The 58,110-nt window shown below is 49.0% G+C and overlaps 1 long non-coding RNA gene across 1 annotated transcript; it reads left to right on the top strand.

Annotated features, from left to right (window-relative positions):
* Positions 1 to 32,100: 32,100 nt before the first annotated feature.
* LOC132495445 (uncharacterized) lies at positions 32,101 to 33,631 on the top strand. Its single transcript, XR_009533242.1, has 3 exons — positions 32,101 to 32,160; positions 32,442 to 32,764; positions 33,224 to 33,631. It is a non-coding gene; the product is annotated as an uncharacterized LOC132495445 (long non-coding RNA).
* The last annotated feature ends 24,479 nt before the right edge of the window (positions 33,632 to 58,110 follow it).

The raw sequence follows: 58,110 nt of genomic DNA, 5'->3' as shown, positions 1-58,110 counted from the left end.
TGATAGGAGGACACTGGCTTCTGGGAGAACAAATCAAACAGTACGTTCCAAATCTAGATGTAAATTAGCTCAGGATCCTCCAGTGCTGGGCCATCTGGTTTCCTGAAATGGTAAAGACTTTACTGCTGTCTGAGCCACCTACTGGTGCTGTGGCCTCAGCAAGTAATTGAGCATCTCAGAGCCCCTGAGCCTTCATCTTTAAAGCCAGGGAACCACACCTCAGTGCCTCCTGACCAAGAATCTCTTCCTTTATCTTTAGCCCAGCAAAGAACTCAGAAGTTTCAATAATGTCCAACAGCCAACTGGTGGTTTTCAACATCATTTTGCTTAGGAACAAAAAATACCTGATTTTAAAGCCACTTCAGTTTTTTGAAGTATTAAGAATGGGTCCCCTGGGAAGTTGGGGGACCCCAGTGTGAGAATAGTCTATCCGCATGAGCTCTGAGCAGCCCTGCAGCTCTAGGACCCCGCAGTCCTCATGTGGAGGCAGCTGTGTGGAGGCTGGCATGGGCCAGCCCCTCTGAGTCCCCACTTGGGGGGACACTCCCCTCCGCCTACAGCAGTTTGTTCTTGGGGTCCAGACCAGCCTTTCAATTCACTCCTTGGGCTGGCTGTGAAATGCCAGTTTCTGTTTACACCCCCCCAGTACCCCTCTGGGGCCTCCTAGGGACCCCACCCCTGCTTCAGTCCTGATTTTCTAACACGGTAGCTCCTGAAACAGGTCCCCAGAGTAGATTGGCAACTGTCAGAGAACACTTTCCATCCTGGGCGAGAGGGCCGGAGCCCCACCCTCCTGGCTGGGGAACAGGCTCCCGGCGTCCGGGTTTGGTACTTGCTCCACTTCTGGGCAACACAGGACAGCTCGTGGCTCTCAGGGCCCTGCCCTATCCACTGGGCGTGCTGCCCAAACACCAAATTCCTTCTCCTCCTCTGACCCCTACAGCTCCTTTAAGCAACCCCAGAGGACTAAGACTCCAGCAGTAACTTTAGATTCCTGAAAAGATGGAGCCCTGATGGTAATAGATGAGTAACTCTTGACTTGGCCCTGTTCCTGGACACCAAAGTCACCGCAATCCCCCGGAGGTGACAGATATACCCAACCAGCCCACGCCCCAGGGACGTGGGAGAACTCAGAATCTCCCCAAGGTAGCTCTCGAATCCTAGGAAAGATTCTGCGAACAAAGCAGATTCTCAGATTCCAGCTGAGCTTCAGTTTATTTATGTCAAATAAATAAACCGTGAGCCGAAACGCACCGCAGTCAGGAGAGCAGAGGGTGATGGCGGGGGAGGTAGCGGGGAGCACGGCACGACTCGTGGGCAACCAGGGCCCCGGCCCAGCTAAGGAAACCCAGGTGGCACAAACTGAGAAAGAAAAATCGGCTGGATCTTCCAGAGACCAGCAGCGTGTACAGAAAACAGACTCTATGGGAGCGAACCTGAGAGCCATCAAGAAATGGTCAGCGGCGTTTAAAGCATTTCCCTCTGGCCACAAACCCAACACAGGGGGAACAGGGGCGAAGTGGCACTTACCCTGAGCAAACCTGGAGAAGTGTGTGTCCCTGGGCTTCGATATTCAATTATGTGCGAATCTGACACATGTTTTCCCCACTGGCTGCGTCTCCTTTTCCTTCTGCAAGAGAGAGGACCCCGAGCAGGCAGAAAACTCCCCCTGTGGTCCTTGCAGGGGGCTGCTGAGCGGGAGAGCTGAGCGGCCTTTGGTGGAGGACTGAGCTCCAAACTGGACCGTGTCCAGGGATACAGTCAAGGCTCCCTCCAGCCCCTCCTCCTCCTCTCCCCTCCTCTCCCCCTCCCCACTCGGGCCTGCCCCACACTGTAAATGAAAACCAGACTCTCACTCTGTTGCTTCTGGCCCAGCCACAGGCTGATGTCACCTCGGAAGGCTGTCTTCACCCTACAAGCCCGTAGCTGGACGCCTGCAAACCCCAACTCTTAAAAAAAAATCCACCCCTTCTACTCATCACCTTTGGGGCTGGATCCCTGGCCGCAAAGAGAATGAATTTTGGAATGTTTCTGTGGGTCTCCATGGTTTTGCTGCAGTGTTTTCCAACACCATCTGAAAGGAAAACAGGAAATGCAGTCTCCTGCCTCCCCCCTCACCACGCCCTCCCATTTCTTCTTGAAGTTTCTGAATTGAGACTTCTCCTAATAACCTCCCCTTTCAAATATAAAAAACCAGCCGTTAAAATTGCCTTGGTGTTCTGCTAACCAAAGTTCTGTTTGCCGGTGAGAAGACAAGGAAAAAAGACTACTTTTTTTTTTTTGGTAATTCTGTGTATAATGATTCTGATCATGAAGCTAACGGTCCCAATTCCAGGACACATACGAGGGGAACAAGAATGGTTATCGTGCTCAGATTTACAGGAAAATTCTTGAGAAAGAACTTGTGTTTCGGCAAGGCTTTGTACCTTTCACGGCACTTTGATATTCGTTATCTCTTGCACCAAGAACATCTCCACCTGTTAAAGAGATATGTGTCATATTTCCTTAAGTGAGACTATGGTCTCATTTTACAGATGAGAAGAATCTGGGTTCGTAGCAGAGCTCAGATCAGAACCCTGACCGTGGACACCCCCAAACTGCTCACTGCTCACCCATCACATGGCCCCACCTTGAAAATTCAGTTCATGTGAGATATCAAGAGACATCTGAAGAAACAAACTTATGGTTACCAGGGGGTAAAGAGGAGGGAGGGATAAATTGGGAGATTGGGACTGACCTACACACATAACTGTATATAAAATAGATGAATAACAAGGAGCTACTGTATAGCACACGGAACTCTTCCCGATACTCTACAATGACCTATATGGGAAAAGAATCTAAGAAAGAGTGGATATATGTATATGTATAACTGATTCACTTTGGTGTGCAGCAGAAACTAACACAACCTTGTAAATCAACTAGACTCCAATAAAAAATTTTTAAAAAGAGAGAGAGAGACATCTGAAGGATACTTTTGACGTGGAGACCCTTCCAAGGCCAAGTTTGAGGAGTAAAGGTGTCATTAACTCCTTTGCACAGACGATGATCTTCCTGTTTACGGAGGAAGGGGAGATGGTACAGGAAAGACAGCGCCTGCTCCCCTCCTGCAGCTCCAGGGCCCCCTTACTCACCCACAGGAAGACTCACCCCCTCTCTACACCCGGAGAGTTCAGCTCGAAGAATGTCAGAATGGGGATGGAGACCTGGATTGAGGGTTTTCCTGTCCATCACCTGTAGAGCAAGAAGAAATGAGCAGAGGCTCTGAGTAGGAGCCACACGGGCCGTGTGACGTGGGTGAAGACAATGTTCTCATGCAGGGCAGCCCGTCTCCCACCAGAGTCCCCGCTCCACGTGCCAGGTGTGGACTTGGACCCGAGGAGCTGGGACATGTGCTGCCACTGCATCAAGTTCAGCTCTGGAGAGAACCATTTCTCTGAGGCACATCGCCTGCTGCCAATTAGGCAACGTTTGATTACAACATTCTGCCCCAAGCAGCTCCGCTCAGAGAGGCTAATGGAACGAGCGTGGCCTATGTACTTCCATTCAGTGGTTCCTTTTCCCAAATACCAATACAACTATTGCTTTTCAAGATGGCTAGGAATACACATTCCTTGCTGTTAGGAATTTCTACTATTTCAATGGCAAGGGTGATGCATCGTTTAGAACTAAGACTTAAAGAAATAAAAACCCCTGCTCAAGCAGGAACGGTTCTCTGTAATATTTAACTGTAACTAATCGTTGACAATCTAGACCCTCGCCAACACTGTCTGTGGCCTCAGAAACTTCTGGAAGCTGGCAGTCGTTGGTGGAAAACCTCCCACATCCTCCCTTGAACTCACCAGAGAGAGCATTATGGCTCCTATGGTTTTCTCACTTAATCACCAGGATTTGGGATCCTTGGTGAAATGACCAGTTCCTCCTGCCATCTGAGGAAACCATCTCAAAGGTGAGAACTGACCTCAACATCAAGGGTCCTGGGTCTGGGCCTGGCCACCCAAGGGACCTTACAGAATCTCTCAGTCCAGTTTCTTGTTAAATGCTGTGTTGAACCTGGGTACCTCTTCCCATTTCCCTCTGCACAAGTTAGAAAGTTACAAACCCCGTTTCCCAGGCTCCGCTGTAGTTAGGGCTTCCCTATGCACTGCTGTGATATATAGGAAGGTGGGGAGAGACATGGCGATTTCTCTACTACTTTGGCTGGTCTTTCCCCTCCTGGCAAGTATAGTGCGGAGGTCCTCAGGGAGCCCCTCCCAGACCCCTTCCAAGGCTGGAACACAGCACCCTTTTTGGAGGACTGCTCTTTCCTGCTGGAAGCTGCCTCTTCTGGAGAGGCTGGGATGTGTGTGGTAGGTCTAAGGGAGACGCCAGCTTCCCAGGTGCTGAGGGTGAGTTGAAGGGAATTTGTGAAGGCAGTAGCCGCAGTCAGACCCCTCAGCCCAGCATCCGGGTGGTGGCTGGGGAGTGCCCCTCCCCCGTCTTCCTTCCCTTACCCCTGGATTGCCGCTGTGATCCTAAACTCAGGCTCTCAGTGCCGCCCCCTGCTTCCCTCCCTCCCAGAACGGGCCAGAGCATCAGGCTGGGATGCCCTGGGAATTACTACTGGAGGCCCCGCCTCAAACCCACTCCTCTGGCTCTTCCTGATAATTCCTGGCGAAGAAGCCCTTTCTGCTCACAGTAGCAAAAGCAGTTTCTGTTTCCTGCCTGGAACTCCGACTGGAACAGATGTATTACATCAGCTCTAAAGCTTCTTTCAGTTCCAGCAGCCCGTGCTTATATATTTTATATGACAGAACAAAACGAAAATAGCACTATGCCCAAATGGGACTGTAGATGTAATATTGTATTTAATTAGTCTCTGGCTCAGTCATACATAGATTATTCTGTAACTGGTGGCCTCTCTGCCTTTGAGTCTCTTCCCTAGAAGACAGCCTTTAGGGACTTCCCTGGCGGTCCAGTGGTTAAGACACCATGCTTCCAGGGCTTCCCTGGTGGCGCAGTGGTTGAGAATGTGCCTGCTAATGCAGGGGACACGGGTTCAAGCCCTGGTCTGGGAAGATCCCACGTGCTGCAGAGCAGCTGGGCCCGTGAGCTACAACTACTGAGCCTGCGCATCTGGAGCCTGTGCTCTGCAACAAGAGAGGCCGCGACAGTGAGAAGCCCGCCCACCGTGATGAAGAGTGGCCCCCGCTTGCCACAACTAGAGAAAGCCCTCGCACAGAAACGAAGACCCAACACAGCCAAAAATAAAAATAAATTAATTAAAAGAAGGCTCAACATTAAAAAAAAAAAAAGACACCATGCTTCCATTACACGGGGCGTGGGTTTGATCCCTGGTCAGGGAACTAAGATCCTGCATGCCGCATGGCGTGGCCAAAATAAAAAAAAATAAAAAATAAAAAAAGGAAACAAAAAAAAGAAGATGGCCTTTATTGTTCTTCTTGTACTTCTCTCTTGGCACTACTGCTGATAAGTTCTCTCTGCCATTTGCAGACTTCATCACACTCACAAACACACAGAGTCAGCCCACACGGATAGAACTCTTACAGTGAATTGCCATGTCTCAGCTATACTATCGTACATGTGGAAGCCTACACTTAAACGGAATTTTAGTACATTTTTAGAAGAAATGTGAGATGATCTCTCCTCAAGTGCCATCTCTTTCTTTTAATTCAACATAGTAAGTCCATGCTGATGGATATAACACAACTCACATGACCCTGAAATTGTAACTGGTATCTCCATTGAGAAGGACCCCCAGGGAACTCATGAGAATCTTAAGGAATTTCCCTGGCAGATGCCTTGGGAGGAAGGGGTTGAATGATTCACACCCAGCTCACAAGGGTGAGCTTCTGTAAGTGCATGTGAGCTGAGCCCTTTTCCACTTTACATCTTTAATAAACCCCCTCAGGTCAGTTCCCTACTGCCATCCCCAACCCCCATTGTCATAACAACCAGCATCCCGTAATAGACACTGGTAGCCCTAACAGAGTTGATGGAAGCCAGAAGCCTGCCATTGTGACTTTGATCTCCAGTTCAGAGATATATGATCTGGGGGTCTGGCCCTCTGAGCTCATGGTCCCTTGACAAGTCAGGAGGTGCCTCAGTGGCTTCCACACTGGAAAGGCCTGTTCTGGGTCACAGCCAGCATCCCCGACTCCTCAGCCCCCAGGATGCTGCTCGAGACCAAAAAGCTCTTCCCAAAAAGCAACAATAGTTTTGGCAAATAACAAGCAGACATGGAGACTACAGCATTGTGGGAAAAGAAGCATCCCAGTTCTGCATAATTATGTCCCGATCTTAAAAGATCGTAAGAATCCTAAACTAAGAGGAAAAGCACATTGTCACCAACCGCACATTAATTTTCACAGAGGCATTACTATTTCAAGAGAAGAAAGATTGTGAGTCCAACCAATGGGGAGGATTTGAGGTTTCCGTTGACCCTGCAGCTGGAGGGCAGCTGGGATTCCTCATTCCATCCCCATGCCGGTTTTCAGCCTCCATAAGCAGCACCGTGGAAAGTGGGCCACCCGGCTAGGAGTGAGGCCCTAGTCCTTCTCTGCCACTAATGACCTGCAGGTCTTGGGCAGGGTGGCTCAGCTTCCTCCTCTGTAGACCAAGGGCAGCTGTGCACCAAGGTGTCCAGGACGGTCCAGCATCGGCCCCTGGGGAGTTGGGGCTGCATCAGCACATGTGCCTCAGCCTGATTTCCAGGCTCTACTTCCTCCCTGGCCCCAGGCTGCAAACTCAGACTCTCCACCTCCAGAGTCAGCCCCACCCAACCCCAGTCTCAGGGCAAGGATGGAAAACATGGTGGGCTCACGGCCCCTTCGCCCTGCTCCCCCTGTACTTGGTACATGTGCATTGACGCAATCCTCCCACCACTCTGGTCTACTGTTCAAATAATGCTGTTGCCGCAATTTTTGAGTCTAAAGCTAAATGACATCTCACCTCCAATTACTAAAATATAGCAGGCTACCTAAAGAAGATGTGGTACATATATACTTACTCAGCCATAAACAAGAACCAAATAATGCCATTTGCAACAACATGGATGGACCTAGAGATTGTCATACTGAGTGAACTAAGTCAGACACAGAAAGACAAATGTCATATGGTATTGCTTATATGTGGAAATCTAAAAATGGTACAAGTGAACTTATTTACAAAACAGAAGTAGAGTCACAGATGTAGAAAACAAACTTATGGTTACCAGGTAATAAGGGGGAGGAGGGTGGGGAAGGATAAAGCGGGAGATTGGGACTGACGTATACACACTACTATATATAAAATAGATAACTGACAAGGACCTACTGTAGAGCACAGGGAACCCAATACTCTGTAATGGCCTATATGGGAAAAGAATCTAAAAAAAGAGTGGATACATGTATATGTATAACTGATTCACTTTGCTGTACACTTGAAACTAACACAACATGGTAAATCAACTAGACTCCAATAAAAATTTTTAAAAAATAAATAAAGTATAGCAGGCTACAAAGGAAACTATCTGTGGGTCGTGGAGGGACATCTGTTATGTCATTTGTCTAGACCGGCACTTCCCTTATTGTGGGAAAGGCCCTTCCTCTGCTTTCATCATGTGCTTCAACAGGGAGCTGCCATCTTCCTGCAGAACCTGCCAGCATCACCTCCACTGGTTGATGCAAGGATGGGGATGTGATACAAGTGGTCCAAACAACCCTTCCCTGGGGTTTCCAGCTCGGTCCTAGAGCCGACCCATCTCAGGATCCCAGGAGCTGCCACATTTCCTGCCATGGGGAGGAAGGCAGTCAGAGGGAAGGAAGCAGGGAGGAGAGGAGGAGGATGAGTACCATCAGCTTCCTGGTTCCAGATGCCCCAAGACTGAGCCTACCCCCTTGTTTGGTCTCATCCTACCCATCTCAACTCTCCCTTTGATTATGTGAGCCAAAACTTATTCTTTTTTTTTTTTTTTTCTTTTTTGCGGTACGCGGGCCTCTCACTGTTGTGGCCTCTCCCGTTGCGGAGCACAGGCTCCGGATGCGCAGGCCCAGCGGCCATGGCTCACGGGCCCAGCCGCTCCGCGGCATATGGGATCCTCCCAGACCGGGGCACGAACCCGTATCCCCTGCATCGGCAGGCGGACTCTTAACCACTGCGCCACCAGGGAGGCCCAAAACTTATTCATTTTTATCCTAATTCAAGTTAGGATCTCAAGGCTTGCAACCAACAGAGTCTTGCCTGATGCACTAATAAAAATTGTTCACAGGGCAACCTTCTAATTTAAGTCCTAGGCTAGCAGATCAGTCAGACCGTTGCAATAATGACCATGACAAGTCTATGATTACGTCTGCTGCAATAAAAATGTACCCCGTCTTTATTTTCCTTGATTTTTCTTTTTTTTTTAGTTAAAGTATAGCTGATTTACAATGTTCTGTTAGTTTCAGGTTTACAGCAAAGTGATTCAGATATATATCTGAATATATAAATATTCTTTTTCAGATTCTTTTCCATTAATTCTTTGATTTTTCTTAAAGCCATTTTTCTAATCAAACAGACAGAAAGTGTTGTTACTGAGTGTCACATGGACTCAAAATCCTGCCATGGAAACTAGAGATTCAGTGGATTCTCCAAAGCCTCAACCCAGCAAGACACGGGGGAGGGCTTTGCATCCTAAAGAGAGTTTTCAAATTTAAGTGCACAGGAAACACCTCGTAACAATACACGTCCTTGCAAAGAATTGCCTAACAAGAGGAATTTTATATTTACCTTGAATAAGTAACTTTGGGGGAACATGTTAACCCACTCCGTTTGGGGAAATAAGAAGATGCACTGAGAAGAGGTAATCTGCCAGCAGTGAGCTGGGTCTAGGAAAATCTGTGTAAAATTGCCCAGTTAAAATTACAGCATTCTTCCTAGAACTTCGTGAGCTATAAACCATGCTCAGCTGATTCATTTTAAGGATGGCAAACCCAAATGTGAGAGTGGCCAAGAAAGTTTTTGCAGTTGATTGGAATTCAAAAATTCTAGCAAGGAGATGTTTGGTCTTATAATTATCAGACTACACCAATTTTGACTCATTTTTCTAGCTTTGAGATATAAATTTCCGTTCATAAAGAATGGGTGGGTTGGTTCTTGCTTTAACAATCCTAGCCTTAGTCATAAAGTCAAATGTCTCCTCATTTTAGCTTCAGGTCATCTCCATTCCTTCATTTATTCAGCAGACACGTACTGCATGTACTGAGGGGACTTTGTGTAGAAAAGCGCTTTGCTGGGAGGCGGAGGTGAGCTGGGATGCATCCGACAGGAAGGCTTCCCCTCCAGGATCTTATGGTCCAAATGAGACCTAAAGGGAGCACAGAGAAAATGCTTGGGGAGGCCAGGAGAGGGCGCCCTCATCTCCGTCTGGGAAGGTTCAGGGATTCCTAGAAGCTGTGACCTCTGGCTGCGGGACTTGAGAACGGGACATTGGTGTGCAGAGGCAGGTCCTTCAGGAACAGGAGGTTCCAGTTACTTTTCAAGAGTGAGTTGAGGCTACTTGGGAGTCTGAGTGAGGAGGACACAGCCCCAGATCCCTGCCCCATGAGACTCACACCTTCCTCACCCCAAGAGAAACCGGAAGTTTAATTCCAAGAGCAATGAACTCCAGGTCCAGGGACACTGGGCACAGAATAGGGCAAGGGCGAGACCCTGAACTAGCATGAGGGGACGTGGTAAGTAAAGTTAAAACAATAGAGATTTATTCTCTCTCAGTTCTAGAGGCTGGAAGTGCAAAACCCAGTTGTCAGCAGGGTCACGGTCCCTCCAAAGCCCCTAGGAGAGGTTCCCCCCTTTGTTCCTCCAGCTGCTGGTGCCCAGGCATTTCTCTATCCAATCTCTGTCTCTGCCATCACACGGCTTCTCCCTGTGTGCTTCTGTCTTCTTATAAGGACGCCAGTCATATTGGATGAGTCCCCCTTCTCCACTGTGATCTCATCTTAACTAATGACATCTGCAACAATCCTGTTTCCAAATAAGGTCACGTTGTGAAGCAGTGGGGGTTAGGACTTGGACATCCCTTTTTTGGGAAACACAGTTCAACCCATTACACCCTCCCAACAGAAAACCGGAAAGCTCCTCCATAATGAAATTCACTGGACCAAGACAAAAAAGCTGAGAAGATAGGCAGGTCTTCATACCACTGTGGAACCCATTATTCAACAAGCCCCTTATCTGAACACAGATAAATTAATTAAACTTATAGGAAACAAAGACAATGCAGGGAGCAGAGAAAAGTTTTCTACAGAGTAATGGTGAGCATTCATAGGAATCCAAGAAAAGATATTGCATCCATGAAACAAGAATAGGATGCTACTTTTTAAATGAGAATTTTTATTTTTTTTTTTTTTCTTTTTGCGGTGTGCGGGCCTCTCACTGTTGTGGCCTCTCCCATTGCGGAGCACAGGCTCCGGATGTGCAGGCCCAGCAGCCATGGCTCACGGGCCCAGCCGCTCCGCAGCATATGGGATCCTCCCAGATCGGGGCACGAACCCGTATCCCCTGCATCGGCAGGCGGACTCTCAACCACTGCGCCACCAGGGAGGCCCTAAATGAGAATATTTAATATTTACTGGCTAAGAAAGCGTTTAGTAGTTAAAAATACCATAGCAAATTTCACTTATATGTGGATTCTAAAAAAGTTGACTCACAGAAGCAGAGAGTAGAATGGTGATTTCCAGAGACTGGGTGTTGGGAGAAATGGGGATATGTTGGAGAGATATTGGTACAAATTCAGTTATAAGTTGAATAAGTTCTGAGGATCAGAACAGCATGGTGATAATAGTTAATAAAACCGTATTGAACACTTGAAATTTGTTGAGAGAACAGATCTTAAGTGTTCTCAGTACATACACAAAAAAATGGTAACTATGTGAGGTGATGGATGTGTTAATTAGCTTGATTGTGGTAATATGCAAAATAATATCATAGCAAAACTAAAAATTTCGATAGAAGTTTTTGGACAATTAACAAGAGGGAATCCCTCAGCCAGTATGACAAAAATCAAAGAGAGAGAAAATAAAACAGGAAAGACAAGAAAATTACAGGCCCATCCAAGAGGCCCCAAATCTAAGAAATAGACGTACAGAATGAAAGAACAGAAAACAAGAGGAAGGAAATTATCAAATAAATAACATGAAAAAAAATACCAGAATTGGAGGGTCTGAGTTTCTGGACAATGAATGAAACAATGAATGAAGAAAGATCCTTGCCAAGGCACATCCTTGCCACATTTCACAAAACACTGACAATCAAGAGAAGATCCTGAAAACTTATAGAAAGTCAAAAAGGAAAAAAGATTGGGGGTTTACACAAAGGATTAGGAATCAGAAGACCTATCAGACATTCTCAAAAATAATACCAGAAACAAGGAGACAATGGAGAAATGCCTTCAAAAGTCTGGAAAAGGACTTCCCTGGTGGCGCAGTGGTTAAGACTCTGCCTGCCAATTCAGGGAACACAGGTTCGAGCCCTGGTCTGGGAAGATCCCACATGCCACAGAGCAACTAAGCCAGTGCACCACAACTACTGAGCCTGAGCTCTAGAGCCCATGAGCCAGAACTACTGAGCCCACGTGCCACAACTACTGAAGCCCATGCGTCTAGAGCCCATGCTCCACAACAAGAGAAGCCACTGCAATGAGAAGCCCCCACAATGAGAAGCCCGCACACCACAACAAAGAGTAGCCCCTGCTTGCCGCAACTAGAGAAAGCCCACACACAGCAGCAAAGACCCAACTCAGCCATAATTAATTAATTAATTAATTAAAAAATTTTAAAATTTAAAAATTAAAAATAAAAGTCTGGAAAAAAATAAATATTTCCATCCTAAAATGCCACACCCAACTAATCAAAGGTAAGAGCAAAGACACCATTAGGTGAGATTTCAGAAAATTATTTTCCAGTACCTTTTCTCAGGAGTCTACTAAAGGATGTGCTCCACCAAAATAAGAAAGAAAACCAGGAAGAGGAAAACAAGGGCTCTGGGAGACAGGGATCTAACAGAAAAGGCAGGAAAGGGGCATTTCCAGGTAGTTGGTGTAAAACAAGAGCTTGTACAATTAGCTTGGAAGTTAGCAGGCCAGGACCAGAACAAAAGGTGCAGTCCAAAAGGGAGGCCCCTAGGAACTTAGGAAACAGATAGATTCGTGTTGTGTTGGGTGATTATTGAAAGGAGTTTGGGGAAGAAATATGCATAGGTACAGAGACTAGCACAACAAAGAAGAGGTCACTCGTAACTCTCCTAAAAATGTAAACATGGAAGAACTGTTTAAGCAAAACACATGATAAAATTATCAATAGGGAGGGGGAGTGGTAGACATAAGAAAGCTGAGCGCTCATTTCCACGGAAGGAAGTCAGAAGGTACCTGTGAATGAAAAAGCTGAGACGAACAGGACAAGTATTACACGTAGATGGAGACAAATATCAGAAAAAAGAAAAAAAGAGTTAAAATGGTTTCAGGAAGGGTAGGACAAAGGGTTGCTGGGTTTAGTTTGTTAAAAAAAAATTTTTCTCCCCTTTTTAAAAAAGAGAGAAAAACAAAATTAGGAAGAAAATCAAATAACTTAGCTCTAAGTTTAATACTTGGTTTCCAAAATTTCTGAAGATGATTAAAGTGTAGAAAATTCTGAGCAGGATCCCTAACACCAGCATCAAGTTAATATGTCCCAAAGTACTACTTTTTGATTTGGAGGAATGGATTTTTTGGCTTAAAGATCAAAACTTCAGGGCATAAATTTATATACACATTTCCATCATTTAAAAAAAGAAGTGTTGGGCTTCCCTGGTGGCGCAGTGGTTGAGAGTCCGCCTGCTGATGCAGGGGACACGGGTTCGTGTCCTGGTCCGGGAAGATTCCACATGCCGCGGAGCGGCTGGGCCCATGAGCCATGGCCGCTGAGCCTGTGCTCCGCAACGGGAGAGGCCACAACAGTGAGAGGCCCGCATACCGCAAAAAAAAAAAAAAAAAAAAAAAGAAGTGTTGACATACTTTCTTAAAATCCAGAACTCAACACCCTTCATAAACAGCCTTAGCAGGTAATTATGAGTAATAATCTGAACATAACCAAAGGATGTTTCACTGTTTCTGAGGTCTCAGCTTGAAGGATTTGTCCTACAGGAGGCTGAAGCAAGGAGAACCTTCATCTAAAATGCTTTTCTCTCATCTATTCTTCTACAACTGAGTCTCTGTCATGATTAAAACATTGTGTTTTGTGAAACAGAGTCCAACCTCATCACAAACCAATAGCAAACCTCCTCCCTGGTGATCTGAAGCAAATGTTTATGGCGTAGCATGGGATACTGCATATGGAACATGGCTGCATGCCAAAGAGAGCAGGGCTGTTTACAACTCATGTCTGATATTTACATGGACTGAGACGTTTTAGCTGTGCCATGCCATTTTGTCTTCAAAAAGTGTCTTTAATGTCTTCTAAGACAAAAGGCTTATTCAGGGAAGGGTTCCAAACCCTTCTAAACATTGCTATAAATATCTGATTTTCATTAATTCTAAATGAACTGCCATTTCTGTGTTCCAAGGAATTTTCCTTGCTTAGAAAAGAAGGTCAAAAGGTTATCTTGAGAGCTGCTCCCCAAATGTACCTTTTTTTATCGTTGAAATTCACTGCAGCTTCTGTGTTTCAAAATATTTGAAACAGCACGCATGAAACAGCTACTAGTGATTTTCTCAGGTACATCTGTATTGTGTCATTATTTAACTCAACAAACGCTTACTAAGCAGTAGGTACTGCATTAAATGTAAGGGTTCCATCCAATGAACAGCCCACTCCACCATTTAAAGTCTATCTGAAATTCCCAGTATTCTCTGTTTTTCCCTTGTTTACAAGAAAGAGAGGAAAACATGCTGGGTGTGGTAGAGTATATAATTGTCCCCCTAATATTCATCCTCTTCCCCAGTAGAAGAGTATGCGTTCCCTCCAATGGTCATTGATTTACAGCATCTACCTTCCTGCAGATTATAATTCTCATCCCATTGTCAAACTAGACAACATGACTAGCTTGGGCCAGTGGAGTGTGTGAGGACATGATATAGAAGAAATGCCTCACAGATTTCTGCAGCCCTCTAACTCTTTTTTCATCGGCTACAAAACCAATGTGTCCAAGACAGGAGCTGCTTCTCCAAGCTAGAGGACGCATGGAATAGAGCTGCTACAGCCAACCCATAGCCACTTTTATGCAACATGACAAAAAAAATAAACATTCAATGTTGAAAGCCTAAAGATTTAGGGATTGTTTGTTATCACAGCTGAGCTGACTACTAGACTAGGATAGTAGTATGACTGCAACAGGTATGTACTCCAAAGATGATGGAAAATAGTCTGTGCTTTCTCTTTTCCTTAAATACGTCCAATTTTGTGTCCCTGAGTCATCAGCATATGCTTAGCTCTCTGGGTCGCTGTTGGGGGGCCCAGTCTCTGGTCCAGTCTCTGAACAGTCCCCTGTCTCTGAACAGGGGCTCGAGATCAGGAAGCCTCATCTGCTATAGGGTCTGAGAGATCTGTGGGGATGTCTGCACCCTCAGGTGATAATGACCAGCATTGAACAGACCCAACGCCAAGGGCATCACATGCTTTGCCTCCTCTGACCTTATGACAACCCCATAAGATACCACTGTCATAACTGGCATCTACCGATGAAGAAACTGAGGCTTGGAGCAGTTAAGACATTTGCCCAAGTTCACCCTTCTAATAAATAGTAGGGCACAAATTTGTACCCAAGCAGTTGGCCCCTATACGTTCTTCCAAGGGGGGAGATGAAGAAAGACATCAACTGGATCCAGAGTTTAGTCCTAAAGGTGCTTGGGAATCAGACAGACAGAGTCCCACAGCCCCAGCCCCTCATTGTGCTTTCTTCACCCATTCAAAACTTTTTCTCAAAACTCCTCCCTTCTCCCTCCTCTTAAAATATCCTGATGTCTGCTAAGATTAGTTCTTGAATAGAGCTGGAAGAAAATCAAGCTTCCTCAATTCCTGGTGTGCAAACGAATGCCTTGCCAAACAAAACCACTTCTCCTCACAATTTAATTGGATGCCGTCGTTCAGCAAAGGAGACAAATGCTTACACTCAACTTGCCCTTCAGTCTAGCCCCATGAGTCCGTTCAAACCACTGGTGCAACAGAAAAAGGAAAACCTCACCTCATGTCAAAATGTGTCAATCCATAGCATTAGGGGATTTGAGAATTGAAGGTCTCCTGAAAGAGCAGCTAACACAAATTCTTCACTGTACAGGTGAGGAAACCGAGGCCAGAAAAGACTCATCAAGCCACAGGAAGATCTGGCTGCAGAGCCAGCACTGGGACTCAGGCTCCAGGCTCCCCAGCCCTGCAAGTCACAGGGTTCCTCTTGATGACTTTCTCATTTTTCTGCAGTTCTCCCTGTGGGCTGATACATTCTCTCACCCTTAACCGCAAACTGCTTAAAAAGAACATTGAGTTTTTCTCTATCCTGCCTATTTTCAGCCTCCAAATGTAGACAGCTTTTCACTATCTAAATCTTCATCAGAAGATAAACTGTGATGAGATTTTTCTTTCACAGAACAACTCAACCCTGGTTTTTTCCTCATGTCATCTGCAACACCTAAGTGGCTCTGAGTCAAATCCCTGCAATGCTCCTGGGAAAAGAAATGAGGTTTTTTGCCTTTCCTTGCTAGCTTTCTAGCCCTGGGTTCATATCCAAGAGTAAGACATTTGAAGTTTTGATGCAGCTTTTAAGAAGATCGTTTGGGGTCACAAGTCTCCCAGGTAATGAACACGTAGGTAGCCCAAGTCTGATGTACAAAAATTAAAGTCAGAATAAGTATAGAGTTGGGAGCAAAATTCTTCTCTTCCATTAGCCCCAAAATAAGCATAAGTTTGTCCCAAACTTGGCAAGAACTTTTAGCAAATTCTGCTGAACAGCCCCATAGGACGCTGGGGGTTGTCAGTACCCTTAATTCACCCATATCCCAGGAGGGAAGCACCCAAAAAAGCAAAATTGATCCCATGGCCCCATTGGAGCCCATAACCTCAGACTGCTGTGCTCCATCACCTCTAGCCCTTGCTCCCCATTCCTCTGTCTCCTTAGTGCCTGGCTTTCTTAATGTTCTTCCAGTTCCAGCCAGAGATTATCCCTTGGGCTTAATAAGGCCCGGATATCAACAATTTGTTTATTCATAAAGGAAAGAAGAGTGTCAGAGAAAGAACAAATGTAAGTAAAACAAAATATTTTATTTTTCTTATTCTTAATGGATATAATAGATAACTGCTCAAAGTAATAATTGAAACAATATATTAGGTGGTTACAGCATATGGATGTGAAATAAATAACAGCAATGTTATAAGGGACAGGTGGGAGGAAATGGAAATACTCTGTTATAGGATACCTGCATGGCCTGTGAAACAGTATAGTGTTATTTGAAAGTGGACTCAGATTATTTGTAAATGTGTACAGTGAACTCTAGAAGAACCAATAAGTCTTTTTAAAAAGATGTGTAATTGATATCCTGAAGCAAGAAAGTAAATTAAATTATATAAAATTCTTAATTAAAACCAGAGAAGGCATAAAAATGGCCGGGGATGGGGGTGGGGAGGAGAAATAGAGAACAAGTGCAATAAATAGGAAACAGTTACAAACATGGTAGATATTAATCCAGCTATATCAATAAATGGAAATAGTCTAAATGTGCCAAGTAAAAATAAAGATTGTCAGAGTGTATTTTTAAAAAAGACCCAACTGTATATTTTCTATAAGAACCCCAACTTAAATATAAAAACAGGTAAATTGACAGTAATAGGTTAGAGAAAGATATGCCATGCTAAAATTTATCAAAAGAAAGTTGGGGGCCTCCCTGGTGGCGCAGTGGTTGAGAGTCCGCCTGCCGATGCAGGGGATACGGGTTCGTGCCCCGGTCTGGGAGGATCCCATATGCCGCGGAGCGGCTGGGCCCGTGAGCCATGGCCGCTGAGCCTGCGCGTCCGGAGCCTGTGCTCCGCAACGGGAGAGGCCACAACAGTGAGAGGCCCGCATACCGCAAAAAAAAAAAAAAAATAAAAATAAAAAAAAAAAAAAAAAGAAAGTTGGGTTAGCTATATTAATTTCAGGCAAAGCAGACTTTAGAACAAGAAATATTATTAGGAATAAAGGGGGTGTTACATAATGATAAGGGAGTCATTTCTCCAGGAAGAGATAATAATCCTTAGCATGTATGTACCTAACAATAGTTCATCAAAATACACTAAGCAAAAACTGATAGAACTGCAGGGAGAAATAGACAAATCCCCTACTATAGTTGGAGACTTCCATTCCCCTCTTTCAGTAATTAATTAATCAATCAAATAGGTGAAGATATAGGTAACCTGAATGTCACTATCAATGAACTTGATCTAATTAACATTTATAACATGCTCTATCAAACAACAGCAGAATTATCATTTTTCCCTAACTCACATGGAATATTCACAGAGATAGACTCTGGGCCATAAAACACACCTTAGCAAATTTAAGAGAATAGAAATCATACAAAGTATAAAATTAAATTATAAATCAGTAACAGAAAAATAGCTAGAAAATCTCCAGATATTTAGAGATTATACACACTTCTAAATAACACGAGTCAAAGAAGTATCAAGAGGAATTAAAAACATTTTAAACTAAGTAAAAACGAAAGTATAATTTATAAAAAGCTGTTCAAGGCAGTGAAAAGCAGTGCTTAGAGGAAGATTTGTAGCACTAAATGCATATATTAAGAAAGAAGAAAGATCCAAAATTAATAATCTAAATTTCCACCTTGGAAAAATAGAGAAAGAAAAGCAATTTAATTTTCTTCTTAAGTAGAAAGGAAATAATAAAAATTAGAGAAGAAATTGATGAAATTGAAAACAGGAAAAAAATAGAGAAAATCAACACAAAACCTAGTTCTTTGAAAAGATCAATAAAATTGATAAACTTCTAGCCAGCTAGAAGCTGAAAACCAGGAAAAAAGAAAGAATACACAAATTACCACTGTCAGAAATGAAAGAGGTATCATCAGTACTGATCCCATGGACATTAAAAGAATAATGAAAAAATACTTTGAACAACTTCATGTCCATAAATTTGGTAACTTGGATGAAATGGACCAATTCCTTGAAAAACACAAACTACCAAAACTTACACAAGGAGAAACAGATCATCTGAATAGGCCTATATCTGTTAAGGAAATGAACTCAATAGCCAATTACTTAACAAAAAAAGAAAGCACCAGTCCCAAATGGTTTTACTGGTTAATTCTACCAAACATTTAAGGAGAAATGATTCTAATTCTCCACAATCTCTTCCAGAAAATAGAAGCAGAGAGAATACTTCAGAACTAATTCTATTAAGTCATTTCTATGGATCCTAGTACCAAAACTAGATAAAAACATTATAGGGAAAACTAGAGACCAATGTCTCTCATGAACATACATGCAAAAGTCCCCAACAAAATATTAGCAAATTTAATCCAACAGTATATAAAAAGAATTATACACTATAACCAAGTGAGATTTCTTTCAAGAATGCAAGTTTGTTCAACATTTGAAAAGCTATAGGCTAAAGAAGAAAAATAATATGATCATACCAATTGATGCAGAAAAAGCATTCAATGAAACCCAACACCTATTCATGAAAAAAAAAACAAAAAAACCTCCCAGCAAATTTGGAATAGAGGGAAACTACAGAAAATCTACTGCTATCATAATCAGTGATGAAAAACTGGACATTTTGCCCCTATGATCAGGAACAATACAAGGATGTCTTCCCTCGCCATTCCTAGCAACATCACACTGGAAGTCATAGTTAATATAATAAGACAAGAAAAGGAAATAAAAGATACACAGATTGAGCTGGAAGAAATAAAACTGTCTTTGTTCACAGATGACATGATTATCTAAGCAGATAATCGCAAGCAATCAACAATAGCATCAAAAAGAATAAAATACTTAGAAATAAATTTAACAAAAGGAGTACAAAATTTACACTCTGAAAACTACAAAATATTATTGAAAGAAATTAAGGAAGAATTAAATAAATGGAAGGATATCCCACATTCATGGATTGGAAGACTCAATACTACTGAGGTGGCGCTCGTCTCCAAACCAACCTAATGCAATCCCTATCAGAATCCCGCTGACTTCTTTGTAGAAATTAACAAGCTCATTCCAAAATTCATAGAAGTTTGTAAGGGATGCAGAATAGCCAAAACCATCTTGAAAACGTAGTACAAAGCTGGATGACTCACTCTTTCTGATTTTAAAACTTAGTACAAAGCAACAGTAATCAAGATGGTATGGGACATGCATAAAGACAGATATATAGATTAATGGAATAGAATGGGGTCCAGAAATAAACCCTTACTTTTATGTTCAATTGATTTTTAACAAAGGTGCCAAAACAATTCCAAGGGAAAAGAATAGTCTTTTCAATCGTCAGTATTAGGAAAACTGGGTATCCACATTCAAAAGAATTAAATTTGACCCCTATCTCATATCATACACATCATACACAAAAATTAACTCAAAATTAATCTAAGAGCTAAAACTATAAAAACTCTTAGAGAAAGACTAGGGGTAAGTCTTCACAGGCTTAGATTAGGTAGTGGTTCCTTACATAGGACCAAAAGAACAAGCAACAAAAGAAAAAAACAGATAAATAGGACTCATCAAATTTTTTAATTACTGTGCTTCAAAAGACATCTTCAAGAAAGCGAAAAGACATCCCACAGAATGGGAGAAAATATTTGCAAATCATAAGGAATGATGAGGAATTTGCATCTAGAATATATAATGAACTCTTAAATTCAATAACAAAAAGACAATCTAAATTTTGAAATGGGAAAAGTATCTAAACAGGCATTTCTCCAAGGAAGATATACAAATAGCCAATAAGTATATAAAATGATACCCAGCATCACAGCCTTCAGGGAAATGCAAGTCAAAACCACAATAAGATACCACTTCACATCCACTGGGATAGCTTAGATGATAAGTACTGGTTAGAATATGGAGGAAGTGGAACCCTCATACACTACTGATAAGAATGTAAAAATCACCAATTTACTGAACACTTGGGAAAACAGCCTGGCAGTTTGTCAAAAGGTTAACCATAGAGTTACCATATGAGCCAGCAATTCCATTCCTCCAAAAGACCACATATTGTATGATCCCATTTATATGCGTTGTCCAAATAGGCAAATCTATAGAAACAAGAATATTAGTGGTTGCTTAGGGCTGGGGGGAGGTGTGGCAGGAGAATAGAATAGAATAGGGGAGAATAGAATAGAACAGAATAACACAGATCCTGTGCATCAACCAAGCAATCAGTAAGTGCAGGGCAGAGCGCAGGGCAGTGGCACCACCTCTGGCTTGAACAAGGGGGCTTGGAGGGTAGACATAGCTCTTCACTGGGACTTTGAGCCAGTTACCCCATCTGGGCTCCAGTTTTCTCTCTGGTAAAATGAGAGTAATTGTCCCATCTTTCTGGTCTCACAGGGTTATCGTGGGGGTGGGGGTGGAGAGGGGTAAATGAAAGAGTTTCAAAGGCCCCAGGACGTCGTAGCAGATGTAACAGGTAATGAGCTTTGCCATTTCACAGCCCCTCGTACTGCCCTCTCTGCCTTTGATGGTCACTTCCTCTGGGCAGCCATCCTTGCAACCCCGGGGCACACCGCCCCTAACCAGGGGCTGCCAGTGGGTCTGTGCTCAACTCCCAGCATTGTCATTTCTGTGCCCTGGACACAGGCTCTCCCTCTCTGCACCTAGCACCCTGCTGACAGACAGCACTGGGAGCGGGGAGTGCCAGGCACCCTTTAGGGGGAGGCTGGAGAGAGATGGGAGACCACGGGGAGGAAGGTGGGCTCCCCGCCCCTGCAGAGGCTGTCTCAGGACCAGGAGACGATCAGCAGGTGGGTGGGGACACCGGAAGGTGACTGGGCAGTGAGTAAGGGTGGAAGCAAGCAAAGGAGGGCCAGATCACCTCCCACCCGCCCACCGCAGCCACACACCGGGAGGGGCCGAGTGCCGGGTTGGGGTCGATGAAGCATCTGGAGCGGAACAGACAGACAGACAGCCGTTCACCAGAACTGGCACAGGCACACCGTTTCAGTGCCCCCTCAGCCCTCCCTCCGAGGCAGAATGAATGGGCTACTCACTGAGGGAGCCGTTGGCCAGAGCGGCCACTGATTCATGGTTTACAGGCAACGGTGAAACCCTTTTTCCACCGGCTGCTACAGCCTGGATGCTGTCAACAGTAACTGTGACCATGCCCGTGGGTCCCCACCTCACCCTCTCCTCACCTCACGCCTCCAGCCCTGAGCTGAGACGATGAAAAAGCTGCCCCACCACTCCTCACCCACACAGCAGCCCTGCATCCTAAGGAAACACACAGGGAACACTTGAAAAGATACACGGACGTTCGTGGAATCTGCCAGCCGAGTTCTGAGAGAGGGGGTGGGTGGGCTGCAGTCCTGCCCAGAAAGACCGAGAAGGGGCAGAAATCAAGACCTGCCTTCCCAGCAGCAGCATGGCCAGACCTGATGCCAACAAGCCTGGAGGCGTCGTTGCTTCATTCACTCGTTCATTCACTCTTACAAGCAAGCTGTTCCTCAGGGCTTGCCTGTGCCAGGACCTGCCAGGGCTAGAGACACTAGACATAGACAAGGCGGTCCTCAGCACAGAGGAGGGGCTGGAAAAGTCTCAGGACATCCTCTTATCACCTTCTAATTCCCTCCAGGTAGCAGTAAAGAGATGCCTGGTGATCAGACCTATTGTTGGCTGCCACAGTCAAGATGCTGGAGCCCAGGAAAAACCCCAGAAGTGCTCCCCTCTCAAGAATTGTGCTGGCCAGGCTTGGACCTGTTGGGATGGGTGACACTTCTGTGCAGTGCTCAGGGATAAGGGCTCTTACAGCCACACCTTGGGCTCCCTGCCCAGCCCCTGGGGTCCCTGCATCGGGTTGCGGAAGCCCATCTCCCAGCAGCTGCAGGTGTGGCTGAGAAAGGTTCTCTCTCACCTGCACCTCTCTCTGTCCTTGATTAATGGGAGCCACCTTCCCAGAAGTGCCAGGAAGTTGTGCCCCTCCACCCCACTCCTGAGGGCAGCCCCAAAGCCAAAGACCAACAGAGGCAGGGGTGCAGAGTGATACAGGACAGGTTTGATGGTGAAAGCCCACGTGGCTGCACGTCCCTGAAACCACCGAGGCTTCCCTTCCTCCCCCGTCCCCTGCTTCCATCCTCCCGCCCTCACATGTGTCCCCTGGGCCTCCCCTTGATCAGTCATTTGCAGGAGAATCCATCTCAGTCTCTGTTTCCAGGGAGCCAGCCCTGAACCAGCTGTGAGCCAGAATGTCTGCATCAAGTCCCAGCTGCACCAAGCCACCTGGAGCCAGGTCTTGACCCTTGCCAAGTCTGTTTCCTCCTCTGTAAAGTAGGGATGGGGAATACTTGTCCCCATGGGTGTCGTACAGATTATGTGTGTGCATTACACACCCGAAGTTTGGGACAGCCCCTGCCCGAAGAAAGCCCTTGTGGGGCCCATTGTTGTCCACTCTGTGTCATGTAGGCGCCCTGCCCTGAGCCATGTCCATCCATTCACCTCCTAGAGACCATCACAGTCAAACCAGCTAGGTACCGATTTTTCATGTCCAGAATTTTCATTTGGAGGTGTCTTATCCAGTATCTGAGGTTGAAATTTCGTTTCCAGGGAGAAAGTTTGAAGAACGGATTAAGCCTACCCAAAAAATAAGCATATAAATGTGAGTGGTCTTTGCGGGCAACTTTGAGCAGGGCAGCGATTATAAACCTGGCTCCTCCCCAGAATCACCTGAGGACTTACTAAAAAGGCTAGCTCCCCTCGAGTGCCACCCGCCACCCCTAATTCAGTCATTTCTGGGACCTGCATCCTTGACAAGCCCCCAGGGTGGTAGGGTCATAAAAGCTTTCCTGGAGAAGATACCCGAACCGGGTCTGGAAGGATGTATAGGAGTTTTCTAAAGGGGGATGCAGTGCGGAGAAGGGCATCCCAGGCAGAGGGGACAGTGAGAGCAGACAGGGGCCCGGGGGCTGCATGGTGGGTGCACAGGTCTATGAGCATTTCCGCGCGGCAGGAACGTGAGAGCGGTAGCAGGTCCTGGGATGAGCTGGACCTGGAATAAGTGACTCATGGCTCCCAGGATGGCCGTGCTTCTGTACCGGCCACACTTGGAGGCTCTCACAGCCCCTGGGGATGCTCCCGTCCTGCCAGCTGTCCCTCATCCTTCTGTCATCTTCTGTCCCCACATCACCCAGGAGATAATGAATGAAGCCCTGCAGGGGGACCAGGCCTCACGAGTCGTCTCCATCAGGCCACTGGAACCTAACAGTGACTCCAAAGACCTCGGGGTGTCTTCTAGAAGCTTCCCTCCCTTCCCTCCCTCATCCTATTAGGAGCCTGAGGCACTGTGTCTGCCGGACAAAGGTGGAGGCTGCTTCCCTCAAGAAGGCAGGCCTCACATCCCAAGGCGGGCATGTCCTGCCCTCCCCAGACCCTCAGAAGGAGTGCAAAGAGCTGGCACCTTCTCCAGACACCACAGCTGCTGAGATCATTTGCAGGAGGGATCCTTGAGAGGAGGGTCCAGGCAGGTGCATCAGAACGATGCGTCGTTAATCCTTAAGTATTTACCAGGCATTTACTATCTGCCAGTGGCGGCTCGGAGCTGATGACATGGCCTCAGCCCCGGCAGAACTTAAAATATAATAAAACACAGGAATAGACCCAAAAAAGTGAGTCTGTAATTTGGATTATTTGTGTCATACATCTCTGTTTAAGTGAGTAATGTCAAAATGATTGGAATTGATCTGCATAACGGAATGCTATGGGCATGTAATGGTGTTATTTAAATAAAAATACTACAGCACCCGTAGGGGCGGAAGGGAAGGAAAGAGGAAGGAAGAGCAAAGAAGAACAGCCCTTATCCAGGGGGAGCCCTTCTGCGCCCCCACACCAGGGCTGCCCCTTGCCCTTGGCCAGAGAGGAGCCCAATGTGCCAGCAGAAAGAAGAACTTTCAAACTTCGAATCACTTTCAGCGTCAGCTGTTCTGCTGATTCGATTTCCTCCTCATCACAGTCTCCATGGTACAGAGAGCTTTCCTCCGGAAAAGCTCACAGCTCTTCTTTCATGGAATATCCATCCTCCTGACAACCCTGTTAGGAAATGCATCAGAAAGAGGTATGGAACCAAAACTGAACAAGGTGGATGGTGAAAACTTAACGTATGTTATTCCATTAACTCTTATGGAAAAGTGTGATGAAATGTACAGGTTTTTTTTTTTTTTTTTTTTTCCTTTTGCGGTATGCGGGCCTCTCACTGTTGTGGCCTCTCCCGTTGCGGAGCACAGGCTCCGGACGCGCAGGCCCAGCGGCCATGGCTCACGGGCCCAGCCGCTCCGCGGCATATGGGATCCTCCCAGACCGGGGCACGAACCCGTATCCCCTGCATCGGCAGGCGGACTCTTAACCACTGCGCCACCAGGGAGGCCCAAATGTACAGGTTTTTAAAAATCACTTTCACTATCCCAACCTGATAAAAGGAATTGACAGTGGCACGATAAGCTATCCCCTCTTGTGATTCTTCAAGCCACCTGAGGAGATCAGACGATTTCAGAGGCACCTTCTGAGGGGTGACAGAACTTGTGGCTCTTCAGGCTGGGAGCCCACCTTCACCTCACCCCAAGGGACAGAAAGACACCTTCCTGGACTCCGTCAGCCTGACTCCACCAAGAGTCTTCTTTACCATGCCCTCAGCTGCTTCAGGGCCCAGCTACAAAAAGGCATCACTAAGACTCTTTGCTACAGACTGACACTTCAAGAATTTTGTCTCAGAAGCCATGTGATTAGTTCCTTCTATAACTAATTTTCAAAAAATAATTACCTCTCTTGGTCTTTACCTTGTAACCCTTTATTCCTGCTGGTCTCGCCTTTTCTCTTATTTTAAATGCTTTCTATAAAAGGATATGTGTGTGCACACTAAGGGACCTCAATTGCTTTAGGAAAAACGTCAGGATATAAATGATCAATTATTATATTATTATATATTATACATAATAAGATATAATACAATATAACTTTATACTATATATTATACAATTATAAGTGTTAAATATATATTATTATATTAATTGATTTATTGTTTAATTAAATATAGTAAGTAGTTTCTCAGAAACCAGTTCTGTACAATCTTTACTGGGATGTTTCCTCTCTGGAACTGCTGGTCGAGGTATCCATAGCTTTCTGGAGACCTGAAGGATTTCAGGCCAAGGCCCAGCTGCTGCAGGCTGGCCATATCCTTCCTTCCCCACAGGTTCCATCTAGCACACCAGGGGGGTTAAGGAGATCACCCTCAGCTCTTCTCACCCAGGGGGTCCACACATCTGAGCCCAGGTTCCCAGGCTGGCTCCAGATATACCAGTTATATCTGCAGGATAGATAGATAGATGACAGATAGATAGACAGATAGATAGATAGGGACACACATAGACAAACATAAATACACATATATGCTTGTGCATCCGTATGAATGTCCACGTGCAGTACAAACCTCCCACGGACAAGTTTGGGGTTCCTAGATGCTGGCCTCCCTCTCTCTGGCACCACCCCTCTCCAGAATGCTCTCCCACAGCCCGGTTCTACAGTTCCATGTGGTTAAGGCAAGGTGGGAACCAGGGGACCAAAGGAGACCATCCCACTGCCTTGCAGGGGCGCCAGCCCCATGCGGCCAGAACTTCTAGGTCTTCAGAAGCTGGAGATCTCACTCTGTGTGACATCTGGATTTTTAAAGCTTGGGGCACATTTTCTTTGAAACAAAACACGGGCTTCAGGCCTCCGGTTGTGACCCCTGTCACAGAAGCGGGACGGCTGGGATCCTGAGACCTGAGGCGGGGTCTCAGCTCTGTCAGCAGTCCTCAGCATGGAGCCCCTTCTCAGCTCCTCACCAGCAATGCGGTGGGGCCGGGGGCGGGGCAGTGGTCTTCCAGTGCCCCTTTAGCTCCACGCTGCTGGGTCTTCCACTCCTTCTACCTCCCCCCAAAAATTCTTTTCTGACAAATTTTATAACTGCCTCTCAGTGTAACTTATTTGAGCAACAACTAAAGTATAAATGTGTCTATTCAAACAGGGCCTGGCCAGTGAAATTTTAACCAACTACCAGATTTCCAACTGTTTTCCATTGACCCATATATTAAAATAGTAGAAGCCTTTGGTCTCATGAGGTTTCTGGACAAACCTGAATCCAGCAGCAATGACGCCCCAGTTGTGGAATTTCACTAAGCAACAGGCCCCAAACAGAAAATGTCAGCACTTCTGAGGAATAATGCAGTGTTTCTGGTCCACTCTCCCCCACCTCTTTTCTTTATCCTGTTTCTGCTCTTTTATTTCTACCATTCCTTTTAAGTGTTCATGTGTGTTTTTATTATTATAACTTAAGGAGTACTTAATTCCCTAAAAGGACCCTTTTTGACTGACTACATGGCCTAAACTTATAGTGCTGGCCCTTTCTCTGGAGGAAGCCTCTGCTCTGTTGAAATGCCCACCTTGGAAGGGCAATGAACCCATGCTTCCTCACTGGGATCTGGGTGTTCAACGAGTGAACCATGGGGATATCAAGGCATTGCTTGATGGCCAGACAACTGGTCAACCCCAGTGGATAGCCAGCCCAGGAGGGAGAAAAGCCAATGTCAAGGTCCAGCCATGGGTCTGCAAGCCTGGAGAAGGATTCAGGCACCAGCATCACCCAAAGGGAGCCATAGAGGTATATCCAGGAGAAGCTGGTCTGCCACTGTACCCACTCTGTGCCACACAGAATGTAAACACCTGCTGAATGAATAGAAATTGAAAGATGCCCCTCTTTCACACAGTTTATTATGCCTCCTTGTAGTGTCACAGAGCAGAGTGGCCCCCTGGAGATCCAACAAGTGGCTGTGTCCCTTGCCTTCCTCTGTGAGACTCTGGAGAGAACTCACTGTCCAGGGATTTCGTCTGTAAAAGGGGGTGTGTTGGAAGTTTAGGGAGTACACTGGGTTGAATGGTGTTTCCCCCAAAAGATATGTCCATGTCCTGACCCCCCGGACCTCAGAATGTGACCTTATTTGGAAAAAGGCCTTTGCAGATGTTACTAAGGATTTTGAGAGGAAAAGGTCCTGGATTCCCTGCGTGGGCCCTAAATGCGATGATCAGTGCCCTTATAAGAGATTGACGAGAGACACAGGGAGAAGGAGGAGGAAAATGGAGGCAGAGACCAGAGTGATGTGGCCACAAACAAAGGAGCACCTGGAGCCACCAGGAGGTGGAAGTGAGGAAGTCTCCTCCCCTAGAGCCTCTGGAAGGAGCACAGCCCTGCTGACGCCTGGATTTCAGTCTTCTGGCCTCTAGAACTGCAAGAAAGTTCATTTCTGTTATTATAAAACCACCAAGTGTGTGATGATTTGTCACAGCAGCATCAGGAAACCAATAGGGAGAGCTGCTCTTGGAAGGGGTTTCATGGGCCCTCTTGTCCAGTTAGGGTGTGAGCCTGTTTGGGGAGTGGGAAGGTCAGCTGTAGAGACAGATGGGGGGGGGGGCTGGTCTCTAACCAACACACTGCTGACCTCCAGGTCACCCATACATAGGGACCTTCCACCAGCATCCCGAAGCCCAAAATTTAAATATGTGCCTGCATGAAAGTCAAAAACCAAGGAAAATCAACAAATGTAGAAAAAAAGGAAACAATAAAGAGAGCAGAATTAATCTTTAGAGAAACCATATTTGAAACCTCTGAGAAATAAGATGAAATAATGTATTCTTAAAATGAGACTTTTAAAAATGAGACAGAGAGACAATGGTACCCTACAGGCAGTTCCCTCCCAGAGGGAAAAAGATGGGCTGCCCGGCCCAGTGACCCTCCCAAATTTACTGGTCAGGAGAGTCACTGCAGCAAAGAGAGGAGGACGCTGGGAAGCAGGAGGCCACAGTGGCCCGTCCTTCAGAGCAGAAGGTGCTGCCCCCGTAGTGGTCTCTGAAACTGCCCGTCAGTTGACGGAGCTACGAGATTGATCCTTTGTGGATCTTCTCCCATAATCTCTGTTTCTTGTCTTTTGCACTATTTTCCAGTGCAATATTTCCTATATTTTTAATCTTGCAGCACTCTCTTGCTGTGACTGTTCTATTCTCATAGCCTTGTGCTCCTGTTTCATGGATGCATTATCTGTTTTGTAAAAAATTCATTGAAAACATTAATGAATCTGAGTTTGGGTTTGAGTTTTTGTTTTATTTCTTTTTACTTGTTTTGTTCTCACTGTTGTGTTTTGTGTTTTTTCTTTGATTGTGTCAATTGCATCATCTGCAAAGCAGAGGAAGATGGAGTTATAAGGTACTGAGACTTGTTGGCAGTAAAGCCTGTGATGACGAACTCAAGGGATGCAGAAGCATTTCCATCTTGCCTCCAGATGCCAAGCCCACCCATCTGTGAAGCTGGGGCTTCTCTCTGCTCCTCCAGCAGGTCACATGGCCGGAGATGCCCACTGGACTAGGCACTGGTCTATGTGGTGGGTGCTCTGGACACCTGCTCACACCACTTACTCATGCCCTCTGGTCCCACTCAGGCTCCATCCCAGCTGTACCATCTCCACGTTAAAAAGGACCACCCTCGATACACCCAGCTTCATGACTCATAAACAGATATGAGTGGGACCACTGACCCTGTGTTCTTCAAATCTTCAAGGGCAGCACTGATCATGCCAACCTACACGCCTTCCACAATGTGATACTAATTTTTCTTGTTTTGTTTTGTCTTTTTTTTAACATCACAAAACAACCATTTTATTTGCTCATAATTCTGTGGTCAGGAATTTAGGCTGGACTCAGATGGACAGTTCCTCTGCTGGTCTCACATGAATGTGACACTGTTTTTGATTCACACTCTTGGCTGAAGTGGAGGAAAGGGTAGCTGCTGAGGTTTCTACTTGGTCTTCTCTTTTCTCTACACTCCGAGGACCCAGCACATTGCTTATACCACCACCAAATAGATGGGTCTCAATGACATGTTGGGGGATGAATGTAGTATTGAATGCAAGGCAGTCATAACCAGCCATTTCCTTTGTCTTCATGTGTACGGTTGCCTCCCTATTTTCAACAGACTGGATCATCACACTAGTCAGGGCATGACCTCACTGAAACATTCTCCAAAGTCACCACCATTAAAATTGTTGGCATCTGGGCCACCACCTGTGCCAGGGACTATCCACAGCCCACATACAACTTGGGATGGGGTCTCCCTTGCCGGCCAGGTTGTCAGTGATCTAGTCCCAATTCTTGGACCCTCTGCAAAGCAGAAGCAAAGGCAGACAAGAGATTTATTGGGCATCACAGCTGTGAAAAACAGGAAGCGGGGGGGGACAGGAGGAAGCAGGAGCGCCTTCAGGTGGTGATGCAGGTCTGGCTCTTGTGAAAGGAGAAGGGGAAGGGAGCAAGACAGGGTAGGAGAAGCCCAAGACCACCACGCAGCTCCGAGGACATCTCATCCAGCCCATCAGGGAGCTCGGGGGCAGACGTCGTCTGGTATCCCACACTGGCCAGAAACAGTGAACTTTGTACCACCGCTGTTCATCACCAGCTGCAGGTGCCAGTGAAGCACAGAACATCAGCTTGAAGGTGGCACAGGGCCTGAAGACTCCCAGCCAGAGTTGTCGGCGAGCTGCCATCTTTCTGGGAGGGGGGTCAGAGTGGCACCCCTCTATGACTGCCGCGTCCGTCTCTGAATGCTCTTTTCTTCTGCATTTTTTATGAGTGTTTTTCTTTGTTCCTCTTCTTCACGTTGCCAGTTTTCCTTAAATTACTGACTTGTGTGTTCATTTATTGGAACGGGCGATAGTCGCTGTTTGGGAAAGGGGCTGGCAGCTGGCAGACCTCACAATGGGTGATCAAGTTGGGGCAAACACTCCCTCAGGACCTCGGGAACAGGGTCCGGAGGAGGGATCAGTAAATGTCACATGGCCAGGGCTTGGCTCTGGGGTACCCAGCAGAGGTCATGCCAACTTCAGTTCTCCCAAAACAACTCATTAAATTTCCTTAGAGCAGAACCCATGATCGATGGGTTGGTTGGTTGGTTGGTTGAATTTGCAGGGGGAGGTGGGCTGGTCTGGGAGGGGAGCAGGGTTAAATGCCAGGTATTCCAAGGAGGGGGGATTGGGGGTGCACTTCCATTTAACCCCCCTGTTTCAGGGCCGTTGTCTTCTCCATACGGGCACCCTGAGCCCCGGGCATCTCCAGGCTCCATGAGGCTGACACCCCCTCCTTGGCTTTGCCCCCCGCACCAGACACCTTCTTTCTCTCCACATTCCCCGTGTTGAGGCTCCTCCACCAGACACCTCCCCCCTTCTCCATCCCCCCCAAGTGTGTTGAAATCTCTCATCCTCTGAAGGCTCCCCTCCCATTCTCTTTTTCTTTGTGAGTTTATAACTTTTAGCCATCCCTTTACCATCGTTTAGTGGAGCTGTAGGCTGGAGACAAGACAAAGGCGTGTGGTCCTCCATCATCTCGACCTGGAAGCCTTGAACTAGCATGGTTATCATAGATCATTGCAGACCTTGTTCTGGAAATAGATGTCATACTATTTCTATTTCTACACCTGTGATGGTGAAGCTTTCAAACCTTTCTCTCTTCTCGCTGCTTCCTACCTCTTCCCTCTTGACCCTGAGCTCCCATCCTCACAATCAGCCGTCCTCCTTCTGATTTTAAGGCTGGACTGGGAGCCTCATGCACACAATTCCATGCACAGTCTCATCCAAAGAAAGGCCCCAGCTGCCAAGACATTCCTGGAAGCAGCAGTGACAGTCACCTCTGTGTCTCTCCAAACCACTCAGCAGAGAACAGTCACAGCTCCCACAAAACTCCCTGCAACAGTGGCTCAGGCTGGCCTAGGACAGACCCTGGCCACCCTAGGGTCTCCTGGACACAGTCTCTCCAGCAGGCTCCCTCTGCGCCACCGCCACCTCGGGGCTTGCCTCCGACTGGGTCATCACCCCTCACAGCTCAGCAGCTGGCCATCCACTGACCAAGCGGAGACCCCGAAGCCAGCATCATCCCGCTTATCGCTGAAAGGCAGCTTGGCTGGGGCACCTCGGGGACACCAGACATGGCAGAACAATTCTGACCCCTACAGCTCTCCAGCCAGAGGCGTCCAGTGAGGAGAAAATTGACCAGTGTCCAGAGGAGAGGGCTGTGCCAGTGGTGGAGGGGACAGTGTCCAGGAGAAGCCTCAATACGCACTTGGAGGCCGAGCCTGGGAGAACAGACCAAAGGGGCCAGGGACACCCATACTTGGCACTGTCCCCATCCTACATGTCCCTCCCCCACGGTCAGTCCAGGCAGAGACAAGATTCACACACATTAAAAGTTCAACACATTAGACTTTTTCATGCCAGCACTGAACGGGGTTTCGTCCTAATACTTTCCTAAGCTCCAAAATTTGCATTTAATTATATGCCTAATTATACAGCATACAATTCATTCCATCACAGGAAATGAGACTTCAGTGAACATTTGAGCAGCGCCATCAGATCCATAATGCATGCATTCGAGAGGAAAAGGGTTCATAAAGCCACTGCTGGCTTGGTTCTGGACCATCGGTTTCTTCACCCTCCGCACTGCCCCTACATTTCACACGCCAGCACCTGCTGCCGGGGCTTCCCTTTCTTCTCAGAGAGAAGTCTGTGTTGTTGCATGGGAGTGGCTGAGGCCCCCTCAGGGGAGAGGACTTCTCAGCCCCAGGAAACAGAGTGCCCTGCATTGGACACAGTAGCCACCCAGGATGGGGCGCTTCCGTTTGGGACTTCGGTGTCATTGCCAGGGGAACGTGATGTCTGTGTGGGGTGACCCACAGCTGGAAAGAGGTCAGGGGGCAGGGTGGGCAGATCCTGGCCGGGCCCTCCAGCACCTGCCCTTGCCCAGGCCTCAGCGCAGCTGATGGACTGAGCGCTGTGTGGATTAAATTCCTCGGAGAGGAAACACTGCATTTTTTCCCTGCATTGAGCAACACCCAGTTCGGATTCTCCAGCTAAGATTTCCGCACACGTTCATTTGGGCTGGGTTGTTACAATGTTGCAAAGGCAGCTGAAATGGAGCAAAGGTATTCAGGGGATGGGTAGAGGCTAGTGACCCTACCAAGAAAGCAAAATACAAATCACAGGGAGGCAAGCTTGGCCAGGACCCTGTTTCCTGCTGGGAGAGAGAAGGAGGGAGGGAAAACACTCTGTCAGGGTGTCAGCTTGACAATAAGATGAAACATGCAAGCAGCCTTGAGCAAACTTGGAAATCGATAGGGGTCGGATGTTTCCAACCAACGGTGGTGGTCGTTTTTATGTTCCTGCCATGACACACTTTTTAAATATTCATATTTTTTCCTAACAGGCTCTGTTGGTCCAGTCCTTTCAAGAAGCTGAGGCCGAGAAGAGATTAAATGTGTAGGAGTCACTGGGGGACCCTGTGGATGAGGACAAGGGGAGGGGGCAGCAGGAGGTGGGGCCCCCTGCAGGCTGGGATGCTGGTCTGACGCCTGTGAAAGGAGAAGAGGATGGAGGAGCCTCCAACTCCAGCTCAGTTCCAAGAAAGTTTCAACCAGACCACCGGGAAGTCTGAGAGCCAAAGTCTCCATCAGAGAGGGTCCCACCGCTGCAGGAACAGGCCTGGGTCAGGACCCCACGTGCTCAGCCACAGCACATGGTGTGACCTTGGTGAGTGAGACCCCCCTGCCCCCTTGGAGGGACCCGTCCCCCCATCACAATTGCCAGCACGTCACCTTCTCACCTCAGAGCACTTATCACTATCAGAAGGTATCCTCTTGATGTTGTAAGAGGGAACAACAAATCTGACTCCATGTTGGATCTCTTTCTTTTACTTTAACCTTTGTGCTCTGTTGCCTGTGCTGAGTCAGGCTGCCTCTGAACCTTTTGTAAAATATGTCGCCTAGAGCCTGAAATATGCAGGAGAGCCCATTCTCAAGGCTCTGATCTTTAAGAGTATAACACTTTTCCACTCCTATGGAGATAAAAAGGTGCAGAACAGAATATAACATTGGTTTTGTTGGAGGTTTACAGGAGCACCGTGACCTGACCTAGGGGAGCAGCTGGAAGAACAAAGGATTCCAGCACCAAGAAGTTGGCAAGGACCAACCACGCCCCCTCCCTTTTTAGTATAAAAGAAGCCTGAATTCTGACTGGGATAAGATGGTTCCTTGAGACGAGTCTGCTGTCTTCTGGGTCTGCTGGCCTTCCCGATAAAGTCACTACTCCGTGCCCCAGCAACTGGTCTCCCAAATGATTGGCCTGTCCTGTGGTGAGCAGATGTGGTGAGCAAAACAGCTTGGACTCAGTTGCAATGCATTTGTTTCTTTGTTCTTCTTTCTCCTCCACCAGACTATCAGCCCCCCACCCACCCACCCAGGGCAGGGAGTTCATCTGTTGTATCAACCTCTGGCCTCTTAACACGTGGCTAGACACTTAGTAGGCACTCACATATCTGTGGAAGGGAAGAATGCATGGAGGGAGACCTGGGCTTGAGAAATTACTGTACTGAAACTGGGATTTTGAAACTGTGGAAGATTAACTCATCAAATTAGAATAATAAATATTCAGATTTTTTTCTTGGTTGATATCACAAAAAATCATGTGTTTGTTCAAAAAATAAAATCCTCTCTGCACTCGTGATGCTTGTAGCCTTCGTAACCCATAGTGCTGGGGCCTCTCTCAAGTTTATTCCTTTCAGCAGAGCATTTGTGATACACAAAACTACATGTGGTTTTGTTTTCATCTCTCCGTTAGGCTTTCCAAATAAAAATATTCCTTCCTCAGGGAGGAGGAAAAAGAAATTTTATGGCAAGCCATGCAGGCTAATTTTTAACTAATAATGTAGAATTCATATAGATGAACACTTAATATCATTGCATATTAATTGCCTCAGTTATGAAGGAGTGTTCAGTCTCCACATAAAACCGTTTTACCTTATATTGTTTTATAAATAGAGCCTCTTCACACCAGAGCAAAGTATAAAGATAAACGTTTGGAGCAGAATAACTAGAAAAACCTGAAATCATTATAATCAGAAACAGCCTCTGAAAGTACTTAATTTCCCGACAGTGTTACATTATGGTTTTGTTGGGTTTCTTTCTTTCTTTTTTTTTTGGCCGTGCCATGCAGCGTTCGGGACCTTAGTTCCCCGACCAGGGATCGAACCTGTGCTCCCCCGGCATTGGGAACATGGATTCTTAACAACTAGACCACCAGGGAAGTCACGGTATTATGGGTTTTGCCAAGAGGCTTTATTTTTTCAAATAAGGAAGAAAAAAAATGCGAATGTGTGTGTTACTAATTCAATCAAAGTTCACTGACTTTAATGACACTGCAGTATATTAATTATTCCCGAGGTGACATAGAGTCCTCGAAATGCAAACGACATGGGAAAATCCAGATTACTGAGCCGAGGGAAGATTATGCTTTGGACGTAAATGATTTTATGTGTGTCACCAAACGGCAGTTCATGTGCCCGACGCATAGCGAGGCCAAACAGCACTGAAATGCTGGAGTCTGGAGCAGAGAAAGGGTTACTGCAGGGCGATGCAAGGAGACAGGAGGCTCATGCCCAAAAAACCCCCCAACTCCCCGAAGGTTTCAACAAAGCATTTTTAAAGGCAACGTGAGGGAGGGGTGTGGTAGGCCAGGTCACGATGTCCCTGTAAACTTCCAACAAGACACATGTTATTCTCCGATCCGCAACTTTTTTTTTTATATGAATGGGAAAGTGTTATATCCTTAAAGGTCAGAGCCTTGAGAATGAGCTATCCTGTATATTTCAGGCTCTAGGCAACATTCTTAACTGGAAGCAAAAGCAACAGAATACAAAGGTTAAAGTAAAAGAAACAGATCCCATATGGAGTCCGATTTGTTCCCTCTTCCAGTCGCACGGCTGTCAATTTCAAAATAGGAGCCAGAGCAGACGGGGCCTGACTCCCCGACGACCTGCCCCCTCCAGGCGCCGCCCCCGAACGCCTGCTCTGGCTTCAGGTGGGCTCTGCCGACACTTCCCGGAGGTTTCCTGGGAGACTGTGTCCCAGCTCCCTAGGCTCCGCGTGTTCACCACCTTTTCCACCAAGAAACGTCGTCAGCAGCCCTGGGTGACTGATAGGACGGTGATGGGAGACCCAGCCCCGCTACCGCTTCCCTGGTGAACAACAAGTAACCGTGCTTACTTGGCCCGTGGCTGCTTCCCTGCCCCAAGCCCTGGAATCCCTCCCCCCACGCCCTCCAGCAACAGGGATGCCGCAGGCTGTTGTTCCCACGGTTTCCCAACAGGGAAACTGAGGCCTGAAGGTCAAGCGGGATGCCTGGAATCAGTGAGTGGAGGGAGGCTGAACTCCAGCTCCCAAGGGATTTTTCTTTAATCATCCATACACCTTCCTTTTAGTCTAGACTTGCTTTGGAACGGAAGGTGCTGGGACCTTGTTTACCTGTCGATCCGACGAGGCTTGAACTGTTCTCATCCCTGAGGACACACAGGAGAAACAAACGGGGAAGATCCCTGCCCCCTACCCACCCCTCACGATGGCATCCCAGCCGGGAGCCCGGCAGTGGTCCTCCCCTGCACCCCAGCTTCTCAAGAGGTGACTCTCCCCCAACTCAGGGTCACCAGTTGTCCAGCTTTCCCTGCATGTATGAGCCTCACTGTCCCCTTGCCATCTGCCCAAGCAGGTGACAAACTGAGTGGGGAGACCCCGGCCACCTGGATGACCAGGCAGGAGGGAGGGTCCCCAGCTGCTCCTGGCCGAGCACTTGTCCCAGTACCTCAGGAGGCAGGGACCACACGGCTGTGACCTTCAGAGTGTCCTCTCCCCAGGGAGGGGCTAGACAAGGAACTCAGGACCCTCACCACCCTCCCAAGACAGGGTATGGGCAGGAGGTTCTCTGGGCTGGCGAGGGGGGCCATTTCATTACAGTATTTTATTTTAGGCCTGCCCTTGGGAGGGGCTACTTGAGAAAACTGGGGTTCGGGGCGAGGTACACCATGCTCAAGGCACAGGCTACCAGCGACACCCAGTTTCCCCAGGACATCAGAGTTACAAGTGGAGACCCTGACGCAGGGTTGTATTGATTATACCCCGTCGTAAGCCAAAGGGCGGGCACAGCCGGGTGGCTTGGACTGATGGAGACCACAGCAGCATCCCTGGGGACCACCCAGGCCAAGACAGCAACAGGGAGACCGCGAGTCTGGGTCAGGCCCGGCCCAGATGAGGCGCGGCAGGGGGGAAGAGGCAGCCAGGCCCCACCCCCAAGTCTGGAAGTTTCCTCGCTCATGTGGTGCTTCTTATCCCTAATCTAAGCAGACATTTACCAGGCTGGAAAAGAACACCCAGAAGAGAAGGAAAATACAACTCCCCTCCAGAATGCCAAGACAGGGAGAATTATCTTTGTACTTAAAAAAAAAAAATTGGAATAACATGATATGTCTGAGGCCCATTTTCGAGTGGAAAGTTGTATTTATTCAACTGTTCCTTGTTATCTCCCTCCCATGACAGGGTGAGAGCCAGTCTGATCCATGGGACCCTCGGAGTTCTGGGCTTCTGGGCTGGAGAGCAGGGTGCTGTCGAGGCCTTGACCTTCCTCAGCAGAGGCTCTCGAAGCCTCTGTCTCTCCTCCTCTCCCCACACCCCCTCCCTCCCTTGCCTCCCCCCCCCCCGCCTCTCTGCCTTAGATCTCAGCTAAGAAACATGTCATACGTGACATCCATGATCCCGGAGAAACACCGTGTGTGCTGGCGGCCCCCGTGGAATCCTCGACATCTCACCCCAGTTTCCCAACATCCACATCAAGATCCTCCAGATTAGCACTTTTGTCAAAGTTTTAAAAAGCTTTTTCAGGAAACCCGAGTGTTTCCTGTTTGGCCCCGGAGGCGCTGAAACATCCCACAGGGACTCGGCTGGGGATGCTCGTGGTCCTGGAAGTTGGCTCGGAAGGAGGCGCAGCGCCGTGGCTTCCAGTTTACTGGTGAGGCTGAACTTCCATCCGTTCTTTGGCCACTGCTGCTTCCTCCATACATGACACCAAACACACACGGCCAGCCTGGAAAATCACTCGTTAACGCACCAGACAGTCCTCTGAGCTCCCGCCCGGGGCACACCCACCCGCCTCTTCTGAGGCCGTCAAGTTGGCTCTCCTTGCGACAAACGTGACATGGGGTTTCACGTGCTCAGCCCTCGGTTTGACCGTCTGTTCCTCACACACGTGTCCCCGTATCAAGGACCTTCTCCATGTCAGGAGCTGTTCTGTAACGCCCTGGGGGACGGGGACAGGCCCGGACCCCAGCGCTCATGCAGGCTCCATCCAGGGGGAGCCCAACTGACGTGAGGCCTGTGAGGGGTCTGGGGCCTGGCTGGAGTAATGACGTGGAAAGTTCCGGAAGGTGGGGGCGTGAAGGAACGCAGCCCCAGAGGCGCGTGGAGGCCCAGCCATGGCTCTGAGTGAGAGGAGAGGCCTCAAGACCCCCGGCAGAGAAGACATGGGGTCCACCTCCGCTCTGGGGGATCACACTGGCTGCCTGGTGGGGAAGGCCAGGCCAGAACCAGGGGACAGGACCTTCCCAGACCAGGCCCACCAGGAGGGACGGTGGCCATCTGAGTCCTGGGCTCCAGGGTACCATAAAGTCGTAACTTTTTAAATCCCAGAGTGAAACAAACTCAGGCCATTTTCATACCACGTGAATAGACGATACTTTTCTGCTAAAAACATTCCTTAAAGCTGGCCTTGCAGTGTTGGGAAAAGCATAAGCGTGACCACTGAACAGGCTCAAGGAGGTGCAGGGTCCAGCATCAGGACGGTCAGGGGCTGACTGGCCAGCAAGCCCTGTTCCTCATCTCTGAGGGGGGGTGATGAGGCCGATGTCAGAGAGAGGTGAGCTGCAGCGAAGTGGGGCTAGGAGCCTCCCCGACCCCCATCAGCGCCCCCCCTTTCCTAAGCTAGGCCTTTGTCCACCCCAACTGCACAGCAACGGCAGCAGCAGGGCCAACCAGAAGGAGCAGGACACCACCCGGCCGGGCAGCCTCTGCCCCCACACGCTCACGTGGCTGCCCTGAAGTGGGGGAGGCGGAGCCCCCATCCCTCCCCGAGTGCCAGGCTCAGGCTCCCTCCGGGACCTGCTGCCCCCGCAGCAGCCAGGGTCCCCCAGTGTCCAGCTCGCATTGTCCTAGCATCATCGGGAAGTGGGTCAGAGCACCTCTCTCAGATCAGTTTGAGGGCCACTGGACGTGGCCGGCAAGCGCTGGTGGCTGGGTCGGGTCTCCAGCCAAGACCCTGGGCCAGGTGTCCACCCTCAGACCCATCCCAGTGGGCAGGGAGGCCCATGTGGCCGTGGCTCCCATACTGGACAAAAGAAAGTTCTACTGGATAGAGCAGGGCCCAGGAGACCCGTCTCTGGGGACTTCCCTCTGCTGATGTTCTCCGCTGAGAGTTCTTTTCGTGTCCTAACCTTAGTCCTTTGTCAGGTCGGACCTCTGCATGTGTTTTCTCCCTCTCTGTAACTTGTCTTTTCATCTTACCAGGGTCGTGCACAGAGCAGAGGTTTTTAATTTTGATGAGGTCCAATTTATCCATTTTTTTCTTATGGATCATATATCTTCCTAATGCCAAATCTAACAACTTGTCACCTGGACCGAGGTCCCCAAGATGTCCTCCTCTGGTTTTGCTAAGAGTGTCGTGGTTTCATGTTTTACATTTCAGATCGTAACCCCCTTTGAGTTGAATTTTGTAGAAGGTGTGAGGATGGGTCCAGGTTCATTTTCCATCTGTGATGTCCAGCTGCTCCAGGCCACCTGTTGGAAAGAGAGTCCTTCCCCTGCTAAATTGCTTTTGCACCTTTGTCAAAAATCAGCTGGTGTATTTGTGTTCATGTTTGTAATTAGCTCACGGAGCTGCTCAAAGTATTAAATGTGTAATGTGGAAGCTCAGCTCCGTGCTGGCCAGTGGGATGGGCACACCTTGGTCAGTGCGATTGGACGGGAAAGGCCAGGTCCCTGTAGGCCCAGGGTAGCCCTTAGCCTGAAAGCCATTTCTTCTCCCGCCGTCCAGCCCTGTGGCCACTGTAGGGACGCACACAACCCCTTGATAACCCCAGGGGGGCTCGGCCAAAACTCTGCCCAGACAAGCGTGCCCTGGCATCATTACCCCTTCACCACGCAGGACCCACTGCTAGTCTGATGGCAGAGGCATGTGGGGAGGAGGGGGAGGGAACGTCCTTGACATCCACGTACTGGGGGATCAGAAGTGGGCTCCCCGCTGTGATGTCCAAGGTCAACCAGCCAGGGGGCTTCTTCCTGACCCCCCCTCCGGACCCAGCACCATTAGGTCCCCAAAGAGCCCCTCCCAGCATCTGGCCCTGAAGTGGCAGCCTCTCCCACCCTGTCAACATGGGCCCCCTGCCGCCGCGGCTGAGCCCGTTTCCTCCCCATCCCTTCTGGCAAATGAACGACGCTGGGAAGCATCTCTGCGCCACCCCCAACCCCTCCCCGTTCATCAGCCGGCGGACAGCTTCCATCTTCCCCTGAGCAGCCCCGGGGTCCCCCTGGTGTCACCCAGGAAGATCCACTCCCCTCCGGCCCCTTGCGGCACGGCTGAGCCTTTTCAAACCGCCTCATCTTACGGTCAGAAAGGACAGCCAGCCCCACGTGAGATACAGGAAGGCAGCCCCGCGGGGACTGGCTCAGCCCCTGCTTCTGTGCCAGGCAGGCTGCCCGGTGCTTCAGGGACAGAGGTGAGGCGACATCGTGCACCCTCCCTCCCTCCCCTAAAGGTGGCCAGGCCTCTCACGGCGTGCCGGGGTGGGGGGACTGGGTAAGAGTCTGGAGCGGCCAGAACCCCAGGGCTGCGGGGACCTGGGGAAGGAGGACAGTCGTGTTGCTGGAAGACCAGGGGGCCCTGGCAGGCCGCCCCGGGGGGAGCGGGGGGTGGTCTCTGAGAGAAGGAAGGAGGGTCATCAGACTTTGGGAGGAGGAAGGGAAGGTTCAGGGCCCGGGAGTGGGGCAGGCAGCCTCATCTGTGGGATTTGAGAGTCCAGCCTCCACCCCAACTTCCCCCTTTAACACGGGCCCTGCTTGTGGCACTAGGGTCCTCGTCCCCCAGGGGGACAAGGTGAGGTGAAGCATCACGGGCTAACCCTCCACCATCGCCCTGGAGAGTCACTGAACTCAAAGATGAGGGTAGGGAGTGCAGACGAAAGTCACTGCAAGCGTTATTTTATGGCGATGGATTATGTGATAGCAAATTTTACATGCGCTGTAAGGGTGAGGGGTGACCAGGCATCAGAGAGGTCTCACCCAGCCCGCCCAGCCCAGACCCCTGACGTCTGGGCTGCTCATCCGTGTCCTCCCCAAGGGCCTACTTGGGAGAAAGTGTGAGAATTCCAGACTTTACCAAGAAGCTGTGAACGTGCCCCATGGGTGAGGCTGCCTGCGAGGTCACCAGCAGGAATTCATTCCTCATTCCTCAAGGGCTGAGCATGAATCACAGAGACCAGCAGCCCTGAGACTGTGGGGGCAGGAGCCCTGGGGGAGGGGGGCAGGACGGGGGAGACCGAGGGCGGGGCTCGCAGACACTGGCCCCGAGGGGCACTGGGGTGGGAGGGGCGGACCCGCAGACAGCTGCAAAGCCTCCCCTACTGTACCTGGTGAATCTGGATCCGCCTGACCTAGGGCCCACCCCATCCTGACGCCTGACGAGAGTCCGGCAGTGGCTGCTCTGAGATCCTCCAGTTGCAGCAAACGTAACCCAGCACCTGTGTCTCTATCCTGAGTTAGAAGGGTTCCCACTGCCAATCACAGAAGCCCCCGTTCCAATGAACAAAAAGACTCACCTAACAGGAAGATTCAAGAAAGGCATGAGTTTTGGTGACAACTGGATCCCGACTCAAACAAGGTCATCAGGCCTCTCTCCCCACCTCTCTGTCTGTCTGTCCCTCTCTCTCACTCTGCCATTCAGCTCCCCCAGGCTACAGCACCCTGCAATAAGGAACAGAGGTCTCCTATCTCCCAGGGCCCACATCTCAATCCCAAGAAGGCTCAAATTGGCTCTTCTTGGGTCGTGCACTGTGGCCAAGAGGAGGGGACCCTCTACAGGCCCAGCTTGGCTGGCTGGAATGAGGGGATCATAATTAGCCATTCCCCAGAGTGACAGGGAGGAGAGGACCCCAGGGGAGGGAGGCAGGCAGCCAGAAATGACCTTGATGCAGACATTTAACAAAGCATGTTCACAGGCATTGCCTCATCTGACCCCCATAGCAAACCCCTCCGGGTGACAGGGCAGGAATTATACCTGCCAGAGAGTCTGGGTGCCACCCAGTGCTACCCGGAGCGGCAGGGGCCTGACCCCAGACCATCCGGATCCAGAGCAGTGCTCTCTCTGGTCACGACACTGTCAAAGCTGCTCTTCTGGGGCAGACACGGTGCCCGCCCACCCCCATTTCTTCCCACCACAACCCGGAGGCTCTCGGCCTGAGGGCTGTCTGTGGAAACAAGAACCTGAATGGCTCACACTCAAGGGCAGGACGAAAGTGCTGAGGCACTAGGGACCCATGAGCAGCCCTCCACCAATGACAGGCCGGGGACGCAGAATAAATACTCCACTGCTCGCCCCTTGAGGGGGACGACTCTGGAGACGGTCTACACAGTTCCGAGAGGCCCCCGTGGCCCACAGTGGGAAGCTGTGCGTCCACACCTGCGGCCTCACTGGCCCCCTGGCCTCCTGTTCCTCCGGGCCACCTCCCAAATAAACGACCTGCACTCAAACTCTGGTCTGGGGGTCTGCTTCTGCAGAATCCCAAATTAAAGTGCTCTGAACACACTAAAAAAAACTATTGTCAATAGAGCAGATATAAGGGATTCCATACAGTAGCTAAACTTTAAACAAATACCCTCCACCCCAGAAGGCACAGAGCTGGACATGGTCCCCACACTTCCACACCCTCAGTGGCAGCCGTTGCTAATTGATCACAGCCCCCTTTCTGATGTGTCCAAGCACAGGGAGAGAGAGCATCCTGATCACCTAGTCATGTCTGGCACTGGTAGAACAGGCGGGGGTACAGCAAGTGCCTCGCCGTTTGCCACGCCTGCTCCTGCCCAAGGGCTGGCAGAACCCATAGAGTCATTCAACAAACATCACTGTCATAATGGCACCAGCTCCTGCAACGGCTGATGTTCCTTCCCTCCACCGCCAGCCTTGCTAAGAGTCACGTGTGCAGAAATATCAGCTGGAAGATGCTGAGTCCCCAGATCATCCAGCCGTTGGACCAAGGAAATAGAGATGCCGAACGCAGAAAGCCCCTCGCGTCAAACCTGGCCCACCTGGATGAGTGCCACTGCTAAAAATAGGTCTGACTCACACTTGGCTGGAAGGGCCAAATCGCAGTTCCAGAAAGCCCTCCTCTGCCTCAACACCACCTTAGGCGTCCACGGAGCAGAACTGGGTGTCCTGTATGGACAGCCCAGCGTGGGCAGATCACACAGCTGCACAGCCACCCAGACCTGGCTCTCGCCAAGAGTCACGTGAGCCGGGGAGTACCTGAGGGCTCAGCTTCTCACGTTACACGGAGCACATCTGGCACCATCTGGCCAGGCCTTGAGCCCACTCAGAGTCCCTGCATAAACAGAGCCGTCACCTAGGAAAACAGAATTACATTTTCCAGAGCGATGAAATAAATCTCTAGGGGGTATTTACAAAAATGCATTCTCTGTCTCCTAAGGGACAGTATGATTTCTGCCAATTAGCTTGAACAGGAAGCCCAGGGTCTTTGCACAGCATAAGGAAAAGAAAAAAGTCAGAGAAGGAACCAGAGTGAGAAAGAGAAAGTCCAGTCAGGTCCACATTCAAATTAAACAAATTTTATAGTTACAGACAGTCCCTGATTTATACACAGGCTAAGTTCCAGGGCTGTGTTTCCAAGTCAGTCCTTTGGAGCTTGAGATGTATTTTCCCATAGAAACTGTGTTCATGGGTCATCAAGTTAACCCATAGCTATCTCTTCCTCCAATGATGTATGAAAGTACGTTACCATTTTCACTTTTCCGGTTCCCCTCAACATCAACTCTGACATTGCTTCTGTGAGAAGATAAATCCTGATGTTCAGAGCAGATCAAGGGAGGTCCTCTCTCCTGGCGGGGGCAGAGGTGGGGAGGGTATGGGTGGTGGCAGGGAGACCTGATAGGTGGCCATCAGCTTTGTGCCTGAATCCCAGCACCCCCTTCAAGCTTTGGCAAGATCTGTAACCCCTTTCAGCCTCGGTCGGGTCATCTCCGAACAGTTCCCACTTTATGTAGTCATTGCTGGGAGGATTAAGTGGCAGAAAGCACATAAATCACATGTTACTGGGCTTGGACCCAAACAAGAGCTTGACAAATGGTGGCTGTTATCTTTACTGTGGCCTTTTGTGTGCAGGAGAGAGCTTGATCCTCAAATCTGAACATCTCAGGGTTTAAGGGGGTTCACTGAGTGTTCCCAGCAAAGGGCAGGACCACATCTGTTTTAGTCTAATATAATCCCCCTGCGTGGCCCATGGTAAGCTCTAACAAGGTTTGGATAGATGAACAAATGGATGGGTGGATGAATATGGATGGGCGGATGGCTGAGTAGGTGGGTGAATGGGTGGGTGGGTGGATGGGTAGGTAGGTGAATAGATAAATGGATGTATAGATGGATGGATGGATGGATAGATGGATGGGTGGATGGATGGATAAATATATGGACAAACAGAGGGATGAATAGATGGATGAATAGATGTATGAAGATCAAATATATTCTGCCTTCCTTCCATTCACCACTGCCTCTGGCTTGAGTCCAGGGCCCTCTCCTCAAGGCCCCCGGCCCCTTAGCACTGCCACAGGCTTTGATGCCATTGACTCCAACCAGTCATGGACACTCTCCGACCCCAGGCTCTGAGGAATCACCTCTTTGCACCAGCTCTTCCTTAGCCTTTTTCCCTACTGCTGGTCCCTCGGATGCCATGTCCATGGAGGTATTTTCCATGGCTCTCCCCCAGCCCCATCCTCCCTTTCTCTCTACCCTCTCCATGGGCATCATTCTCCCATGGAGTCAGCTCTCTTTCCCCCACTCATTTCCAGGCTTCATGTCTTACCTGAGCAGCAAATCAAGTTCACTATGCCTGGTGGTTATTTTCCTACTGAGATCCCATCAGCACCTTAAATCCAAAACCACAATGCCTTCTTTTTCTTGCTTCCTTCCCCAAGCAGGTCTCTCCTCCTCCCGGGTCTCCAGCCCCCTCTGAGGACCTTCCCACCCGTGAAGTTGCAGGCTTGGACTCTCAGAGTCTCTGCACTTCCCTTATTCTCCTCATCTAGTCAATCAGGTCATGAGGACTGTTTCGGAATAGCCTCCCAGTCTTGGCACCTTTGCCAGCGTGCAGGCCCTGCTGTCTCCTGGCTGGTCTATTGGGCTATCATCTGTGACATCAGGGAAATAAACACCAGCTGCTGCAACAGACAAACCCCCAAGTCACAGCGCCATTGCGTCTCCTCTCTCACCTCGTTAGGTATCTATTGCTGTGTGCAAACCATGCCAAGATTCAGTGGCTCAAAATAACCACTCTCTTTTCACTCATGATTCTGTAGGTGGACAGGTTCAGCTGGGTGGTTCTGCTCCACATGATGTTGCCTGGGGATGCGGTCGTCTTGGGTACCTGACTGGAGAGGAACGTCCAGCATGGCTCACTCAGAGGTTTGGCCCCTTAGGAGGGATGGCCAGAACACCGGACTCAGCTGGGACACTGAGAGAGCTGAGCACCTTTCTCCCTCTGAATAGCCCCAAGGCAAATCCCTCTGTACTTGGTAAGTTCAGCAGGGTACCTGGACTTTCATGTGACATCTTAGGGCTCCCCAAGTGGGAAAGCATCCACTGCCAGGCCTTCCTAGAACTTGGATCCATAACTGACCCAGTACCACTTCTGCAACGTTCCGTTGGCTCAAGAGAGTCAGAGGGCCAGCCCAGATCCAGCATGGGAGAGCTTTACACAAGGATGTGCCGTGCACTGACAATCCCCAAGGTGATGATATTAGGAGATGTGAGATTTGATATTTGAGAGGAGATTGGGTCATGAGGGCAGAGCCCTCAAGAATGGGATTAGTGCCCTTATAAAAGAGACCCAGAGAGCTCCCTTGCCTCCGCATGTGAGGACACAGTAAAAAGACAGCCATCTATGAACCAGGAAGCTCTCACCAGATACCAAATCTGTCAGCACCTTGATCTTGGATTTCCCAGCCTCCAGAACTGTAAGAAATAAATGTCTGTGGTTTATCAGCCACCCAATCTATGGTATTTTATTATAGCAGCTCGAAAAGACTAAAACAGGTGTGAAGACTCCCGTGTGGTTCATTGGGGCTGTCTTTGAAGACGACTGAGTACCACACTCACTCAAGCCACAGCCCTCAGCAGGTGGGTGGTTCATCCCCATCTTGTCACTAACATCATTTGCAATATGTGGTCTCCAAAGGCATCATGGCAGGAGAAAAGAGAGAGAGAGACCTGAAGGAAGTACAGTGACTTTTAAATGCCTCTGCTCAGAAGTGACACGGCACTTTGCATTGGCCAGAACTAACCCTGTGACTCCCGACGTGACCACAAGGAGGTGTAGAAATGTGCAGAAGCAGATGACTCTTCCACCTCTGCCCTGTCATCCATCTCCTTCAAAGGATGGTACCCTGCGTTGGTGGGCCTGTGCCAAGACCCCCCTCCCTAGTACAGGGACGGCCTCTGCTGGAGGATAGTGTGGGCCCCTCCTCACCCCCAGCCTCTTGCTTGCTCCTGGCTGGGTGTGGAGACCACGCCATGCACAGACCACCCCTGCCACTGGCTCTAAGACTGAGTGGGCATTACTCAGCCACAGACAACTAGGGCTGAGTAATATTAGGACACCAACCTCTGGTCTTTTTTCCAGAGCATTCTGTGGTGCTGGCTGGGATAGAGAGGAATTCATTCCTCTCAAGGGTGGAAACTGCCTGGATGATGCTGCTGGTTCCCACCTAGTTCAGGAGGAGAACACACAGCATCATTGTGGGAGGAAAATTGGCCTCAGGGGGCGAGTTGATTTCTGTGGCCTTTTCACAACACTGCACCCAATTCAGGGCACCGTGTGAAGGCAAAGGTGGGGAAACCAGAGAGAAATCCAAGAGCAACAAAACCACTTGACCTATAAAGTGAAGGTGGAAGGGACTGGGGTTAACTCACCAGAAGAACAGGAAATGAATCAGCATCAAATGCCCACGAACAGCAAGTCATCCGGAGTGTGGACCTGGTGTTGAACGAACCTGGATTCGAGGGCTGACTCCATCGCTTATCAGCTGTGGGGCCTTAGTCACACACTTAACATCTCTGAATGTCACTTTCCTCACCTATAAAGTGGCCAAAGTCATGGTAGCTCCCTTGCAGTGCTCGTGTGACCATTGAATTAGACGGTGCGTGTGCCGGCTAGTGGTAAGCACTCAGTAAATGTGGGCGGTGTTCTCGCTGTGCCTGCTGGGGACGAAAAATGCCACCTGCCACATCAGTAAACAAAGGATGCTGTGGCCATGAAGCCAGCGGCCACTTCAGCCGTCCCCACCTGTGCACCCTGAGTGGATTCAGGATGGAAAAAGCAGGATACTGGCCCTAGATAGTTGAGGTGCAAATCAAAGGAATGATTTCCATGAGCCCAGACTCCTGCATCTCCCCATATCTAGAAAAGTGCTAAATCCATTAACTTGAGATGCTTGGTTTTTCTTTAACTGTAATCTTCTGATGTTCCGACTACCTGGTCTTAGTTGCAAAAACTCCTATGTATGCTGGTTCCTCCCTTGCCTCTTCAGAGCCGTCCCTCAGAACATTGGAGAGGCTGCCTCCTGGGCTGAAGTCCTCAACAAGTCGGCCGAATAGAACATAATTCTAAACTTTTTTAGGTTGTGCATTTTTTTCAGTCAACAATGTTGTTATGCCTATTTCCAACCATGTTGGGATAACAGAACAATTTCTACAAGTTATTGGGTTAATGGAGAGGGAAAATTATTCATAGTCACAGGACAGGACAGAGCCTCAGTGTGTCATTGCAAACCCGTCTCTCTCTCTAGCGTGATCCCATCTCTCGCCACACCCCACCCCTGATGAAGAACTTACAGTTTGAACTGATTATGGATCTTCTGGATGAACTTGAGTGAACTTAAGCAAACGGGGAACGTCCTGAAATCCCAAGACGCACCGAAGAAGCAGGACTCAGGAAGGGCAAGAACCAGGCAGCTCTCAGAGAGAGGAGGACTTGAGAGGCTATTCTATGTACTTTGAGTTTCAGATGCACGTGAAAGGCAGCTCGGGCTCGCAGGACGGCCTAGGATGGTTAACGTGTAACTCAGCGTGAAAGGCGCTGCTGGGGAGAGGGACCACCAAGTTAATGAGGTGGGGTGGGTCTTTCGGGCGATCTGCCTTAGCATCAACAAACGAGTGCTGTTGGAGTGAGGAGCGTGTGCCATTGGAGCGCGAGAGATGACCTCCAATGTTTCAGGCACAAGCATGCTTTATCTTGTGTTAGAAATAAAACTGCAGAGTACACCAAACTCTTGGTTTTACAGGATTACTACTTAGCCAATGTGAAAACTAGGACTTGACTTTAAAAGAATCCATTTCAAAGTCGTGAGCAAACAGAGGTGGCACGTGGATATGGCAAGTCACAAAGGGGCTCCGTGGATTCACACAGCCGAAGGAATGTGGCCTTAGAGGGATGGTCGTAGCATGCACATTGTAAATAGACATGTCTTAATGAACCCAGGGTCCTAAATGCAACTGTTTTCAGGGACAAGACAGGAAATCTAAGTGAGTAAAGTGGGCCAGGTGCCAGACAACAGGGAGCGGTGGAGACAGGGGCAAACCGGAGTGGGCACCATCCAACTGGCTCGACTCCATTCAACGGTTGCTATGGAGAAACGCAGGCCCAGTGTGGTCAGGTCTTCTGTTTGCAAAGAAAAGTTGGACCTTCTAGATTTTTATGATAATTTTTCAGATTTTTCAATGTGAGTAGCTAACTCAAAAGTTGTAAAACAATGGGTGAGCCACACAGAACGTGTCACAGAAGCGTGCTTGTGGGCCCGCACTTTCAGCCCCACCGAGATGGAAGAGAAACCCAAATGCTGCCGACCGGGGGGGTTACACTGTCCCCCACTGTTTTCTCAGCAAAGCGAAAGAAAGGGCTGTATAACTGTGCTCCAGGGAGACGTGGTTATGCCAGAAACAAACCTGCCTCTCCCCACTGAAAGGTGGAAATTTCGCTTAGAGAGGGCATTTCTTCTATAATATTTTATTATGAAAATATTCAAACATACAGCAAAGTTGAAAGCCCCTTATAGTGAATATCCAGATCTCCTCCACTCAGATTCTGCTGTCAGTATATCACGGTATTTGCTTTATCACATAGCAATCCATACATCCAGCCCTCCGCGTACCCACCTACGTCAATTCATGATGCGGCTTCCAGTAAATTAACATGGATGAGGTTTTGAAAGACGTCCTGGTCATTTGCCTGTTTTCTTTCAGATTCATATCCTGACAATATTCCCTATTGTCTTCTAGCTTTGGGGTGGGTTTAGACAAGGGCAGACACTGGTGGAGGAGGACAGGTAGGGGACGAGTCAGGGTATTTCTACTTCTCTCTCTCTCTCTTTCTCTTACTTTCTCTCTCACTGTCTCTCTTTCCCTTTCCATTTTAGGTGCCCCCCAACCTGACTACAGTGGATCCTCCAGCCCATCCCTCTGGGATCCCAGCTCCTACATGCCATGCCTGAAATGAAGCCAGTGTCCACCGGGTGGCCGCAGATCCTGGGCTCCAGCAACACCTCCTCCCATTATCCCTCTGGACCTACAGGGGTGGGTGACTTCCTCCTCTTGCTAATGTTTTGATTGTCTTATTATTCTGTATTCTGCTCCTTACCTCTTTCTGCCACCTGTGGAAACACTTCCCTGCTCTGTGTCCTCTCTCTGAAATAACTGGCATGGATTCTGTGGTCTTGGTTGGATTCTGGCTGAAACAAGAGGTTGGCAAGTAGGTGACTTCCAGTCTTCGGGAGGCACTGGCCATGGCAGAGGTAGAGTACAAGACACCTGTGGTGGACGATGCCTGGGAAAGGAAGAGGCGAGGGAGCAGGTGATGCAGGTGGTCCTCGGACACCAGCAGGGCGGGACAAGGGGGACAGTGCTGGGAGTGCTCGGACTACAGTGCTCTGCTGGGATGCACCAGCCAACCCTGCGATCGTCCTGCGCTGGGTAGAAATGGCCAGGCTCTGACCCCTCACTGTGCCCGGAGCTTGTCCAGAGCTGCCCACAGGAGCAGCCTCAGCCCACGCACCAGAATGGATCCTAAAGGTGCTGGAAACCCAGACTGCCAGCAAACTCTCTCCAGCTTTCCAGCAAGTTCTTCCTTAAAGGGAAATCTTAGTGGCTCACCTCCATATTGGCAACAGCAAGCTACTCTTTTGTAAAAACTTGTCTCACTTACATCTTGTTTTCACCCTGAGGGAACCCCATATGAGAAAGAATGGGGGCCCCACCCCAAGAAACATGTTGTGTAGCCCCAGAGCCAAAACTCTCTTCTCCACAGACACTTTTAAACAGACGATTAATCACATGAGCCACAGGCAATGGGAGGGTTAGGGCCCAGCTGGAATGAGTTAAATTATCTACAGAATGCAGAGAAATATTTCAAAAGAGAAATCTCATCCAGCTGTCAAATGGAACATGGGAAACTATGCTCTAAAGCTGACGTTTGTAACTAGCTCTACCGCTGAGCTAAAAACCTCCTGCTCAGATTTAGGGAAGCCTATCCTTTTCAATCAGGTATAATTTACACCCAAATGCACTCATTTCAAATGGATATTTCAATGATTTTTTTTCTTTCTATTTATATGTAATTAGATAGTGTGAGAGAAACATGTCTAGTGAAGTTACCCAGAAATAGAAGAAAATCCTCATTTTCAATTATATATTTTACATGAAAGGGGAACAAAAACTGAAGTTCTATGACTATGTATTTATTTTTTATTGAAGTTTAGTTGATTTACAATATCATGTTAGTTTCAGGTGTACAGCATAGTGATTCACTTATACATACATATATATATATATACTATTTTTCCATTCTTTTCCTTTATAGGTGACTGCTGGAGAGGGTGTGGAGAAAAGGGAACCCTCCTGCACTGTTGGTGGGAATGTGAATTGGTGCCCACTGTGGAGAACAGGATGGAGGTTCCTTAAAAAACTGAAAATAGAGCTACCGTGTGATCCATCAATCCCACTCCTGGACATATATCTGGAGAAAACTATAATCTGAAAAGACACATGCACCCCATTGTTCATAGCAGCACTATTTACAATAGCCAGGACATGGAAGCCACCTAAGTATCCATCGACAGACGAAGGGATAATGATTTCTGATGAATGTGTACACCTAGGTACGTTAAGTACATATTTTGATGAGTTTCAACAAATGCGTGCATCCATGTAGCCACCACCTCAATGAGCGCAGAGAACATTTCCATCACCCCAGAAGGACCCCTTGTGCCCCTCTTAGTCAGCCCCCACCCTCAGCTCCAGACAACTTCTTACCTCAATGAAATTAGTTTCATCTCCTGCGGAGCTTCGTGTAAATGGGCCCATAGTCCACGTCCTCTTGTGTCTGGCTTCTCGCACTCAGCATGTCTATGACAGCCACTCAAGCTGCTGTGTTATCATCAGTTTGTCACTTTTTATTGAGGAGTCGTTAGCATTCCACTGTACAAAGGACCCCACTTGGCTTACCCGTTCACCCGTTAACAGATATTTGTATTCTTTCCCGTTGTGGGCAATTGTGCTATGGACATTGTGTACAAGTTTTCGTATCTCTTTTAACTCATTCACACTTTCTAACTTTTTACTTTGAGATCATTGTAGATTCACATGTAGTTGTAAGAAGTAACACAGAGAGACCCAAAATGCCCTTTACCTAGTTTCCATCCATGACAACATTTTGCATAATGGTAGCACAGTATCACAACCAAGAAGTTGACCTTCATACTATTCATTGACCTTATTCAGATTTTATCGGTTTTATGTGCACTGGTGTGGGTGTGCATGTGAGCGTGTGTTTAGTTCTGTGCAATCTCATCACACTTGCAGATCCTTGTAGCCAGCACCGCAGTGAAGATACAGACCAGCTCCTTCACAAGGATGCCTTCCACGCCCATGGCCACCTCCCTCTCTCCCCCTTCTCTAGCCCCTGGCAACGACTCAACTTTTCTCCTCCTCTATAAATTTGTCATGTCAAGAAGACTACTTAAATGTTACCATGCAATTTGTGACCCTTGGAGACTGACTTTTTTCATGCACCATAATTCCCATATATCACAGTCCAAGTGGTGGCATGTACCAATAGTCTGTTCCGTTTATTGCTGAGAAGTATTTCAAGCTATAGATGCACCACAGTTTAAAGTTGTTTAACCTTTCACACATTGCAGGGCACTGAGTTGCTCCCAGTTTAGAGCTAATACAGGTAAAGCTTCTAAGAACATTTGTATACAGGTTTTTGTGTGAGCATATGTTTTCAAATTTCTGGAATCGATGCCCAATCGTGCAATTGCAGGACCATAGGGTAAGGGCATGTTCAGTTTTGTAGGAAACTGCCATACTCTTTTCTAGAGGGGCTGTACCATCTTACATTTCTACCAGCAAGTATAAATGACCCAGTTTCTCTTCATTCTCTCCAGCATTTGGTGTTATCACTATTTTTTGCTTTAGCCACTCTTATAGATGGGTAGTCATATCTCATTGTGGTTTTTGTTTGCATTTGCCTAATGACAATTCAGGGTGAATATCTTTTCATGCGCTTATTTGCCATCTGTGAATCCTCTTTGGTGGAATGTCTGTTCATTTCTTTTGCCCATTTTCTAATTGGATTGTTTGGGGAATTTTTTACTGTTGAGTGTTAAGAGTTCTTTATATACCCTAGACACTAATCCTCTGCTGAACGTATGTTTTGCAAATATGTTCTCCCAGTGTATAACGTTTCTTTTCATCCTCTTAACAGAATTTTTCACAGAGCAAGAGTTTTTAGTTTTGATACACTCCAGTTTATCCATTTTTTTTTCCTGTTATGGACAGTGTTTTTGGTGTGAAGTCAAACAGCTAACTCTTCACCTAACCCTTGATCTAAATTATTTTCTTTTTTTCCCCTAAAAGTTTATTGGTTTTATACTTTACATTTAAGTCTGTGATCCACGTGGAGCTGATTTTTGTAAAATGTGTGAGATTTGGGCTGAGGCTCATTTCTTTGCCCTTGGATGTCCACTTGCTCTCACACCCTTTGTTGAAAAAGGCTGTCCCTCCTGGATGGGTGCTCTTGCATCTTTGTCAAATACCAGTTGAAGACATAGAAGCAACCTAAATGTCCATTGACAGAGGAATGGACAAAGAAGATGTGGTACCTGTATACAACGGAGTATAACTCAGCCATAAAAAAGAAGAAAATAATGCCATGTGCAGCAACGTGGACGGTCCTGGAGATGGTCATACTGACTGAAGTAAGTCAGGCAGACAAAGACAAATATCCTATGATATCACTCATATGTGGAATCTAATTTTTTAAACAGTGGTATAAATGAACTTATTTACAAAACATAAACCAACTCACAGATTTCGAAAGCAAACATGGTGACAAAGGGGAAACATGGCGGGGAGGGATAAATTAGGAGCCTGGGCTTAACATACACACGCCACTATATATAAAATAGATAACCAACAAGGACCTACTGTATAGCACAGGGAACTCTGCTCAATATTCTGTAATAACCTGTATGGGAAAAAATATGAAAAAGAATAGATACATGTGTATGTATAAATGAATCACTATGCTGTATACCTGAAACTAACACAACATTGTAAATCAAGTGTAGTCCAATAAAATTTTTAAAAGAAAAGAAAAAAGGGGGGGAAATATATCAGTTGAGCATATTTGTGTGGATCTATTTCCGGTTCTCCATTTTGAGCCATTGAACTATGTGTCTATCCCTTTGCCAATACCATACAGTCTTAATTGCTATAGCTCTACAGTGACACTAACATCATAATTCATTCTTTTTTTAAGAAAACAAAGTAATTTGAACTAAATTTATTTTTAACTTTCCTCACATCCTTTGAAGATCCTGCCAGAGTTAGGACACGGTGAGGGTCGGGAAAGTAGCATATGTAGCCCTGAGCCAGACCACCACTAGAGAAAAAGGGGTAGGGCTTAACCCTTGGGCAGGGGGAAGGGTTGGAAAAGGCTCAGCAGGGTTCCCACCCTGCACAGGTGGGTGGGGCTGAGGGTAGGGCTGTAGCCACAGGTCACCGGAGATCTGGGCACATGGCATCTGGGCACAGGGCAGGAAGTTTCAGTGGAGGCCCCACTGCGGGGCTGGACAAACTCTGGGGTCACAGGGTACATGGGGAAATTATAGCAGAGGGGTGTTTTCAGTGCCACACATATCTGTACCCGGTGCTGTGACCGGAAGCGATTTACTGGTAACTGCAAAGCTCTGTGCCTGAAGCATCTTTCCTGAGGGTAGGAGTCTCCATCAGTGATGACAGGGAGTTGGTGGATGAAATCTCAGAATCCTCAACCCAGGATGTGATAATTCTGAGGCATATGCTCCCCTCACACCCCGTCTCCCAGCAGGCACGGCTCCAGTCGCCCGTGGTGTAACTGACTTGATAAAACACGCTTTGACCTCAGTTCCCTGCCTTAATTCCCCTCTCCCCTGGAATGACCTCCAAAAATAAATTATTTGCATCAGATGTGCTCAGGATCTGCTTCTGGGGGACACAAATTGAGAGCGGGGCCCAGGGTTGCTTTGAGCTGGTTGCCCTTGGCCTGTATTTGCACTGGCACCACACTGTCTACACTGTGAGTCTCCATTCTTGTAGACCAACCACTCCCTAACATTCAGACTTTCACATGACGAAGCTGTCCTTCTCAGCCAACAGTAACTGCAGCTTTGGCATTTTTATCTAGAGGCTTCCAGAGGGGGGCAATTATTTGAATGCCGTGTTTTATTCTCATAAAAATGAATAGCATTGTAGACTGAATATTTGCATCCCTTCAAAATTCATCTGTTGAGCCCTAAGCCCCATGCGACTATATTTGGAGACAGGGCTTATAAGCAGGTATAGAAAGTTTAATGAAGTCATAAGGGTGGGGTCCACATCCAACAGGATTGGTGTCTTTATAAGAACAGGAAGAGCGAACACAGGTCTCTCTCTCTCTGCCTCTCTCCACACAACCACACAGAGGAAAGACCACATAAGGACGTAGCATAGTGGGAAGGCAGCCATCTGCAAGCCAGGAAGAAAGTTTTCCCTAGAAACCAAATTGGTGGGAAGCTTGATCCTGGACTTCTAGCCTCCAAAACTGGGAGAAAATTGATTTGTATTGTTTAAGCCACCCAGTCTGTGGTGTTTTGTTACAGCAGCCCAAGCGGACTAATACAAATAGTAAATAGAAAGGAAAGAAGGAAGAAAGGAAGGAGGGGAGGGGGGGGGAGGGAGGGAAGGAGGAAGAAACTATTCATACTAGTGAAGCCTCTTTAACTCAGTACAACTGAGACAGGGATGGGAACCTTTAGAAGGGCCAAAGCAGGGAGCCCTAGCTTTGATCAACACTCACAAGATGCAAGGAAAAGAACCATGAGGGGAGGATGAGCTCCCCTCAACCAGCCAGCTCCTGCTCAGCTTCCTAACACCCTTGTCTGAGAGTGGGTGAGGGTGGGGTTCACCTGCTGGGGACAGAGTTGCCCGGCTGCCCTATCGGGCTCCGAACTCCTCGTGCGCAGGGACACACACACATACCCGGTGGGCTACGGCCACCAGACTTGGGAAGCTCCCGCGGCAGGAGGGCTTCCCGGCCTGCGGACATCCATTCCAGATTTTACACAACAGACGTTTTGGCAGGACCGTTGCAGACTTTACCATCCAGACGGCTGAAGTCATTCTGCCTATGAAATCAGTCATAGGCGTTCTAAGATGCCAAAGACCATCAAGTTGAAACCAGACACCTCGAGACGTGGCAAACCATTCAGCAGAAGAATGCGAGCGTTAAAGCACTGAAGCAGCCACTAGGTCTGCTCAGGAGGAGTCCGTGATTATAGGTCCCTCAGACGCTAATGGAGATCAGATGGGGCCGCCTTACAGCCCCCCAAGCTGCTTGCTGTGGGGGTAGGGAGGGCTGCGGGGTCTCGCTGTGGGCTCCAGGCCAGGGCAGATGGACATGCTTAGCAGACAGAGGTCTGCTGTGGGGCTGGACTAAGTCCTGGGGACCTTGTGTCCCCTGGGCCGACAGGGTCGGCTGTAGTTACCTGCTCTGGACAGTAGAGGGCATCAGAGGGCAGCGGGAACCAGCAGTGGACCAGGGAGTCCAGGCCCAGCTGGCCTGAGGGGTTCTTTCCTTGGCTCCAGGGGGAGCTTCCAGAAGGTACAGACCTCCGGGTCAGACCTGTGGCCACTGCCCTCAGTCCTGAGCTCCTGGAGGGTGGGCAGCCTGTTACATTCCAAGGCCAAGGGAGCCATGGGAGAGATGCCAGGGGAGACCTCGCAGGTGGGCAGGGGGCGAGGAGGAGGTGTGGGCTCAGCTCCCGGAGCCCGAGGGTTCCAGGTCATGCAGCTGGGGACAAAGGGCCTGAGGGGACCACGGAAGCCAAGGGGGGAGGGGTGTGCATGCTAGGAGCCCCCTCTACAGAGAGGTGGGGCATTTGGCTAAGAACAGCCCTGGGGATCTCTAGGGGGTACATCCCAGGCCGGGGTGCCGGGGTCCTGGCCCAGGTCTATGGTGAGGGGTCAGAGGAGGGCCTGGAAGGGAAAGGTGATGGAGACGTGGAAGGGGTGTGTGCTAGTGCCTGACCCCCGCCCAAGGGCTGGGCCAACAGTCACCAGACTGGGGGTCAGCGGAGTTTGGCCTCAGCTGTCAGTTTCCCCGGGGACCAGCACAGGAGTGCCAGTGGCCCAGGTGGCCTTCCAGGGGAAGCCTCCCGGCAAAAAGGCACAGACCTGAGAAGGAACCCCGGCCAAACCCGCACCGTCCAGGACCTTTGGAAAGTCGCTCAACTGACATTCAACCATCCTGAATCTCAGTCTCCTGATCCATAAAATAGGAACGTTTTCAGCAGCGTTTACCCCACAGGAGTGCCGTAGGGACGGAGTGAGGTCGTATGAGTGACACTTCGCGCAAGGCTGCGCATGGCCTAAGGGCTCAGTATCTGGGAGCCACGATTAGCGTCACGTGGTTGTCACTTTATGTGCAGCAGGAGGAGATGACTGTCAGCTGGGCCCCCCTGTGTCAGCAGGTGACGGGCACAGAGGCCCAGGGCAGTGCCCCGCTCACAGGGCCCTGGGGACCACCCTAGGTGCTGTACCCTGGCCCCCAGGGAGCCCAAGTTTGCCTGCCCCACTCCTGCAGGGGTGGCCTTTCTTTGAGAAGGAGCAGCAGGGAGGGGCCCAGGACCCACTTATGCTTTCAATCCACAGATATTTGCTGAGCGCCAGCTCTCTGCAGACACCACTGTGGGCGCGCGGCGTACAGCTGGGAACGAAATCAGGCCAGGGCGTGAGAGGCAGAGGGACAGGAAGTCTTCGTCCTCCCTGGAGGCTCCTCCCATGTTCCTGCCGCGGGGGCTCCTGGGGCCAGAGGGTCAGGAGGCCTGGGAGGGGGCCAGCAGCCTCTCACCTCACCAGCTGCTGCTTCTTAGGGACCCCAGGGAGCCTGGGGCAGAAAAGGCTGCTGGGAACTTGGAAGCCCAGGGACATGTGCGGTCATCCTACGTGGGGCCTCTGTGCCCCTCGGGCCCCCCCTCCCCACCCTGCTCTGGGTCCCGGACACTGACCTCTACGGCCTGCATCAACTGTGCCCCTGCTCCTGGCTTCCCAGCGGGCTCAGCCAACGAGGGGCGCCAGCCAGGCCTGGAGATCAGGGTCCTTCTCCCCTCCCTGCCCGCAGCGGCCCTGGCTGTGCCGAATCCCACAGCGCTGGTGACACGGCCCCTCACAGCTCCACACTCCGCGTTCCAGAAACCACGCCCTCATCTGCCCCGTAAGACCTAAGGTGGCATCGGCCTCCACTGTGGCGTCCGCTGTGGCCAGCTCCAGGGCCAGGTCCGTCTCCTTCGCTGGTTCCCTTAACTCTGCCCACACCTGTGCCAGGGGTCCCTGGGCAGCAACTCTTGTGGCCGTCTCCTTTCCAGACCCTGCAGGGAGAAGGCACTCGGGGAGGCCTGTGGGGTGCACGGCCTGGAGTCCCCACGAGACCAGGCTAAGAGAATGGGCACAGACGGAGCAGTTGGGGCAAAAACCCCAGGTCGGGGGCGGATGGTGGCGCAGAGGTCCTGGAGCCGCCCAGGCCTCGGAGCATCGTGGAGAACTCCACAGAGTGACAACCACGGAGGGCACCCGCCCTCCAGGCAAGACCCCGTCGGCAGCGGATGCTGGGTGTGGACAATGAGAACAAGGCTTCCCAGTGTCTCCACAGAGCCCTGACTCAGTCGCCTGGAGGCCGGGACGCACGTTCCCACAGCCAGAGCGGCCGGCCCCGCGCCAGAAACCACAGAGCCCGTGCCGCAACTGAGTCGCCAGCAGACGCCGACGGTTTCCCACTGGTTCCTGGGAAATGGTCGACCCAGGTCCCACGCGTCTGCCTCCCGAGACTTAGAAGTAATTTCTGGCCCCTTCTCCCACCCAGCCCGCCCGGCCCACCCGCCTGCTGCCCCGTGCCCCAGAGCTGTGGCCTGAGGTGATGCCCCCCTCAGGTCTGCCCTGTGGGGAGGCAGGGGCCCGGCCTCCTCGGGTGGTTTCAGCCAGAAGGGGAGTTGCTGGGAGCAACTTCCTAGCAGGAGCTGCTAGTTGGGGCTGGAGAGAGAGGGGGCAGCCCTGGAGAGCCCCGGGCAGCCATGGGTGGGTCCCTGGAGGCCTCTGCAGGCCTCGAGGTCCAGGGGCTGTGATGGGCACCAGGACAGGGATCCTGACCCTGT

The sequence above is a fragment of the Mesoplodon densirostris genome, chromosome 8 (assembly GCF_025265405.1).
Source record: "Mesoplodon densirostris isolate mMesDen1 chromosome 8, mMesDen1 primary haplotype, whole genome shotgun sequence".
NCBI classification, from domain to species: Eukaryota; Metazoa; Chordata; class Mammalia; order Artiodactyla; family Ziphiidae; genus Mesoplodon; species Mesoplodon densirostris.
This window is presented reverse-complemented; position numbering and strand designations above follow the sequence as displayed.